The sequence below is a fragment of the Gobius niger genome, assembly GCF_951799975.1.
Source record: "Gobius niger genome assembly, chromosome: 17".
NCBI classification, from domain to species: domain Eukaryota; kingdom Metazoa; phylum Chordata; class Actinopteri; order Gobiiformes; family Gobiidae; genus Gobius; species Gobius niger.
In genome coordinates, this window is record NC_136868.1 from 29,651,351 (window position 1) to 29,723,439 (window position 72,089).

The window sequence follows — 72,089 nt, forward strand, 5'->3', positions numbered from 1 at the left end:
TCAACAATGAAAGTGACTTTGGCAACCCAAAAAAAGATCGAATCTTGTTCCAAACCTTCAGTGTATTTTTTGTCCAGATTGACATTTCTTTCATAGGAGAATCTGAAAAGGGCATGTTTTGTAAAAGGTCTACACACTGAGAATGTTCGATATTAATATAAGCCAGCGGGTTGTTTTTTTTAAGTTTGGGAGTTTAAGACCACCGTCTGGCTTGGCTAACTGTAAAGTCTTAAGTCTAATTCTAGGACGTTTCTTCTGCCATATGAATGAGGATATTAATTTGTTGAGTTGATCAAATGTTTGTTTTGGGATCTCCACAGGTAACAATTGGAATAAGTAGAGAAGACGAGGCAGGACATTCATGCGTATACTTTCAACACGACCCAATAATGAGAGCGGAAGAGATGACCATCGTTCTAGATCACTGCTAATATTGCGAATAATTTTATCATAATTTGCCTTGTATAAATTATTTAAAGATGAAGTTATAAAAATCCCCAAGTATTTAATTCCTTCGGTTGGCCATCTGAGTTCACTTTGAAGTTTGAAGTTGTTTGAGACAAGATTATTAACATCCATGACCTCAGTTTTTCCTACATTTACTTGCCAGAGTAATACCCATATTGAGCAATAAGGAATTGTTGACGAGGGTTCTGTTAGATCCAATAGAACATCATCAGCGTAAAGTGATATCTTGTGCATCTCATTTTCTATTAATACACCCTTAACGTTGCTATCGTCTCTAATGAGCTGTGCTAGTGGTTTTATAGCAAACAGCAGGGGGGACAAGGAGCAGCCCTGTCTACAGCCACGTTCTAAAGTGAAACTTTGGGATCTGTATCCATTAACCTTAACTGCCGCCTGCAGAGATGAATAGAGTGTTTTTATCCATTTCTGAAAATTGGGTCCAAAATTAAACCGTTTTAGCGTCTGTAACAAATATTGCCATGAAACTCTGTCAAATGCTTTCTGTGCATCTAAAGATATAATCACTGATTCCAAATTTTTGTCTTTTAAATATGAAATTATATTTACATTATCTCCATAGTATCTCCCTGTGATAAACCCAGTCTGGTCAGGGTGTATAATTTGGGTAAATAATCTATTAACCCGTCTGGCCAGTATTGTTGTTAATATACTTAAATCTTTGTTTATCAAAGATATTGGCCTATAAGACTGACAATCGGTGGGCTCTTTACCCTCTTTATGAATAACAACTACAGTAGCCTCATTTCACAATGGAGCCATGGTTCCTGTCTCTAGGGCATATCTGGTGTTTTTAATAGTAAGGGTGCCAACACATCTTTAAAAGCCTTATAGAATTCACTAACATATCCGTCTGGACCCGGGCTTTTATTATTCTTTAGTGTTGAGATAACATCCTTCACTTCTGATTCTTCAATTGGCTTATCTAACTCCACAAGAGAGGAGGCGGTCAATTCTGGAAGTTTAATACGAGCCAAATAATCTGCTAGCTCTGAATCGTCTAAGCAGGTATCAGTATTTTTGTACAATAATTTATAAAACTCTGCAAAGGAATTAGCTATATCATTTGGTTTTGTGACAAAAGTTGCTTGTGATTTTATTTTTTGTATGACATTTGTAGACTGTTGCTTCCTAAGCCTGAATGCCAATAGTTTGCTTGCCCTATTTCCATCCTCATAATACCTTTGGTTTGTAAACCTTCAATTTCCTTCAATTTGTCCAGATAATAGGCTATTAAGTTGTCTACGGGACGCATTTAGTTCCTTTGTTATTGCAGCTGTTGCTGCTCGTTTGTGTGCATTTTCTAGATTTTTTATTGTTTCTTCCAACTCATGCTGTTTGAAATTCCTCTCTTTTTTCTTTGCTGATGCATATGAAATAATGCGGCCCCTCAGATATGCTTTGGTGCAGTCCCATAATATTAGGGGATTTACCTCTGGTATGCTATTGTATTCCAGGTAGTTTTTGAGCTCAGTTCTGACAAGAGATATAAATTCTTCATCATTGAGGAGAGATGTATTAAACCTCCACTGTTTGTCTTTGTCCTATGTTCCATTGCAGTAAAATAGGTGCATGGTCTGATAGAGTTATAGGCATAATCTCAATGTCCGTTATTCGATGTATATCAACCTTGGGAGCGAAAAAATAATCTATTCTGGAGTAGGATACATGTCTACTTGAGTAGAACGTGAAATCTCTTCGTCTTGGAAACGTAGTCCTCCAGACATCTACCAGGCCGGCTTCTGCAACATAATGTTTAAGGGCTTTGCTCATTCTGGTTAAGGGTGCCTTGGAGGGTGGTTGTCTATCGGTTAGCTGCGACATTACATAGTTGAAATCCCCTCCCATCAGTAATAATCCAGTGCTATGCTGTAAAATCATACTGAACAACGTCCTAATAAATTTCGGCTCATCTTCATTGGGTGCGTAGACATTAATAAGGGACACTTCAATCCCATCAATTAGTCCATTTACCAGTAAATATCTCCCTTCAGTGTCCTTAAATATTGATGTTTTGGTGAAGTTTATCTGTCTGTGGATGAGCATGGAGACTCCTTTCTTCCTCGCGGATGGGTGGGAAGAGTAATATATTTTGTCCGCCCATGATTTTAACTTTTCGTGTTCCACATCTGACAGGTGAGTTTCTTGTAAAAATGCAATATGGCAGTTATTTTGTTTTAATTGACAAAGTATTTTCTTTTTCTTTATTGGGCTGTGTAGACCCTTCACATTGTAACTTATGATTCTTAACATGTCCATATTTACAGACTAATAATTATGATTTGACTGCAAGCTAAGAGCTGGTGAGGCAGGAAGTGGAGATGCTGCGCTGACATATTTAGATATGTAATGATTAAAGAAATAACTAAGATAGTGACTGGGCTCTTTGGAGAGGACAGTATTACTCTTTAAATAATAGAGTGACAGTAAAAGAAAAAATAACTCTGCTGCTTTCACATTTGTTTCAGGATCCCCGGGGAACAGGGGGATCAAAACAAAAACACTAAACCTATAACCAACATGAACACTTAGAGAAGGCATTAGTTGAAGTGGGAAACTAGTCCCTAGCCACTAAACAAGTGGCAAAAATGTGCAATCTGGATTGAAGTGACTGCGTAGAGGAGGACAAAAGTAAAACAAATAAATGAGAAAAAAAAACAAAAAGAAAAAAAATGTTCAGGCCCCCGCAAAACAAAAATATATATTTATATAAACCGCTCTTCAAAAATATTACTAATAATATTAATAATAATAATTAAATAATAATAAAATATAATAAATAATAAAATAGAGGTAGCTGGTGTCGGTGCAGTAGCCTATTACACTACACAATATACCAGTAATATAATAACTCCAACCTGTATAATAGGCTACCAATTGTCAATTGTCCAGTTGTCCGTGGTTGTTTCATAAAGGCGAATAAGTTCACTCAACTTGCAGTTGCTGTCCAGCTGGTACAATGCTTTTCGCAGAAGCCATGGCCTTTCTGTGGTCCACGAAGTCCTTGGTCTCCTCTCGGTATGTGATCCGAAACTTTGCAGGGAAGAATAGGCCATAGCGGATTTCTTTCTGGCCTCTCAGGATTTTCCGCACATCTGTGAATACAGCTCTGGCCTTTGCCACATTAGGAGTGTAGTCGGGAAATATTGAGATGCGTTGTCCTTTGTAATACGCGCTTTCCGTAATAAGATCACCGCGACATCTCCATCATAGTGTAGTTTTGCTATTATCACCCGGGGCTTCTCGCTGTCCTTTGGGCTGTCACGGGCAAGCACTCGATGAGAGCGATCCACCTTGATCTCACGGTTGAGTTGTAGCATTGTTTTGAGAACGTTAGCAACAGCCGCGGGGGAGCTAGAATTAGGCTGCTCTTTAATTCCGGCAATCCTAATATTACAGCGTCTGCTTCGGCCCTCCATATCCTCACACTTGTCTCTCAGCGTACTCACATCTTTTTGTAGGCTCGCTACAGTGTCGCGTAGCGAGGTTACCTCATCGGACCATGATGACAAGCCGCTATCCATGTCTTGAATATCAGTTCTCATCTGCTTTAAAGTCCTCTCTTAATGATGCCAGGATGTCTGCTTTGATGCTGTCAGCAGTCATACCTGGGTTTTCACTTGGTGTAGATAAGGGTTGGTCCACTTCGCTCGGTGTAGTCTGCCTCGTGGTGTTTCTTGTGACATGCCATGGTCTGCTAGCTTCGTTGCTAACGTTACCGAAATACTTCTGCAGTTTTTCCGCCATTAACTCCCAAAGATAATGCGCAGACTGGAAAGGGATCTTGAACGTCACCTCTATGCTGCCTCTGGCATGGATTTGAGCTGTTTTATAACAAGGCACAGGGAGAACATGCAAACTCTGAGGTCAAACCCTGGACCTTCTCTGAGGCGAGAGCTCTAACTAACAGCAGCCCACTTCCTATGTGGGACTGCATAGGGACGCATTTAAGGAAGGGTTATGTGAAGGAAAGGTCAAGTTTTTGTTTTATCTTCCTTGGATTTTAATTAACCAGCTACATTGTAACCCTCTAAACTGAAAAGCATGATCTGGACTTATAAACACCACACAGCTAATATCCAATATTGTTTTTTCCAGCAGCACATTTGATTGGACTTATCTGGAGAGCTCAGACAGGCTGCAGACAGACATGTTTTGAGAGGGAGAGAGATATGAGACTGTAAAACGCTGACAGGACGCTCAGGTTTTTTTTTTATATATACTCTCTCCTCTCCTCCAACCTGCTTCATGCATGTAGCTTAAACCCTGCTTTTGACTTTACTATTTCTGATCAGCACCCAGATTCTCCCCTGGCAGTGGTCAGCCTCCATCCCCTTCATCCCACCGCCAACCACAACTCATTATTGTGCCAAGATAAAAAACCTAATGCGGATGTGCTTTTTTCCAAAAAGGGCCAAAATAAACCAGCGATAGAAATGACCTTAATATTATTTCAGTCTGTGCGTATTTCCCAATAAGAGTATTCCATCTTTGCGTTTGATAAAGGGATTATGCGTCCAGGCGGCTTTATGGGGCCCGCTCGAATCGCGCGATGGGAGGAGAGTGGCGTGATTGAGTAATTCTTGTTTCCTTTCTGCAGGGTTGGCAGTCCTCTTTGGTGAAAGTCGCAGATCAGCATTATGCCAGATTTCTACTTGTGCCGGAGCCTGTCTGCATATAAGGCCATCAGTGTTCATGAGTTTGTCTGCCTACAGGGACAGAGTGTCGTCTGGGAGGGGAAAGTACAGGGCAACAATATGTTTAATGACTAAAAATGTAAAAAAAAATATGTCTTGAATCTTTATGGAAATGTGTGTCATTTAAATATTAAAGTAACAAAAAAGTATGTTATAAATATAAAGCTTTATGTTGATAAGTTTGACTAATGGACACTTTGAAATAAACTGAGAGCTGAAATGATCCAAACCAGTCAAGAGAAGCTGTCTGGACCTCAAAAACATAGTAGAGCACCACCTTGTGACATCAGCAGGTGGAAGACAAGCGTTTTACGGAGATAGACGGATTTTGAATTACTCTATCTCAATTCCAGGTGTATTTATATAATCTGCTTAAACGCTCCATAAAGTCAGTTTAGACATATGAGCTGTGAAAAGTTTCCATTGATGTGGCTACTGCTACAGCTGCTAGCACATAGAGGCTAATGGCTTCCTGCAGCTTCATGCTTTTAACACCACCATGACAAAATATCAGTATCTTCTGCTGAGCAAATAGCACCTTGCTACAAATTGCTAGCCACATAGCATAATTGACTAAGTCATTTTGTATTGTTACAATGGCAATAAGAGAAAAACAATGTGTTTCCTAAAAAAAAAAACTCTTTCTACATCAAAAACAGTGGAGAAATTAGTTAGGCAATTATGCTATGTGACTAACGAAATGTAAGGCAGTGGTTTATGCCACGTGTACGTTGTCTTGTGCAAATTAACCAATTTCCACAACCACACATGTATTTAGCCACACATCGTAAGGTCAGCAGTTAAAAAAAAAAAAAAAAATATATATATATATATATATAATATATATATATATATATATATATATATATATATATATATTAGAGGTTTAATCTAGATTAATCTAGATTAATCTAGATTAATTCTGAAATTAATCTAGATTAATCTAGATTAAAATGTCTCGCTTGAATTCTGCCGAAGCCATTCAGAATATGTGTGCTGCCCAAATAATGACTAAAAGTAAGTCTTTGAGAACGAGTTTCTCAAGACGGTGCGTTAGACCAGGGGCTCATCTCCTGTTTCCAAAATGCATCACAAACTGCTTGAGAACTTTCTACTATGATAATTGGTGATGAAAATAATTCATGTTCAAGAAGATGCACTTGTGTTTACTAACTGTTTATTCAGTTAAACATTCATTTTGAACTGTAGGTCGACATTAGAGGTCCTGATGAACTGTTTACAGTCAGTAGCTTTGTGTCAATCAATTTTCTGGTGACAAACTAAATCTCCTCTTCTGCAACTATGACCTGCTACAGAAAAAAGATCCGAGACTTTAATGGTGCTCTTATCGGTACTTTAAAAGAAAAAAGAAAAACGTTAGATAGAGGCTACTGTATATAGGCAATGTAGCCTAGGCCACTATTTTTTATTAAACTTTTTTATTACACATTTACTCTGCACTTGGACCTAATGTATTCCCAATTTGTGCAAACACTTAATATATGGGAGGTAAAATACAAGTATAGACCAAAATGTAAAGTTCAATATTTTTGAAAATAATCTAGTAAGTAAAGGATTAAGTGTCATAGTTTGTTAATCAGGCTGTTGGTTAGATTTGACTGGAGCTATTGGGACTGAGCCTAAAGGAAATCTGCTGTAAAATAATGACCTGGAGCCACTTTCAGCTTGTGTCCAGTGGGTCAACACCGGCCGCACTGACACGTGTGCGCGTTCACGCCACTGTGTGCGCGTTTGCGGAACATAGACTCCACTGGAATCGGGTATTTGTGACTGTGCGAGGCTCTGTTCAGTATGAAGGCGTTACGTCTCCCTTTTAACAGCGGGTCAGCGGCAGCAGCTCAAGGGGGTTACGCAGCGTGTCGTTCCCGTGCACACCTGTCTCACCGCGCGCACCTGTCTCTCACCGCGCGCACCTGTCTCACCGCGCGCACCTGTCTCACCGCGCGCACCTGTCTCACCGCGCGCACCTGTCTCACCGCGCGCACCTGTCTCACCGCGCGCACCTGTCTCACCGCGCACGGCTGCAGAGAGAGGCGCGGAGCGGGGCAGGTCCGACACCGCGCTCTCGTGCGGGGCTTTTAGTGCTTATTTTAGCGCGGGTGATGCGACTCCGTTAGCCCGACTGTTCTCACAGAATAAGTAAATAAACTCACTGTGGATCAGACGTAGAACCTGCTGCTCTTCGAGTAGCTCCAGCCTCCGCGTGGCAGTTGTTTTGGTTTCAGAGGAATCACGTAACAGCGAGGCTGCGTGTGAGATGCATTCATGGACCGTAAGAAGTGCGGGAAAGGCGAGTGTTTAACAAATGCGCGGAAAAACCGGACAAATAATTTGCAGTCTGATACACTTTGCTTGCGCCAGAGGCCTCAGGCCAGAATACTTTAAGCCCTGTATAAAATATCACGGTGAAAGTCATCATAGCTTGCAGAGTATAGACCCAGCTCCCAACCCAGCTTTGAGAATAGATTAACGCCGATATTTTTTTTATCACGCGATAAGAGTCTCCCGTTAACGCAGCACGTTAACGCCGATAACGGCCCACCCCTAATATATATATATATATATACACTGCTCACAAAATCTTAGGGCACACTCAAAAAACACATCCTAGATGTCAATCAATTCGATTTTTCGGATGAAAATCTTTATTCATAGTGTAGGGCAATGTGTTGAGAACAAAATAAAATAAGAATGATAAATGGAAATCAAATTCTCAGCCCCTGGAGGTCTGGATCCAAAATTATAGTCAAAATCAAAGTGACAAATCAGGTCACTGGTTGATCCAAATTCTGTAGAAATTCCTCCAAACGAGTCTGTATCATCCTCAGTCGTGTGTGTGGCCTCCACGTGCCTGAATGCACTCCCTACAACGCCTGGGCAGCTCCTGATGAGACCACAGATGTCCTCCTGAAGAATCTCCTCCCAGACCTGGATTAGAGCATCAGTCAGCTCCTGGACAGTCTGTGGTGCGACGTGGCGTTGATGGATGGACCGAGACATGATGTCCCAGATGTGCTCTATTGGATTTAAGTCTGGGGAACGGGCAGGCCAGTCCATAACATCAATACCTTCATCATGAAGGAACTGCTGACACACTCTTGCCACATGTGGCCTGGCATTATCAGGCATCAGAAGGAACCCAGGGCCCACAGCACCAGCATATGGTCTTACAATAGGTCTGAGGATCTCATCCCGGTCCCCAATGCCAGTCAGGGAACCTCTGGCTCGCACATGGAGGGCTGTGCGGCCCCCCAATGAAATGCCTCCCCAGACCATCACTGACCCACCACCAAACCGGTCATGCTGGATGATGTTGCTGCAGCAGAACGTTCTCCAGGGCGTCTCCAGACTCTGTCACGTCTGTCACATGTGCTCAGGGTGAACCTGCTCTCATCCGTGAAGAGCACAGGGCACCATTGGCCAATCTGCCAATCGGTGTGTTCTCGGGCAAATGCCAATCGGGCTGCACGGTGTTGGGCAGTAAGCACCGGCCCAACTTGTGGACGTCGGGCCCTCATACCACCCTCACACCACCCTCATACCACCCTCATACCACCCTCATACCACCCTCACACCACCCTCATACCACCCTCATGCCCCCCTCATGGAGTCGGTTTCTGACCGTTTGAGGACCAACATGCACCTTTGTGGCCCTCTGGAGGTCATTTTGTAGGGCTCGGGCAGTGCTTCTCCTGTTTCTCCGTGCACAAATGAGCAGATAGCGGTCCTGCTGCTGGGTTGTTGACCTCGGTCGGCCCCCCCCAGGTCTCCTGGTGTACTGGCCTGTCTCCTGGTATCTCCTCCATGCTCTGGACACTGCGCTGGGAGACACAGCAAACCTTCTTGCCACAGCACGAAAGGACGTGCCATTTTGGATGAGCATCACTCCCTGAGCAGCTTCTGTGGGTTGTAGATGCTCCTCATGATGCCTCTAGTGGTGAGAACACTGGACAAATGCAAAAGTGTTCCAAAAATACTGTACAAAGGATGAAGACAGGGAAATGGTCTGTGGTCACCACCTGCAAAACCATTCCTTTTTTGGAGTGATCTTGCTAATTGCCTCTCATTTCCTGTCCTGTTGTCTGTTTAATTTCCACAACACCAAGTGGAACTGATTCACAATAAGCATGGCTTCCTAACTGGACAGTCTGATATCCCAGAAATTTGACTGACTTGGAGTTACATTGTGTTTTTTGAGTGTGCCCTAAGTTTTTGTGAGCAGTGTATATATGTTGGGTCACTTTCTAACCTTCTATTATCTCTCTTTAATCCCCCACCTAAAAGCTTCTTGAACAAAGCGTCAAAATAGCGACGAAAACGAGAATGAAAACACAACAAAAAAGTGACAAAAACTCGATTAAAAAGTAATGGACAAACAAAAAAAAAGCCACAAAAAAGTGACAAAAAAGCAACAAAAACGTGCTGGAAGAGCAACAATGAAAAAACAACAACACACAATACAAACAAGCGTTAAAAAGCAAGGGGAAAAATAGGGATGAAGAGAACAACAAAAAAATAACAAAAACAAGACAAGACAAGTTGAAAAAATGACCAAAACTCCCAGAGAGGTGTGTATTGTGTCCAGATTTATTAGCAAGAGCAACAATCAGAAGCTCAAAGTGAACCCTCAAGCACAATCAGTCAAGACACAGCAAAACACCATTGTCTTCACCTAAAGTTTTAATGAGCGATGGAAGATAGAAGTAGAATCTAAATTAGTGCCATTTATTTTGGGGGTGGTCCCCCCCGCGTCACTTTTTCACCGCTCAAAGCTGTGCACAGGCGTGAAACGTGTATATAATTACATTCTTTGAACAATTCGTATACACAGAGGAGGGATTGTGACAGCATGAAACGATTTTGGGCCAAAACAAAAAATGTCACTGTTTGAACAGGACAAATCAGGTACCCCAGCTTTAAGGCGGGGGTTATGGGGCTGAAGTAAGGCCGGCTAAATGACAACGTGAGATGGTGCCAGTTGGTGTTTTTTAAAGGGACACTGCATAACATTTTGGACTACACTGTTGCCATCAGTGCAAAACACGCTCCTAATGACCAGCTCAACAAAGAAAAATGCTATTACTGTAGGGAATAATCAAAGAATGGTTTTGGATGAGAACCTAACCTATTTTAACCTCAAATTCTACTGATTTTAGTCACATCTCCATGGAGACGAGCTGGAGACGTCCCCTTTCCTGGTAAAGTTACAGTCATGTCTTAGGAGAGCTGAGCCGTTCACAGCAAAAGCACATGTTTGTTTGTACATTTATGAGGTATTTTTCCAATGATGAGATGATCTATCATAACATAAAGGCTAGTATTTCAATTTTATTTATAAGTGAAAATCCTATGCAGTGTGGCTTTAATTTGTGGTTTTATTCGCATATTTCTAAATGCACTGCTTCGTTTATTTCTTTAAAACTGGTTGCCACATACCTCACCCATCACATGACTTTGTTGAGACGTGCTCAGATACAGACACTTTCACACTCTGCGATTCGGTCGATCTCATCAACTTCTTACCTGAGCATAGACGAGTCGATACGTACCTGTCTGGTCTATGTGCGTGCCCGTGGAAGAGCTTGGATGCTTCCAACTTCACCCCCGTTTGGAGCTATAGGAACATACTAGGAGAGGCCAAATGCTAACAACATCTTTGGTTGTTTTAAGCAACTGAGGACACGCACAAAGACCAGACAGCTACGCATCAACTCGTCTAAGCTCAGGTAAGAACATTTCTCAGTATAGAAAAACGGTGGCCTGTTCCTTTAAGCTATTTAAGCTCACAGGGACTTTCAGAAGAACCTGATGCTTTAGTGGCCTCTTAAAATGTAATTCACACATGAATTGCAAACTTATCGAAAACGTGATCCAGGCCAAAGAATATCATGATGTACTGTTTTTGTCATATCGCTCACTCCTGCTTTGATGTATCATTTTGAAAATGAATTTCAGAATGACTAGTCAATATCTAAATATGGAGAGTTAAGACATTCACTCTCGCATCCCTGTAAGGGTTTGATTCCCAGGGTGCATCTACATCTCTGAACATCAGGTCAGCAGCACATATGAGGGGGGAATCCTGAGTCCATGGGGTGCATTCGAATTGATGTCGTTTCACAAATGTAAAATCCCATTTATAAACATAGGTTAATCCTGCTGTGTTGGAGTGGTTACCCGTCATCACTCAGAGTGTAGCCCGTTTAGTGTTTAACCCCTGTGTTTAGTTAACACAAGAGGGTCGTGACCCCTGACCTCCGCCGACTGCTCCAATCATAGGCTATGATTCAGATAAACGGATTAAAAAATGGGGAAAGAGCTTTTTCACATGTGACTGTCTAGTTATGAAGACCGTTCCCTCGTAGATTGGGAAATCTATTAACTCATTGCCAGCCATTTTCAAATCAGAGAGCTCCCCACTGCCAGAGGTTTTTCAAGATTTTGACTGTTTTTTCAAGACCCACAGAAAATTTAGGTCTGGGTCTATGTCAACACGAAACCCACCAAAAGAAGATTAGACTCTCTTCTTTCATCTAAAAAAGTTTATTTGTACCTCTTTCCATACTTTAGTAATCGTCCGTAGAAAATAGGTGAAAGCACCCAAAATGCTTTTTTCTGACCAAAAAGAGAGAGAAAAAGAACGAGCAATAATGAGCAATAATAGTGACTCAATAATGAACTTGTATCTCTTTTATTGAGTCACTAGGTGGCAGCATTAGGCAGCACAACTAAGATTTTAACACCAGACATGCTCAAGGCTTTGCTGCAGCTGTTCCCATTGATAAACCTAATTGACGTCTAAAGACGTCATTGGCAGTCAATAAGTTAATGGTCAAGCTTTCTGACTGGTACAAACTACTTTAAAACTGAGGTGTGTACAATTGTATGGGAGAATAAAGTCAGAGGGCCCGTGGGTGCACACATGCAAAATAGTTCACGCTAAACTGGTGCATAAAGCTGGGGTTGTTGATATTTCAGTTTCTCCTAAACGCTAAAAGGCCACAGTGCAAACGTATTCATACATCAGATTGGCACCACTAACAATATAACAGTTTCAAATGTTATATCATGTTCAACACCGTTCAAAATAGCATGAGCTTATTTTAAGTAGGACTTGCATTTTAGCACCTGGCTTAGTAAAAAATAATAATAATAATAATAATAATACATTGGTTTTATATAGCGCTTTTCTGAACACTCAAAGACGCTTTACATTGCATTATTCATTCACTCCATACCCGGTGGTGGTAAGCTACTATTGTAGCCACAGCTGCCCTGGGGTAGACTGACAGAAGCGAGGCAACCAGTCTGCGCCATCGGCCCCTCCGACCACCACCAACCACTCACTCACTCACTACATTCACTAGGCTTCCTGGTGTTACTAAACGGTCTCCCATCCAAGCACCGACCAGGCCCTTCCCTGCTTAGCTTCCAAGGTCTGACGGGATTGGGCATCACAAAGGCGGTATGACCACAATCAGGCTCAGTGTTTTCTCTTAATGCATCAGTCAATGCGATCTGGATAGAAGATCATAATGGAACGTTACAGGAAAAATCAAATATGGTTTCAAGCAAGCATCATCATCCCGTCACAATAGGGTCATTCCTTGTCAAATCAACACATTTTAGACAAATATCCCGCTTAAAACTTGCCCTTGTTGCTGTTGGTAAACCCTAAAGTGAGTGAACTTTGTAGTTTTTATCTTAATACAAAACATTTAAAAAAGATAGGTGTGTCAGGCCAGAATCAGAACTAAACCAGATCTAATAGGACCAAGCATTAAAACTGGTTTAAGCACTGCACAGATAACATTTCAGTATTTTCATGGAGGATTGGCTCTTTCAATCCAAAAGGTTGCAGACCCCTGGTTTCAGATTGCACCAACTGCTAAAAGAATCAAAATCTCCACTTTTTAGACATTCAAAGTCACACGATAAATCTTTTATCCTCTGCTCAGAGATGGTAAAGCCTCTCCTGCACCCACAAGTGGCGGCTAATCTGCGACAACAGTCTTGACCACCGTTCATTCACTGACTCTCACACTTATTCAAACCCAGGCACTGCATGAAGGCACATGCCACTTCCAAGGTATCATTAGTTCACAAAAATCAACTGAAGAACCTGATTGAAGTTCATTGTTTGCTTTCCATCTATCAACATTTGCCTTTATTCCATTACTGAAGTGTACATCACAGTCTATAATGCAACATTCATGTAGTCTGTGTCTTTAATCAAAACGTAATGGAGCCCCCAGACACTGCAGTCTTCTGGGATGGGATTATGGGAACTGAAGCTGGTCTATTCATATACTACTTCTGTAATTAACATATGGATTAAGTTACATTCAAATTAATATACTTAATCTATGCTATTATATATGTACTATATCCCCCCCTAGCTCTTAGAAAGCCCCGCAGGACGGACTCTGAAACACAACCCAGGCCTAAAAAACAACACTTTATATTAAGGCATGCTCTAAAGCATTTGAACATATGAACTAATAAAATATGAATTATGTAAATGTTAGTGAGCAAAGAGTTAATTATATATTGCACTGTAAGTTGTTTGTCATTTAAAAGCCTTTTACGAACAGGTGCATTTGTAAAGCATTGGTTCTTTTTTAGTCCAGTATTAGTTCATGGTTGTCTTGTGTTTGTTAATGCTTAGTACTTGTTGTTCTTTACTTGATCTTTATAAATATGCTGCTACTTGATAAAGATTTACAAAAGACATATAATCTAGTACATGACAGGTCAAACGTTTTAGAACACATTTATGCAGTTACTACTCTGAAGTCAAAGCATAGAACAAATATATGGTAAATGTTAGAAAATACATCCATCTATGAACTATTATGTATTCTAAACCTTTGGGGCTGCTTTGCTGGATCCAGGCTCGGTGACTGGGATAGCACCCTTAACCAAAATGGCTACCACAGCGTTCTGCAGCGCTGTGCTGCAGCGTAGTTTCCCAAGAACACCGAGTTCACCTATAGCGTACATTATAATCTCTCTGTTTGTGAACAGGTTTTTAATAATCAGCTCACTTTTAGTTTTTCAACTTGCGTTTGTAAACTGATTGGGGCATAAAACTAGTTTGTAGATACTTAATTAAAAAGGACCTAAAATAAAATAATGCTTTACAAATATGTCAGCCCCCACATTATGCTTCTGACAGCAATGATGAAAGTCTTACATAAAATACCATACATAAAAGCTAATGGTTAAGCTTTTATTGCAGCCACAGATGCCCTGGGGTAGAATGACAGAACGGAAGCTGCCAACAGTTACGCACTCACACACTAAACTGACAAAGTGGAGTGAAGTGTTTGCAAGGACACGACGAGCAGGTTGGAGCTGGGATCGAACCGGCAACCTTCTAGTTGTGAGACCACAGCTCGAACACCAAATTACACACACAATCCAGGTGGGGCTTGTTTTACATTTGAGACATTAAACAAGCATTGTTTAAACATGTTAACGGTGAGAGGGTTTGACTTTTACGAAACAAAAATGTCAGAGAGCTACTCGTGCTTTGAAGACACTTGTGCTACTATTCAAGTTAAGAGGAGTTTACCCTGGACAGTTAGGAGCCAAGATGAAATTCAACACAATGACTTTGAGTGTCCTCTATACGCTGAACTATTTCTCCCTTGAATGTTTGGCAGATCCTCTTCAACGCGCTCAAAACAATAGAAAACACATCAAAAATGTGACGTATAAAGTGCGAGCACAAATGTAGAAAGCCTTTGGGGAGCCACTTGGCAAGGGCTGGAAGCTGCTGGTCGACATCCTGTCTGTACGTCTTAAAATTCCACTAACACGACCTATAACGTATCACATGGAAACAATAAAGAAATACAATATCCTTAAAGAAATTGACGTCTGCGCTGATGCCACTGCAAATGTGTGCAGAAGCAGACAGTTATTCTATTCCAAAACATACACAATTAAAGTTCACTATAACCGTATGAGTATAGTGGCCATAATGTAGAACTATTTTGGACTATTGTGAGAAGAAGTTTGTGCTCCATTAATTGGAAAAAAAAAAAATATTTAAGTCACTTTCTTCACTGCCACTATCAAATCTATCGGAATTTTCAGAATGAAAAAATGTTTTTTATAAACTTTTATAGTATAGTATGTTCTTTTTATTATTATTATGCATTTTTATAGAATATGTATTTGTTTCTTAAAATTACATTCTATTTTCACAAATCATTATCTTTTACAGTAAAATGTATTAAAATGGCGTCCTAATCTCCCTTGCTTCCATTCCAAACTCTGTGCAACAAGTCCTAAACCACCTCATTTTACAACACAGAAAAGTTAAAGTTAAAAAGTGTTAAAAGTTAAAGTCAACATCAGAATCTCCTCATGAACCGAGCACTAACAACAACAGAAAAATCAACTCTGGCTCGTCACGTCTATGTAAATGTTTTCCCAGATCCTTTAGCCTATTGGCAGTCAGCTCCATAAGCACAAAATGATTGGTCCACCAAGTATTATGACATGTGTCCACCCCAGGCACCACCCATCCTGCTCCCTAAAAGTCCTCCAAGATGTCACGGCCAATCTGTCAACTTTGGCAAAAACTTCTAAAGACCACCGCATTTCGTTAGGGGAGCTTCGACACTTCAGTCAAAAAGACCCCGTCTTCAGAATCCACAAACCGCATCTTCTATTTATTTCAGAACTGTCTCTTAACGCCTTCCATTGTCGCTCCTAATCACTCCCCTTGCATCTTAAACAACCTTCTAAACTTTTCCCCGCATTCACGCCAGTCCCTAATGGCTTCTGCCGCCGTGCACAACAAAACAACAAAGTTCATAAATAAATAAATACCTTTCGCGGATGCCCAGAGGAAAGCTCGCGTCGGTTGGTGAGATGTTGTTGATACCGCCGCTTGGTTTTTGCTCGGTCCTCTCTGGAGCTCCCTGCCTCCGTGCTTGCCGCGCTGGGGAAGAGTGAATGGCTTTTTTTTTGCGCCTGGCATATCTAATTAGAAGCCAGGACTGCTGCTTCTGCTGTCGCCGCCACCACCGCTGCTAGTGCTGCTATCGGCCGAAAGGATCTACCTCTCCAATCTCTCCTGACTCAATCTTTCCCCCCCATCTCTGATTTTCTTTTATATTTATGCCGGAATATTTAATTGTAGACAAAAGGTTACTCTGGGCTCTATTCATTGCACACACAGGCAGAATAATCTCCTTTAAAAGGCTTGACATTTCAGGCTTTTCAAAGGGGGCTGAAAAAATTATATCCCCGCTTTTGTTAATCAATGAAGTAGAACTCCCCCGAACAAAGGAATTAAATTGCTTGGTTGGTTTAATAAAACGCCGCAGAAATAGCAGCTTCCTCTTGGGCTTTTGTGTGGAGCTAGCTGCCGGCTGGCTCCCCCCACCCCTATACGCGAACCATCACTGTAATTCCATATGATTTGAGGGGCAAAATCTCCTCATTTCTCCACACAGTTGGCTTTTGAAATCCTATTGAGTGTGCAGAGGCTACTGGGGTGATTGGGACCCTGAGCAGAGCTGTGCTAGCCCTGCTGGCTGGGCTGGTTGGTTGGCGGACAAGGCTAGACAGCGGGTCGACTACAATTTACAATTTCTATACTGTCTCTGGCGCGGAAAAACAGTGTAATTATGCAAATGATAGGGGCAATAATTAGGGCCCTAGCGGGTGCCCATTGTGTGAGCGGGTGCCGTGTTTCGGGCCAGCGTTGGAGACACGCAGCGGGGCACGTACCGGCTGTGGATGCGTCCTCGGAAGAAGATGAAGCAGATGTCCACCGCACCGCCGGATCAAAGAAGAGGCTGCAGAGAGGAAAAACACATGAGCAGGGTCGTGATACAGGTGCTAGAGACATTTGAAACACTTATACTGAGGCAGGAACTTTGATAAACCATAATGTAGTTTCATCCTTCAGCAAGACAATGCCTTTGGATATATATGCAGACTGAGTACCTGTATGTTAGTGTGCCCCAGGGCAGGAGTGGCTACAGAAGTATCAAGTGCAGCATCACATGGTATAAAGACACTTAAGTTAAGGCATTCTTTATTGTCCCTAGAGGAACATTTGTCCTCTGCATCTGACCCATCCGCCACTGTGGCCTGTCAGGAGCAGTGCAGCGGTCACAGTCAGGGACCTGTCTGATCATGAGCGAGCCTCATGGTCACTGATTGATGATAATAATAAGAAGTATGACTTACACTTGTATTGCGCTTTACAAGCCTACACACACAGTACATTTACTCAGGCAAGATGGGGGAAGTGACTTGCCCAAGGACACAACGTCAGTCTGCTCTTAGGGGTGCTGGGATTCAAACCACCATTTGAGCCACCAGCACCCGGATGAACCTAATGTTTTGGGCTGAGGGAAGAAATCAGAGCAGCCGAAGGAAACCTAGACTGAAAGAACATGGAAATAAAGCACAGAAGGCCCGGGAATTGAACCCGGGACCTTGCACTGTCTGTGAGGCTACCTGTGAAACACTACTATTATCATATGACAGGGGTAGGCGACGTCAGGAGCGAGGGCCAAATCCTAGAGCCTCTGGTTCCCTGGATGATTTTAACTAATATTATTGCACAAATCAGCAAACAAATACCTGCCAACGTACTGTAAAAACATTAAAATACCTTCAATTTCTTTCTCTGGCAAAACAACTCATTATATCATATATGATGTACAATGCTGGCAGTTGTGCAAACTTACTTTGGGCTACAATTGGGAGGTTCGACCATTGGCGTTTTGACGATGTCCAAAATCGCGCCAGTGTACCCAAGCAGGGTGTCCTTGGATTTATTCCAAATTAAAAAGAGGTCAAACTAAATGATTTCTAATATTGCACATTATTTAAACTAAATGATTATTTTAATGAAATGTTCTGAATACATGTATATATGTAATATATGGAATTTAAAACAGTTCTTTACATTTTCCATGATTTCTTTGTACAGCATTAGTGAGTGTATAATGAAAAAAATATATACATTTTTCCCAAATTGTTACACCCTACCAACACAGTATTGGAAAAAATATTTCACAACAATATAGTAAGAAGCTCCAACAAGGACTGGACGTTTCGCGATCTTGGCCTCTCCCATCGGCCCTGGGTCTCTAGCCTGTCCGTCCATGGGAGTGGATCTCTCCTTCTGTGGTTCTCGCGGAGGTTTCTCTTTTCTCCCGCTGGGTTTTTTCCCCACTGTGCAGGAGAGTCTAAGGGTGGGGGACACCCATGTGGCTCATCACCACCTGCTGCCGACGCTTATTATATGCCTGGATACTTAATTTGCCTGAACTTTACATTGTCTTATTTACTGTTCTGTTTTATTGTCTTAAAGCAGTACTTATCTCATGCAACAATTACAAAGTTGCAAACTGAGACATTTGTCAGTAATATCATTGTGGATGTGGTTATTTTCATACAAAAATAAATCACAAAAATTCTAGCTTTAAAAGGTGGGGCATGAATGATTTGTTCTGCTTTGCTGCTGATTGGATCAAGCAAGTGTCATATCAGCCAATTACAGCTTGTCTCAAACAAGTCTGTAGCAAGCACCTTGGGATTTCCGTTGTCGCGGTGATGTTAATTAGCATCAATAAAAGTGCTTGTTTTTGCCGGCTATGTAAAACCCATCTATTGATGGCAATACTGACACTTGATTGGTCCAAAACACCAGGGCATAATGCTGGAGATTGGACTCTGTTAAAAAGTATTTTTGTGAGGTTGTAAAATCACAGATCTAGCAGGAATTCCTCTTGCAGCACAAGATGAACTTATCAGTGCCCACAGATCTAAGGTCAGTCACAATCAAACTGTCAAGACTGTGTTCATGTTGTTAAACTCTTGCAGACTTAAGATGTTACACAATATGCACATTTAGATGATTATTATGTGATAGATGGCTGTGTTATTAGGGGTAAATGGATAATAAACCATTTCATTTTCATGTTCTACCATTTCACAAAGCCTGTAATTCATGAAAAAAGGCAAACGACGAACAAATGTTTTCGTCTTGTAGACATGTAGTGTCCATATTGTTGTATGCACATAATGTGATTGAAAGTATGCATATAATAGTGCTTTTTTTAGGGATAATTTTTTGGATGTTAAGAACAGAATGCTATAAATTCACTGTTAATGGAAATTTGCCATATTTGTGGGTCATAGCAAAAAAAACACACACATTCAGTCTGAATTAGGGTGCAGGATCAAAGTAGAACACAAGGATAGTGTTCTACTTTGCATAGCAAATGTTGTCCATCCTCACTGTCTGAATAATTTTTCAAGTTCTTTTTCTAAGCAACACCAGGCGCTCTGTCATAGGAAGGGGAAACACCAGGGCAAACTGATGAGCCAATTACATTGCATGCAAGCTAAGACCAAACCACCAGGAACCGCTTACCATGCCAAACTCATTGAATTTGGCAACAAACATGGCCATATTCAAGTCTTTTGACACCTTTCGGTTCTGTCACATCAGGCTCACCCGATTCATTTTCTTTTCTAAGGCATCCACTCGCAGTAAACAATGAGGTAAATCCAACGGGAACATGTTCAGGATTACTTAGGAGTTGATTCGGCTGCAGTTAAATAGTTTGTCGCACAAGATTAGTGTAGTTGGGTCAATACTTACAATGACCAATCTGCACAGCTATATTTGTGAATGCCGTTTCACACCGTTTTACTGGATACTTTTGTACGTCTTTGACATGAGTCCATAATGGTCCTGAAGACAACTGCTAGCTTATCAGCTAAACCCATTTTAGACCTAAAAAATGTCTTCGGAGACACTGAAGAGGCACCAAGAGCCCCCACACCTGCAGCACAGAGGAGGCGTCACAAGAGGCGCTACAAGAAAGTAAAATGGGACAAACAGGAGATGGTGAAAGACTGCTGTGGAGCGGAGGGAGCTGCGGAGTAGGAAGGGGAAGAAAGAGGTGGAGCTGTAGTCTAATAAACCACACCCTTTTCTGCACGAAAGAAGGTGGGTCTGGCCATACACAGTAAACAAGTTGCTGATTGCCGGCTAAGGCCGAACCAATCACGACTGTCACAGAGAAATGACAAGGTTACGTCACTTGGCGCACCACTATGCTGTTAGTACAATTAACAATCCATTCAATTCAATCAACATTAACATTAGCCAAAACTAATCATGGGTGAAGTAGTTGGGGATTTTGCCTCCGCGCTATCAGCATGAGTTTATATTCAGTTATATTTTGTGAATTGAACGACAGCTGTCGTCACGTCCGCTAATGGCTAATTAACAAACTGCTCCTATAGATAGTTTTCCATTACGGATTCCCATACGGATCATTGATAATATGGTGAAGAAATAGTGCTCACACCTGTGTTGTGTGGGGCTGATCCCGACACGACGAAGAGAAAATGTCTCAATATCCCAAAAGTAATTCATCACTAAGGAACAGAAACATAAAAACTTTCGTACGAGAGATTTAAACTATGGCCGCCGACCGCTCGTCCCGGGTGTCGGGTCTGACTTTACGGGGCAGCCTGTGCTTATTCCGCTGTGTCTGTGTCTGAGTCTCATGTCTTGGCTGATGTTCCCTGGTTTTGCCAGGGTCTGTCAGCTTTTATCTGACAGATAACAGACAAATGAGAAAAAGTGGCATCAAACAGATTTGACAACGGGGCTAGCTGCTAGCATGAAATAAAGCAAGTCTACGATGAGCTCATAGACTTGTATTTTTTCATGGTGCTGTCAAACGCAAACCAGGTACAGTTAGCAGCTAGCAGAGAGATGAGACTCGGACAAATCACGGAGGAAGCACAGGCCGTCCCCGTAAAGTGTGACCCGGCGAGAGCGAGAGGCGGCCGGGGAGAGTGTGAGGAGAAGGCCGGGGAGGCGAGAGCGAGGCGGCCGGGGAAGAGCGAGAGTCGCTCGGGGAGAGTGTGAGGACAAGGCCGGGGAGGCGAGAGCGAGGCGGCCGGGGAAGAGCGTGAGTCGCTCTGGGAGAGTGTGAGGAGAAGGCCGGGGAGGCCAGAGCGAGGCGGCCGGGGAAGAGCGTGAGTCGCTTGGGGAGAGTGTGAGGAGAAGGCCGGGGAAGAGCGTGAGTCGCTTGGGGAGAGTGTGAGGAGAAGGCCGGGGAGGCGAGAGCGAGGCGGCCGGGGAAGAGCGTGAGTTTAACCGCTCACATGACGGCTGTTTGTTTGGTTCGATGGACAAGTTTAAGTGCACGCTCAGGCCTACGTGTTTTACTGTTATGATTACCGTGCATGTGTACATCACAATGATTATGTCAGCCTCCCCATCACATGGCTCATTGTGAGTGAAAAAAACACATTAGCGACTACAGAACGGCCGTAGTAGACACAATTATTCATGAAATGTGCATGCGAGTCGTGCATAAACATTGTCGAACGCCACACAAAATGGCAGCGCGGCGCAGAGGATCATGGGAACGGAAAACCATCTATTGCTCCGTGACCAGACTAATGCCCAGGGAATAGTATGGCAGAGCCAGGCAAGTGGAGCTGACCAGTGTAGGACACCACGCTCAAACCCATGCTGGGCAGGTCCACCCCACAATGGTAGCGCGGCTCAGTTGCAGCGGTTCAGGACTAACACCTGAACACTATTTCGTTGTCCGCTTGTGCAATAACAAATAAAGCACTTACTTATAACTCCCATAAATGCTACCTTTTAAAATCTCCAATAGCCTATTTTTTATGGAAAAATTCCGCTGCAAACCCCCCAATGCTTTGCAATTCATCATGATCCCGAACTCTATTGTAATGTTGATTTATTTGCAGTTGTTAGGTTTGCATGAGGAAGTTTGCATCATTCATTTATCATATCATTCGATAAATTAGAACAAGTCACACATATTGCGTTGCCAGTCAGATCCTATGACAAGTAACTCAGAGGAACCAAAATCCCAACACCTGTCAATCCAGTCCTCATTACTGCCAGCACAGGGCGAGCTCGCCATGTGCAAAGCACCAATGAAATACCAACACATATTAGGAAAATATCAAATGTTGAGAGGCCTATCCCAGAATTCTGCTAACCCCATGTTAATAGTAATAATTAAGAAGAAAGGGTGCACTTACCATACGTTTGCATCCTATGGCTGAATTTTCTTGCTTTAGGCGCCATTTCCTGCCAGAATTCCACTGTAAAGACATTTTGCACATTTGCACACATCGAATTAATTGCCTTTTCAACTCGACTTTACAAGCTTACAAAAATAAACGTCACGATAGTTCAGAAGCAAACTTACCAAGCTGTATGATAATAATTCTTGCGTTGAAAGTAGTAGAAAGGGACATTTCATATAAATTGTACATAAAAACTGGAAAGCGTAGCTCGTTCAGAGTTTTGGCCAATCACCGCGCTCCTTACTGACAGGTGCTTGCTTTGCGACACTTCCCGCTGCTTTCCGTCACAACACACCAGCGACACTCGAGAGATGAAAACATGAGAGGTCAAAAGTTATGATAATCAGCTACAAAAACCCCGGGACATAATCTACACAAATGGTAGGCTGTTTCAGTAACGAACTAGTTAAAAGACAATGTTTGATCGTCATAGGGATGATTATTTTTGCAAAGCGTGAGTCAAAATTCAGGCTAAATCCTATGCTAAGCTATTATTAGCTGTGTGAAACGATACCACATTGCTTTTCTGGTGCTGGGACAGTTTTATTACCATGTGCACCTGATACTTGAGGGACGTGTGTAAAATGCATTGAATGGTCATGTGTAATTGGTTGAACTTAAGCTGTAGAATTATGTAGTAAGCTAACTCACATGTTGATTTTAATTGCACTTGCACACTTCTCCTCTAAGTTGTGTCTTTTTGTCTATTTTAAGGCAAGTTCCGCAGTGGCCGTGGGGCTGGCCCTGGCTGCAGCTGGATTTGCAGGTAAACTTCACGAAATAGTGCTATTAAAAGATTTAAATATTTTTGATAATACTTTACAGTGTGTTACATGAGGAGAGTCGGGCCATGTCTTCTGTCTATAGTAATGTCCAGCTGTGTTGATTTAGTGACTGTTAGTCGTTAAAAAAAAAAAGCTTGAACTGGATGTTTTACCATTCAAGATTGTTGGCTTATGAATCATTGTGCAATTAGAGCATAAAAATAAACAGGAAAAAGAAGAAAAAAGATATACTACAGTACACAGTCATGCATTAAAGAAGAAGAAGATCTTGAACATCTTGAACATTGAAACCATTGGCTGTAAATTAGGAATGGACTAATTGTGAGCTACTTCTTCCTGAACCCATAAGGAAGTGGGGACTGGCTCCAGAGGTTTTTGGCTCCTATGGAATTTTCATTGAAACATGTTTTTTTTTTCCTTCTCATTCAGTCGTTATTCAACACAAGCTTGTCATTCTTTGGTTTGGCTATACACGCACCACATCTTTTTTTTTTATATATGTCTTAATTTCTTTACACCCTGTCGAATTTCAAGCATGTATACGCTTCAGTTAGCCCGCTGTAAGCACAATAGGGGATACCACCCTCACTTGGTCCATTCTTCAGGGTGCATTATTTCTTTAAGCCAAAAAAGTTGCTATTAAAGTGTATTTGGCCACGTAGTGACCAACCGGCTGTATGACTGGTTAACATGGCATCTTCACTTTCCATCACATTGGTCTCTTGGACGCTCCAGGATCAGTTGTTTTGTAGGTTTTTACTGCTGACGGACCATCTCACCAGCAAACCTACAAAACAATTGATCCTGGAGCATCCGAGAGACCACTGTGATGGAGAGTAAAGCCGCCATGTTAACCACTCATACAGCCGGTTGGTCACTACATGGCCAAATACACCCTAATAGCAACTTTCTTCGCGCCTAAAAAGTTGCATAATGCACCTTTAAGTTACACTCCGATTGAAACACACATTTCATATAAATAAATCTAATAAAATAAAATCATATTGCCTTCTCTTGCAGGACGCTATGTCATGCAGGCCATGAAACACGTGGAACCCCAGATGAAAGAGGCTCTCAAGAGTTTCCCCAAGACGGTCAGATATATATAGTTACAACCTCCTCACATTTTCACTCACGATTGAACAGGCTTTAACTGTTAAATGTGTTGTAGGCTTTTGGTGGAGGCTACTACAGAGGTGGATTTGAACCAAAAATGACCAAGAGAGAAGCTTCCTTAGTTTTAGGAGTCAGGTATGTGAACATTACTAATGCATTAAAGGAACAGGCCAACATTTTTCCATACTGTGATATGTTCTTCAGCTTGACGAGTTGATACAAAAAGACCAGACAAGCTCATGTAAGAACATATTTCAGTATGTAAAAATGGTGGCCTGTTCCTGTACTTCAAATAATGTTTCTGTATGGAAAAGAATTTCAAAAGTGATTCTTAATTGCTGAGCATACAAAAAGCTTGGACAAGCTCTCTGCTAGTATGGAGGGATGTGGGGGTAGTTACAGCAGGTTTCTTCTAGGTGGTAATGATAATCACTGTTACAGACTAACTGAAAAGGTCTTGACTGAATGATGTTTCCGTTGATGTTTTTGATGCAGATGAGAAAAAATACTATTAAAGCTAAAACAAAACAAAAAAGGTTAGCAGACTCTGGCCCTTCACAAGTACATATTGTAGCATTATGGATTAGATGAACCCAAAATACTCTATATATACACTGCATTATTATTGTATTTGATGTATTTTGTGTTTTTAGCCCAACGGCCAATAAAATCAAAATCAGGGAAGCACACAGAAAACTGATGATCTTAAACCATCCAGACCGAGGCAAGTAAAAAAATAACACATGTATTCTTTTTTTTATTGATGATCGTTTTATCCACTACTTGTGTATGTTTCAGGGGGGTCGCCGTATCTAGCAGCTAAAATAAATGAAGCCAAGGATCTAATGGATGGCCAGGTGAAGAAGTGATCACCAAAGGAGGCATTTTCTTAAGCTGTTTTGTTGTCCTAGAATTGCTGTGTTGTAATACGATCATGAGTTTAATAAATGATGGTCAGAAATCTACTGAAAGATGCATTTATACAATCTAAATAATATTAAAATTGTAATTAATTCAATTTTCTTTTTATTGGAGATTTCAAATGAAGACAAAGGAGGAAGCCAGTTGACTCCATGTAGCTCTACATGGAAAATCAAGTTTATTTAAGAACTACCCATACAAAACATATTGCACATCAACCAACCAGAACAATCCTTATAAAACATACTGTAGTTGAGCCAAACGAACACACTTGAGACACAACTCTCAGTAGTCCAAATAGTCTCCGAGAGAATCCAGTAACGCCAGTTTTAGTGTCAAGACTTTTTTTTCCCCTCTTCTTTTAAATACTGTACATTTTCTTTAAATAAATATACCCAAATAAACCATCCTCAGTGGAACAGTCAAGACCAGTTTCCCGCCAGACTGTGGAAGAACCAAGTGTCGTCCTGGGCTACAGTTTCCAGAAACATTTCAAGACTTATTTCGTACAGCTTCGTGAATTTTGAACAACATTACATTCATTCTTTTTGACTTGGGGCTTTGGATTTTTCAAGTGGGCTTAAAAATAGACTGCAATGTGCTATTTACAGCAGTGCATCTTTTTTAAGCCCATTTAAAAAAACAAAACAATTTCCCCTTCAAATGAAAAAGAAAAAATCTTTGAAAGTTAGAATTGAGATGTTTACAGGAAAACCACTATGTTGGTTACATCTTTGTGAACCACTCAACAGTGACCGGTCGGGTTTGAGAGGCGAAAACTAAGTGATGAAACGGATTTACATTATATATCAGTGCAAAGTTAACAGCTGTTCTATGCTTGGATTCTAGACACGCTCTGAAAACCTTTCTCTATGACTTAAGTGGTTGCATATTGCAAAAGAAAATAAAGAAATAAAAAGCAGGAAAAGTCCCCTCAGCGTGTTTACAAGAAAGCAAAACTGGACTTCTCAGACACAATAAAAACAAATGTCAGACTGTGTATTAGAAAGGTGTCCCTCTGAAATCCTTCCAGGTGCGTGAGCAGTGGGTAAACTCTATATAGCAACAACAGGAACATTGTTGTGTGAAAAACAAATACTTTTCCTATGTGTTCATTTAAAAAATATATGAGTGCTGCCATAGAGAAAATTTTGGAAAGTCAATATGATTTAGCTTTCTTTCTGAACACGCAATTCTGCAGTTTGACATTTTCCGCATGACCAACTTTTGCGCAAATATGAACGGCTACTGGAGTAACTATTTGACGTTGAAGAAGTACAAAGTTAATAGATATGATTGCCCATTGCCCAGCCCAAAAAGAAAAGTCACTACCTAAAAAAAAGAATAATCACACTGTAACGCAGTGATGGGAGAGTCTGACCACTGTGCAATGCTTCTCCAGCACATTCCAAAAGATTCTCTACTTTCTGATCTCCAATCCATGTGTGAAAACAATGTCTCCTTCCTGGCCCACTCTTTGCTCATCTTGGAATATATATATCGATGTATACCATTCAACATTACTGAGGCTTTTACCTTTATGATTGTAAATCCAGGTAGCGACTTTTTTTGCGGGGGCTGGGCAGAGCGTTTCAACACAAAGGAAAAAAACAGACTCAGTGTTTGCAAATAGGGTTTCACTTGCCCATAACCAAATCATTTGTCACGATATTTCTCATCTATTCAAAGCATAAACCATCCTACTTACCCATTGCATTACCTCAAGCTACTGCAGGCGATTTACAAAACAAAAAAAAGGCAGATGAGTCATTACTCTGAGTGAACTAACAAATGTAATTGTTCTGAAAGGATTTCAGGAGACAGAGGCAGGCCACGACATGTTAAATCTACTCAAGGCACAACAGCTGATCACATGTATGTCAGACTTACTGTATCTTCTTGTTGTAAATCACTAACATGGGATACAAAGGAGGTTGTCCGAAGATCGGGGAAGCATCGGTGTATATTTAAAAGGTAGATATTTATTTGTATTCAGACCCTGCTACTCGTTTTGATACCACAGTTTGAGAGTAATCCCTGTCTATATATCTGTGTGCAGCCCCCTCTCAGTGAAGAGGGGGGCTGTGAAGGACAGTTAAAGTGTGTCCCACTGTCTTTGGCGAGCTCATTCAGGAAGAACTATTGTAAAATATTGTACAAATTGTAATAAAGTGTAGTATTGGACAGAAGAGTCGCAGGAGATCAGAAAACAGTGCTTGAAATTAAATGCTTGTGTGGCTGTTCAAAGCCGTCTGAAGTATTTGAAACCCTCCCCCCGTGGTGTCGCGGACTACGACACGCCGTTGACCACTGTTTGGCTGGCCTCGCCTTCGTATGAGCCGTTGGCCGGTGTCTCGGAGGACGGACGCGGAGCTTGGGGGCCGTCGCTGCTGGAGCCGTTGGCGGTGGCTGGGGTCGGCTGCGGGCTGTGCTCGGCGATGGGCTCCACCTGGGTCAAAGGATACGCAATAATAAAGAAGCTAAGTTACTGTGTTCCAAGGCCTTTCACATAAACATGGCGATTAGCGGTGCTCATTTTTGAGTCACAATTATTCTGATGAAAAATGTTGCGGTTTTACGATTATTTATGATAATCAAATTAATGTACAATATGATAAAGTTGAGCAGAATAAGTCTGAGTTATTGTTGGAGCGGCCCTCTGACTCAATTCAGGCTTCTCATGTGGCCCCTTATGAATATCAATTGTTTTGAGAAGAAGATCTTTATTTATATAACGGGTTTGGTCACATGGTCACAAAGCGCTTTACATGAGACAATTTTACATTCACTCCAAACGTAGCTTCAGTTTCCCCTGAGTGTTTTTTTCTGTGTTTTTAGTGGAAACCGGAGCACCTGGAGGAAACCTACGCAGACACGGGGTGAAAATGCAAACTCCACACAGACAGGCCCCGTCCAGGTGGGAATCGAACCCTGGACCTTCTAGCTGTGAGGCGAGCGCGCTAACCGCTGCGCTACCGTGCTGCCATTTGAGAAACTTGATAATACAGGCTTGTAACGTGCAATACAAGTGTAAGCCATTATTATTATTATTATTATTACTACTACATTTGTGCCTTAAAAAGTGCCTAGTATTTAACTCCAAGAAAATGAGTAATGTTTAGAAGTAATTGTACTTAGTAGTTTTATCACGTAGTACATTTTACTTGAATCATATTCTTCTATTAGTTTTAGTAATAGCTTCTATTAGTACAGCTCCAGGAATGTTTTTGACAACATGGTAAAAAGCTTTAGAAAGTTGATTTTGTATCACACACACCCTTTAAAATGTCAGTTTCAAAACTTACCACTTCCTTGGTTTTCTTGGGTTCCTTTTTAGTCATCTGTCGGCTTTGAGACTCCGCTCTGGATATGTAGTCTGCCACCGTCACTGTTGACGACAGAAAAATACAATTGATGATTGTCATTGTGGCGCGTTGGGCGAATTGTAAAGCCAGGACAAACAACCAACAGTGTCAGTGCAGCAAATGAATGTAAAACACACAATATTTCATTTAATGCATCAAATTAGTCAGGTTTAAGCAATAGTCTGCCTGCAAGCAATCTCTTAGCCTTTGGTCTCCATGAGAATAGTTTTACTCGGCAGCTGACACACGAGTTAGACGACACTCCATGCGTTAAAAGTTGGGTTTAGCGCGTCTCCGAGCACACGCCTTTACCCACAGGCGGTCACCGTGGTTACCTGGCTGCCTCTCCTCCGGGTAGCGTACCCGACGGCGACGGCTACGGTTGCGGCGCTGAGGTTTGGCTTCAGACTCATCTGGAGATTTTACCACAATGTCACAGACTTTACTTTGATCACCTGTATGTCTAATTTACACGCTCAACTACTGCAGCTCGAGGGCTGAGGATCAAAGGGCTGCTGAATGACATTAGGGCAAAAATGAGTTCAGGTATGAAATGCTATTCTTCTGAGTCCTACCTCAACTGCGGCTGCAAAGTACATCACCAAATCAGTGTTATTGAAATATTAATTGATGCACTTTTTGTACAGCAAGATCTGACTGAGATGCACACATTTTTGCAAACAGAAAAAATGCAAAATAACATAAGTAACATACTGTGTGAATGTGCAACATTTCAGATTTAGTCACGAGTTTCAGTTAGTGTGTGGAGTTCTCTCTGTGCCTGTGTAGGTTTCCACTGGGTTTTGGGTCTTTGTTTGATTTAGCAACCGTTTTAATTTCACAAGATTGATAAAACACTTGGATAACTGAGAATTTACACCTTGTAGACAATTACTAAAGACACTGCTGTATCCTATTTTAGCCATATTCCCTATTCAGTCCAAGTGTTGACCAGATTTAATATTGATATAGAGATAGGTGTCATTATGGATTTATACTTCTACTCTTTGGTACCTTATCATATTAGCCAAAAATATATTGTCATGCTACAATTGGACCTGATTTATTTATAAATCAAGTGTATGCCTATATAATTATTATAAGGGATGTAAAATACAAACATAAACTCAACTATTATTAAAATTAAGTGGCAAATGAAGGATTAAGTTTCATGAATGTGTTTAGTTATTCAGAGGCTGTTGGTTAAAGGAACAGGCCACCGTTTTTCCACACTGAGATATGTTCTTACCTGAGCTTAGACGAGTTGATGCGTACCTGTTTGGTCTTCACGCGTGCACTCAGTCACGCAAAAACACCGAACATGTTGTAAGCATTAAGCCTCTCTTCCTCTCCTCTATGGACCCAAACTGGGGTTTAGAAGTTAGTTAGAAGTGACTAAGCTCCTCCACATTTTCCATATTTAAATACAGTTACGTGAGCCTTTACACGATCCAAGTATAGGCACACAAAATTAAACATGTCAATTTTCTAAGCGGACAAAAAGGGGCACTATATTGTAAGGCATAATAACACCTTAGGATAACCGCTCACGTAACTGTATTTAAATAAGGAAAACGTGGAAGAGTTCGGTTGCTTCTAACAAACCCTGTTTGGCCCCATAGAGGAGAAGAGGAGAGGCTAAATGCTAACAACATGTTCTGTGGTCTAGCGTGACTAAACGCACACGTAAACCAGACAGTCACACATCAACTCGTCTAAGCTCAGGTAAGAACATATCTCAGTTTGGAAAGACAGTGGCCTGTTCCTTTAAGTCTGAGCCTAAATGAAAACATACAGCTGTAAAGCAATGAACCAGAGCCATAGCCCGCTCTCTCCATGTCGTCACACTCGCTTGTATCCAGTGGGTCAAGACCACCGTGTGCACTTGGGAGTTCACATGCGGGTATTTGTGAATGAACTACTGTGCATGGCTAGTTTCAAGTTTTGTTTTCTAAAGCTTGTAATAGCGGGTTAGCGGCAGATGCTCAGGTTTAGAGTAGAATAAGCACGATTTGAAAGTTAAATGTCACATCTTTTCCTGTGTGCTTCAGAAAAGTAGAGTGGGCACAGGCTATCAGCACACCCGTCTCTGAGTCTGTCTTCAGATAAGGCACGTGAAAAACAGCAATTCTGTCTCTGTCAGAGCCGTGCACATAAATGAGTGTGTTCTCAGGGCGGACCACGCAATGAACAGATGAATGAATATGAATATCTAGACTATCGAATGCTGTCGGTGACACGTGAGCTTTTTAGGAAAAAGAAAAGCCTGTTCAAAGTGTGCCCAGTGTGTTCCCCTGAAAGTCTACAAAAGCCAGCCCTTAAAAACACATCTTTCCCTGAGAACCTACCAATTCCATTCTCGCTGACGGAGGCGTTGTCGGATTCGCTCATGCCGTCCATGAGCGTGGCGTCTTCATCGGTCCTGCGTCGCCGAGACCTGCGGCGGCGGTTGGCGGACATGTTGGACTCGCTGGCATCAGTGTCAGCCGTCTGGTCTGTCTCAGTGTTGGCCTCCATAGAGCCGTATGCATGGTTAGTCTCATAGTCACGATAGCCTGGACAAGAATGTCAAAAATGTACAATCATTCAATAACATCCTTTCTATGCTTCCACTGATGAAGAAGGGTAGGACCAGACTTGCATCTCTCATTTTCAATCACAAATATACCAGACAATAAAAATCCATAAAGTTATTCCTCATCATTTATAGCAGCTCAAAAGGACTACAATTCCTGTAAGCCTATCCAATCGTAAACAAGAGCATGTAACACGCACAGTTACTGCTTTAAAACAGCACACTATAACAGTAAAGGTATGCCGGTGTCCCATAGCCTCTCCTATATTTAGTTTTATTGCCTACTTGTTTTAGCCATAAGCATTATGCTTACTACCACTAATAATGCACATAATATAGAGCCATCTTAACACATTGAGTGCCACGCTGTTTTGGGGATTGAGCTAGAGTGCCAACAATCTAGACCATTTTTCATGTTTGTAGCACCACAGCGTACTCTATGTTATAGCTATGGACACATGCTGTGGCTCGTTTGAAAGGTGTGACTCGAAGCTCTCCATAGGTTAAAAACAGTTTAATTCTACGTGCCTCGGTTCCTGAGAAATATAAGCTAGAAACAGAGATATTGCGTGTTTTGAAACACTCTTTCCGATTAACTCCTCTCTCCTTGTCCTCTCTTGACAGGCACTAACGTTATGGGAATGGGATGGCCTAAATATTTTAAGTCAATTTTCAACAACAACATGCCACAGATTGATTGCTTTCGCTATTCACGTGTGCATTTAAACAGCCTTAAAAAGAAAAGAAATGCAATAATATGAAATGTCCAGATCGTGACTTTTCACAAGAATTTTATCATCATTTATTTCACTTCTGTTTATCACAGAGCTACTCACATCACACATAAGGTGTATTAGAGTATCTAGTTTCATAATAATAATAATAATAATAATTGCAATCTTCAGTGTCATACCTGGCGCAAAAAGTGGGCAGGACAGGAGGGGGGGACAGACTCGCATTGCGATGTTGTGGTGCCGCCCCCTCCCCATGCTTTCCCCAGACATGCGGAAGGCGGTGGGTTTGTGAGGGGGGGTTCTGTTGTACACGCGTAACATGCATGATGCAGTGCGCAATGTTTAATAAAGATGAAAGAAATAAAACTGTTCCTCCGCTGCTGCAGCCACTCGCTGCAGATCCAAGATGAGCGGGCGGGACAGAGAGGCAGCAGCCTCGGCGTTGGACACCATTCGAATGTGCAAAGTTACGAAATGTACAGGATTTAATTGATCAAAAACTGTCATATCGGCTGAGGAGGAGTTGCAGAGTTATGCAGTAGTTGCAAGAAAACTGTAGCTTATTGGAACATTTGCGCAACAGCTGCAGGATTCTTGGAGCGGCTGAATTGAAAAAAAGAAAAAAAAAGTTGCTATGCTCCCTGTAAAATGCGCTTCTTTCTTTTGGACTGAGCTGTGGCTACACAAGGAGCATCATCAGGAGGTAAACACTGACACACGAGGGAAATGTCTCCTTAAAACTCAGATTGGACGTGGTGTTGTGGCACTTGAAGGCATGAGTGGTTTATTTATGGGAAACTGTTGTTGTTTTGGTGTTAGGGGTGTGTGCGTGTTGATCTATCAAAGTAAACAGACTTTTCAAGGCAATTTCGCTTTTGTTTTCAATTGTGCTGCTAGTATTGAACCACGCCTCAGTCAGCCTCTTTTTCTTAAATAACGCCCTCTCCCTAGTGGCGCAGCCTATAGCGCAAAACCTGCGCCACATGCAAGATCGCACGTGCACCACGTTTGCGTTTAAAGTTGCGCCAGTCACAAGATCTGGTCCAATATGTTAAAACACAAAATTGAATTACAACATATTATGCCTGAAATGCTAACAAATGATTAGCCACTGTGATATAAAGCACTGATGTCTTGCATTTTATACAGACTCTTTGTACTTAAGGCCGCCAGTTCATTTCTAGGGACACGAATAGGTAATGGTTAAGAAATGTTTGTTCCGTTTTTATCATTTAATCATTTAATCAGAGAAGTAACCAAGATTTCTGTAGTGTTCACTGATGTTTTACCATTGAAAGTCTATAAATGTTGGCATATCTGAATTGCTCAAGTAGGATTTAGAGAGAAAAAAATCTATTATTATGAAGTGGTAGGTACTAACACTGTCCCACTATATAATTTCCTGTCTAATTTGCACCCCCTGAGAGCTGAATGTAACAAGTGAATCTCTCCATTGTGAAATCAATAAAGGCTTATCTATCTATCTATCTATCTAAGATCCTCCACAACCGACCTAAAAGTTAATTATTTCAACTTTCTGAATTTAACAAATCCTATGGTAGGGCTGAAATTCCCAAACACGATGCTTATTGAATGCAGTCATTACCAGAGGTGTTGCTGTATCCGCCTCGCCCCCCCCTGCCTCTGCCTCCGGGCCCCCCTCGCCCTCGGCCCGGTCCTGGCCTCCTGCGGCTGTCCCTCTGCGGACGTGGGCCTCTCTCCCTTTCCCTGTTCGATGGGAAAACATTTAGCTCTGTGCATTCAAAAGACGTTAACAAAAAATGTGCAGTTCGATCGCTGACCTGTCCTGGTCCTCTCCGGCTAAAGACCAGTCGCTGAGCTCATCCTTGCGCTCGGAGTCCGTCTCTGAGGCGTTGGACTGCTCCGAGTTGGTGCCTAAAAGCGACACGAGAAAAGCTGCGTGATGCAAAATCCATAGAATGCATAGACTACATGCTCTGTTCATAGTAGCCAATTAATCTCTTAAATTAATTGGCTACTTTTGAGGTTGATATTTGGGCCGTATTTTAGGCAAACCCAATCCAAAAATAATATTACCCTTACTTGATCATTTCATCAGACGAGTAACCAAGATTTCTGTAGTGTTCATTTATGTTTTACCATTGAATGTCTACAAATGTTGGCATATCTGAACGGTTCAAGTGGGAGTTGGAGAGAAAAATAATTCTTACTGAGTCCCATTACAAAATGTATAAAGGGTATGGGCCTTTTTTTCCCCCCTTCTAAACGGAGCCCAAAACATTCCAGAGAGGCAAAATCAAATACTACCATAATCAAATTGTAATGTAAAAAAGGTAATGAAAGTTGCTGGAGAAGCAACAATAACACAACAACAACAAAAAAGCAACAAAAACGAGACTTAAGAGTGATGAAAAAGCAACAAAAAAATCATCAAGAAAGCCATTAAAGAGCGACAAAAATGCGTGTTAAACTGTATGTATATATGTGTGTGTGTGCTAACAGCGTGACAAAAGAGTTTCCATCACTTTTGTAGGTCTTAGCTTTCAAGTGAGGCGTCACACTGGCCTGAAGGCTGTAAGCTCCGGTCAAGAAGCTTTTAGATTTGGGTAGAGCCGTAACTGGAGAAAATGTGCTCTATTAATAATCATTGATTAAGAGGTTAATGCATAGATTGTGCATCCCCTTTCAGAAATATATCAATTGTCTATTTTTATACAATAAGCAGAACTTACATTCTATCTAAAGACACAATAATACTTACCATATCCGGTGCTGTAGCTGTGGCCCCTGCCCCGGCGGCCCCTCACGTTGTACGGCCGATTGGAGGCAGAGGAGTTAGAGGGGCCCTCTCCTCTGTCAGACGAGGAGCGGTGGCCCTGGGTGATCTGACGCAACTGCTCGTCAATCTGCAGCCTCTCCATACGGAGCTGCTCCACCTCCTTCAACCAGAGACATGAAACAAAAGCCAAAGATGAGCTCCGGGACTCGCCGAACAAAGGGCGAACAGCGGTAAAGTCATCCTGTCACAATATGCAAATGTTGGTGACAAAACCTGATTGGATTCTCTCCTGACACACACATCTACAGCTCTTCCAGTGAGCCTCCTGTCGTTAAATCTGAATCGTGCTAGGCTTCCGCCCTGTGAATAATCCATAATCTGCCTCAGCTCTTCCTCTAGGTGCTGGTTCTCTGTGAGCATCTCCATCAAATCCTACAATGCAAATAAAACACACAGCAATAAGCATGCACAACACCGGGACAGAATGCACAGCAAAGTAAAGACATACAGTTAGTAGCATACAGTTAGAAATACTCTTGCCCTTACTCATACCACGGCTGCATATTGTACACTACACTTTGCTTTAAAGGCCTAATGCCGGCTTTTTCTGTCCACAGGGATAAGTCAACATTTTCAATGTAGTTAGTATATTTTGTTAGATTTCTCAGCTTTTTTTCATGCAACCGTCATCTCGACCCATTAGCAGTTTTGTGTAAGTTTTCCATCGTAGCCGTAAGCCGTCTTCTCTACTTGGTGGGATGTGAGGACTGAGAATTATCCCCCTCTCATCCAGGCAGTGTTCATTTTGACAACTGTTGTGGCAACTTTGGTTAAAGTTAAGCCAGGTAACTAAGTTAACGCCATGCGGGCCTGGCCCCCTGCTATGTGACCAGACCGGTTCCTTCCTGTACCCCAGACGGGCCATCTCCATCTCACAAAAGATCCTGGGCATGGTCGTTTCGCACCTAAAAGACCTGAGACCTGGCCTCAGCATGGCCCATCTTATAAAGCATGACAAAGGATCTCACTCTCCCTTCACCGCCAGCCTGATTTCATTACATCTCCAAATGTATCACCATGTTTTTGTTCTGTTGAACCGCCCTTTCATGTATGTGTATAAAACCAGCTACGAAACCTTGCTCCGCAGATTTACGCACAGATCCTCCTGTGCGTAAATCTGCGCATGTGTAATAAACTTCACATGTTAACTAGACAAACTTCTCTTAAGCTTTATTAAGTAAGAAAATCCACAACAATATTTGGCGTTGTTGGCAAGTCTTTAGCTATGATTTGTTTTCGGCGTGGAGACGACGGTGCGTTTTGGCCGACCTGGGAAGACCAGCCTCAGTACCTCAGCTAGCTTTTGAGACGAAGGAGGGCACGCGCTCGTCTCCCACAGGACAACTTTTTGGCTAACACAGAACCTTATAAGAACCTGCTTGTGGTGAGTTTTGTTGTCTTTTCAAATGTGTAAGCCCAGGGCAGCGCCTAAGTGTACACGTTTTCTTGATTTATTAACGTATTTTAAGGTATTTCTGTTCATTGCCATGTGTGTAGAGTGTGGGATTAAAGCTCACGGCTAACGGCCGCGCGGTAGCTTGAGTCTGGTTCTGTGTGCCTCAGCCGGCCCGGTCCGATCCATAGGACACGCCTGTCAATTGCTGTAGTTAATTGCAAAGTGACAAAGGGGGGACGGATCGCTCTATTTTAGAGAGAGACAGAAGGCAGTGGCTACGTGATGTTAGCGCGATTTGTCTGTAAGAGACAATGGGGGATTTCAGAAGTCCCATTATAATGGCATTAGAAAAACGGGTTGGCTTGGCTTGAAAAACAGCTGAACAAGGGAAAAACCAATAATAAAAAATAATAAAAAAAAGAGATTGCACGTCTTGAACATCTGACCATGATGTTATTAGACACAGAGGTAGATTCCTTTGTAGTTAGAAATGTTTTTCGGTACTTCTCAGCGTCTCAGCCGGCCCGTTGAGAAGTACCAGCCGGCTCAGCCGGCCCGTTCCGATTAAAAAATGCACGCCTGTTATGGTCGTAAACTAACAGGGGGGGATCCGAACGCCCGAAAGTGGGGAAGAGCAAGTAGAAACTAAGCGGGCTAGACCCCTTTGTCTGTAAGAAAGAAAATGGGGAAAAGTCAATGTAGAGATACTAAAAAAAAAAAAAAAAATGTGCAAAAAGAAATTTCACGTCCAGAACGTCTGACCATGATGTTATTAGACATAGAGGTATAGGTCCCACAGTGAAAGATTTAAGCTTCTTTGCTTTAGTTGGATTCCTTTGTGATTAGAAATGTTTTTCTTTTCTTTTTTTTTTGGACAATTATGCGGTAATGTGAACATTTTGTTAGACGAAAACAAATGTTAAATGTAATGTGGAACTGTTATTGCCGACCTATAAGTAAGTAGTAAATAAAACAAAAACAAAAAACATACAAAATAAATGAAATAAAATGGGAAAGTTAAGAGACCAATGACTGCAGAACTTTAAGATGGGGAAGTAATGTTCCATAATTTGAACGCAATGTGTAAAAGAGCAGCATACTGGCAGATTTCCTTTTGTCTTTCACAGATGTTTCTTTCTTCTGAAGCTAGCTCAAACTGGACGGTCTTCTCCACGCCTGAACTGTGCCTGAAACTCCACTCAAATAGCCCTGAAGACAAAGACAAACTCGTAAGTGCCTGCCTGCTACAACAACTCCAGCCACAGCACACTGGACACGGGGCTCGTCCACACTGCATCAACCAGCTCTTCAGCAGAAGAGTCTGGAACACTTTGGAAGACCAAAGTGTAACACTGCATGGACACTGGACACAGCCAGGAGAGCTGGGTAAAGGACTGTGGCCGAAGAACAGGCAAAGCGAGAGATGGACAAATATGCATTATTATCCTCAGTGGAGGACGCTGGCAGTGAAGCCAACTCGAAGTGGGCTTTTATACGGACATTACATCCCTGGGCAGTTGGAGGTGGAGAAGACCAGAAAGGATGAGACGACTTAGAAAGGATCCACATGGTGTGAGTAGAGCGAGATGCTGCATCGCAGTAAAACGCAGTCTTTTGTTTTGTTTTATTTTGCTGCGTCTTTGGGTTGATCAAAATAGAAAAACACTTCCACTGGTTGGCGTACATTAAAAGGTACAGGCGGTTTTACATAATGTGGTTTGGTGTCAGCTGTGCCCCATTTTGACTATTCACCAGGTTTGCATTAGGAAAAAAAAAAAAAAAAAAGGAGAGAAACCTTCACCAAAAAGATGGGAAGGGATGAAATTTTATTCCAACAGAAATCTTTTTCATATTCTGATGGACAGATGCCAAAATGTATGCTGAGGATCGCCTCAACTCAGAATGATTAAAGGATGAAAACTTTTATTGGCAGCCAAGAGCTGATCTAGACTGAATTAGACAAAGACCTAAAATGTTCTTTTTACATAATGCAAAAAACACAGGTTGCATTACTACAAATATTGGTCACGTGAACCAGGTGAAATCAAAGTGGGACTAATCATCTTCAAAACAAAACAACGTATTGTATAATGTGGTTTCACACTTTCTTTGTGCAAAACTTATGTCACGTCGGTAACTCGGGTCTTCATCTTCTTTTTTTGTTTTTGTTGTTAAGACATCAGCTTGCTTCTGATGCTTTTGAGTTTACCCTTTTGTGTACTTTGGGGTTGTTTTCTTTCTTTGATTTTTATTATTAAGTTCCCCATGATGAAGTACATGAATGTATCCCTACAAGAAAGACAATCAGGCTTTCAAAATAAGAGCGCTCACCAAATTCTGTGTAAACAATGTGAAAATCCAGCCCAAAGGAAATAGAAATTTTCCAACAGATTCCGTGGGTTGAAAAAACACGATGAAGGCCTCATCACACAAAACTTGACTTTTTTTTACCTGACCTGACGACAATCTGCGCAAGCGACTTCTGTGTTGTGTTTTGTGTCTTTGTTGACTGCTGTGTGTGTGTGTCTGTTTGTTGTCGTGCATCTCTGGCACTGATTACAGGCGTAGATACGACCTGTAATATGAACATGATAACAAAATTATTTTCTTCCAACAGGCTGAGCCTCGTATAGAATAACCACTAACAAACCTGAAACTAACCACTTGTTGTTCTATAGCAGACATGTACAGGTGGAGACCGGCTGCAGACAAACGCTTTGACACATAATACGTGTCAAAAGGGGGGATATTGGGTGTTGGTTGAATAAGAAGATATTTTAATGCTGTCAGAAAGTAAACTGTTGTGTCACAAGATCTGCCTCACAGAATGAATGGAGGCCCATGGCCAAGGCCCATGGACGCAGAGTGACCACGGAGAGCCTTGCAGAAGGGAAGCGCCGAGGGGACGACATGGATCCACGCCAACCACTGCTAGGTGGTGCTGCCACAGACGACCCCAGAACGCTGACACCGATGGTGGGGACGGAGCAGGCACAACCGCAGCTTCCGACGCTGAAGGGGTGGGCTGTTGTGCGACCTCCGACGCTGGAACCGGCCAACAACAACAACAACAACAACAACAACAACCAGAGAGCCTCACTGCTCGCGTCGGCGTCTCCGAGAGACACCCCCGAGAAGAACACAACGCCCCGACTCCCACGTGTCCCACTCTCCTGCCCAAGGCCATATCTCTGACCCCCGAGACTCGGCCCAAACGAGTGTGGGGAAGGCCCCAAAGTGAGTCTCGTCGCCCCCCCAAAAAAAACAGACCTCACCAAGACCACTAATGCTCTGCACACGCTTAGAGAGAGCGGCGCACCTGAGCACAAGCCGTGAACAGTTGCCTTGCACAGGAAAGACTGCACAACTCCCGCATATGCCTCGGACGGATAAGGCTGGCATTGACTCTTGCACTATTATGCTGGCACCCTTCTTGCTGTCCGGATTCATCATTTTATTGAAAACTCTGTGACTCACGACGTGGCTTGCGTTAAACGCAGCTTTGCTTAATATAATACCGCCTGATTGCAGGCGTCAAACATTCTACAGGTTTCTTGCTAATTTTGCCTTTGGCTGAAGGTTTACGGTGACACAATGTTTGTAGCTATAATGTGTTCCTTTTATTGACAAATGTGTTTCTTCTCTTCTGGACTTGTCCCTTATTGAAGAGTCTTTACCCTAAATAGGAGGTTTGGGTGACAGCACATTTGCCCATCAACGACTCCTGTTTTACTTTGTGTCTAAATGTCATGCTTAAATTCGACTCTAATGACAGCAATGTTTCTCCCTAACACAAGTTTGAAGGTGGTGTGATTTCAATGTCTCTGATGCTTAACTGAATGTGATTTATACAAAACTGGGTTTTGTAATCATCAAGAGAGAGGAGTGTTGTGACAACTTTGGTTAAAGTTAAGCCAGGTAACTAAGTTAACGCCATGCGGGCCTGGCCCCCTGCTATGTGACCAGACCGGTTCCTTCCTGTACCCCAGACGGGCCATCTCCATCTCACAAAAGATCCTGGGCATGGTCGTTTCGCACCTAAAAGACAATAGGCCAGCATGGCCCATCTTATAAAGCATGACAAAGGATCTCACTCTCCCTTCACCGCCAGCCTGATTTCATTACATCTCCAAATGTATCACCATGTTTTTGTTCTGTTGAACCGCCCTTTCATGTATGTGTATAAAACCAGCTACGAAACCTTGCTCCGCAGATTTACGCACAGATGCTCCTGTGCGTACAATCTCCGCATGTGTAATAAACTTCACATGTTGACTAGACAAACTTCTCTTAAGCTTTATTAAGTAAGAAAATCCACAACACAACATATTATAATTTTGTTTCAGTCAAGTTTTAGCCAAATCATTATTTTTAGTTTGAGTCAACAAAAGTTGACTAACGAAGATTCATTTTGTCAACTTTACATTTATACTATTGTATTCAAACATGTTTAATGACATGGCACTTTGTCATTGAGCTTCTCTCACACGCACCCGTTTCCTTTGGCATCACATTTAAATGATATGAGGCACTAGAAGTGCATATGTTTATTTTATTTATTCAACGAGTTTAGTTTCAGTCTAATTGACCTTTCACAAAACCCCGCCCCAAAATGGTAACTACATCCTAGCAACCGTTACTATGAAGCTAGGTCCGTCAAGCCACAGACCTCTGCTCCAAAACAATGGTTCATAGCAGCACTGAGCAGATAAACACCAAAAGCCCTACTAAACAAAGAAGAAGAAGCAGCATGCTGAAGCCATGTGCCTGTGGAATATCATGTAAATCGGGCACAGATTACCACAAGAGTGCGTTTGGGAGAGTCGAGCTCTTTCCTTTCCCAAAGCCAAAAACACAACTGTGCCTACAATGGATCAGGTGGACGGCCTGCGCCCAGTCAAAAGTTTTGTTGTTGCATTTAAAGAAGAGATCATAAGGTTTCACTGATTGAGGCCTGTGTGCTTTAGTCTCAATAGTTGTCCTTTACCATTAGATAGTTTAATATCTTGAATATATCCCTCTGATGCATATACTCCCCTTTTGCCTCGATCTGGAGGATATCACGCAGGTATTGCTCCAATAAGAGTCACTAACACAAGTCACTCCAGCATCGGCATCAGACAGTTTGACGGACCTAGCAACAGTGACTAAGTGGGCGGGGCTTTTGCGAGGGGTAAAAACTATAAAATCTTTAGATCTCAGTGTAAATTATGACATATGTGGGGATCTTTTGATTGATAAGGGGACTGCGACACTCCAGAGTTTGGAAATGGCTGTTCCATCATTAGTTGCTGACGAAGCTTCTAGGATGACAGGCAAAACGTCCAACACTTAGCCTATAAAGTAGTTTGTCTGCATTTATCAACCGAGATCATACTCTCAAGCCAATTTCAGGCAAAATAACTGCACTTTACACATATCATTTAGTGCAGGCATGTCACTCTCGAAGGCATGCCCCAGTAGCCCATGATTAAAAGTACATACTGGAGCCCTTACATTGAGGTAAGAGATGTGGTACTCCAGCAGAACCTGCACGTTCCCAATGCTCTCCTTTGTGCCAACGAAGATGAACGGGACCATTCCCTGTGTCGTCAACGAGAAAACAAAAACAAACACTGTAAATAAGACCGTAGAGGAAAGGTGGGAGGGAAACATGTTCAAAATACATATTGGTTTTATGGACAACTGTCGGTGTAGAAAGCTTACTTCCTGTCGCTCCTGTCGCTGCTGCTTCTGCTGCTTGTTGTCATTGTCTCCTTCGATCCGGACTCTCACAACACCAGACTTGTCGACAATCTCCTGGATCACCTTCCCGTTCTTCCCGATGACTTTGCCTAAAATACACCACATAAAAAACACAGAAGAATCAAGATGAGCAAACGCCTGAAAGTCTAAGCATACATATCTTCAAGTTCAAGGAAATAGATTTAGGTGAAGTGTTTACTCTGTTATAATGTTTCACCTGTTGACGAACAGTTTGACTGATCACTTAAACATAGGGTTATGTTTTTGTGCTGAGATTAAACGGCTAACTGATTATTGACTGCTGAGGGCTCCAACAAACAGAAAAAAGTCTGTCACTGCACGTAATAAAACACTCCAATCTCGCTGTGCTTTTCTTCCCTACTTACCCACAAGGCCCCTTGGCACTTCTACAGAGTCCTCCACAAACTCCAAGTAGGCTCTGGCCTTCTTCACCGCCTCGGCAGTCTAGAAGAGAACATTTTCTACTTAATATGATTGGATAGATAATCAGCAATAACAATAGAGGTGCAAATATTCTTTTTTTTTATATGACATTTACTTTTATTTATTACTGAAATCAAATCATGAGAACAGAGCTCATCATGAACCACAGAGGCACACTGTGAAAGCAAGTGGACCATCATGTACCTCTCCGTAGATCCTGAAAGTGCCCGTCTCCTCGTCCAGCTCGATGGCGGTGACCCCGGACACCTTGCGCGCCTGCTGGATGTTGCTGCCGTGGCTGCCGATGGCCAGGCCCATCAGATCTGCTTTGACGGTGAACTCCTCCTGGAACGAGGACACCAGGTGCCTGGAGCTCTGCACAAACGTATCATCACAGTTAATACACATTGATTACAGCAGCAGAATCAGCTCGGTAAGACTAGATTTGAATCTTTGTGGAGCTCAGAAGTCCCACCCACCTCCAAACCCACTCTGGCTAATTTTGAATGCGATTATAACTTTCAGCACTGGGAGGCGCATGCACTGTAGAGCTCCATATGCCTAGAGGAGGGGAGGGGAGATGTACATAGAGCAGGAGTCTCCAACCTTTTTAACCTGGTGATCTACTTTTACAAAACGCAATGTCGAGGAGCTACTTATGTTTCAAAGGTACTTGTGTAACGACTTAGGAGGAGTTCACCCTGGAGAGGGAGTAGCCAAGATATTTATACATGATTAACATGCCACTCAATTTTGTTTCTGTTGACGTGATACCAACTGCTATGCTGTTGCTGTTAAGAGATCACACGCCTAACCTTTATTGTGTCACTATTTTAAAGGACGGCATTTTGGGGGTAATCTGGTCTTTAAAAACAACAATAAATCTGTCTCCAAAACAATTTAGCAAGTTTAAAACCCACTTCAAACAACGAAATATGAGAATCTCATGCAGCAGTTCAAATGTCAGTCATCTCTCAAATGTGTATGCTTCTAAAGTTATTTAAAATGTGCACTTTACACTGAATCTGTATATGCTAATATTGTGTCTTGCAAACTGACCTCCAGGTGTTTTGTAGCTTCCTGGTTGCGCGACATGAGCATCAGCTTGGTCTTGATGCTTCTCAAATGCATGTCGCTCAGCAGAGACACGCGCTTCACCGTGGCCTCGTTCGTTGACTAGAAATTAGGAAAGAAAAAAATCAAAAGGTTGACTTTAGCATGTTGTTAGGATGTAGTTTTAAAATGCTTCAAACACACAAAATAATCTGCCAAACGCACATGCAGGAGAGAACTACTTTCATACTCATAAACAGTGTTTTTTTTATATTATTATGATCAACGCTACATAAAAAACAAGTCAGCTCGTGACAGAGACAACAACTATACGTTTACTGAGGCTGTGCAATCTATTGAATTTGATGCAAATGATGCATGATTAAATCTATGTGCAATATCAAACATAACGGCTGTAAACATGGCAGAGAGATAAGCAGTTGGAGCATTATGCATGTGCAGACTGGACTAGAGGACACACCACAATGAGCAGCTGGCTGGTCTCTGGGCAGAAGGAGATGTGGCAGGCTCCTACAGCTTTCTTGAAGTCCTTGTGGGCATTCTCGTTCTGACAGCTGGAGGACAAGGGCAGAAGAAGCATTTGAAAAGTGCTCAGTATTGTCACAGTATTGGCAGTAGCACGGGTGAAGGTCTGCGTTCACATACGCTTGGGCCAGGTCCTGAGGCACAGGGACGGTGCACTTGCTGAAGGAGCTCTTGGAGATGGCTTTGTTGGGGTTGACCGGGCGCAGGCGCTCGAAGGTCACGATCTCGTTGTAAGTGGCGTCACAGGCCGCATACTCGATCACATAGAACTGGGAAAAGAAAGGGGGAGGAAGATGATCAAAGCAGCCTTTTACACAATTTTAATATGTTACAGGGTTTCTACATTTTTTATGACATTCTAATGCCTAAATCATGCCACAAATGCTAAAAATCTAGAAAGATTTGTAAGCATTCAATCAATGGGAATGGGAGGATTATTGAGGCAACTTTTGAGCAAAAGAGAGTAAAACTGAGCTGCAGCTGAATTAGTTTTAGACCATATTATTTGCCAAATGTATAAACATAGTTATATCATTATCAGTAATGTCATTGTTGTGGGTTCTGTCTTGAAAGAAAAATTACATTCTCTACATTTAATAGCCCTTTAATGACTTTAAGGTTTTAAAAAGGGCTATTAAATGTAGATAATATAATATTGGCATAATTGTTTTAATGACTATTATTGCTTTTTAATGCCCCACAGAAAAACTGTGTTACATTCTTTACCTTTCATACAGGAAGCAGCAAGTCTTGCTATTTAATGCCATGGCAACACTTTATTTTACACTAATCTTGATACATTGTACCTAGCTAAATGTAGTACAATGTCATGGGCTTTGTAACAACGTGTAGTAAGTTGTACCATGGGTTACATACACAATGGAATAATATTTAGATTTGTAGTTTGTAGGTACATAATGTAATAAGACATAACTCTAGCCCTAACCCTTAGGGTCTCGTGTCCTATTACATTATGTACTTACAAAGTACTACTACAAGTTATTCCATTGTGTACGTACTACATAGGTACAAGTTATTACAGATTGTTACAGAGCACATTACATTGTACTAAATTTAGTTAGGTACAATGTATCAAGGGTGCTGTAAAATAAAGTAACACCAATGCCATATCACTGCCCCAATGGAAACAAAATCTGCATATTTCATTTCTTAACATTTGAAAGTATTCCATCAGGAATAAGGAATGAAATTGGACACAACACACAACTGTAGAGTAAATACTTGTGTGCAAAAAACAGCAGTTGGATGTGTTTTGTATCATATTTTTTGTATTTGACAAACTTATGCAGTGAAAAATATAGTTGAGCAATGTCACAAATCCTTTAAAACGTTCAAGGCTTTCTGTGGCTCTTGGAAACCCTATAACTTGTTTTAGCAGGGAAGACTTTTTGATGACCTAAACCTGTCCTGAGCACCACTTTACATCAGTATACCAGTAATAAATGCCAAATGATGATAACATGATTCATAACAACTGCATTACACAATAAACTTATCGCACAATCCTTAGTTTAACAGAGGTGCGGCTAAACTATGACTAACTATTACAAACCAACAAGTTTAAAACAACTTTAATATTGCAAGAAAAAGCATTTTCTGGAATGCTTATACTGGTCTATACTTGAATGTTTGTCCTAGTTTGCAGAGAACGCATCAAAACCATTCCTCTTCTTGCCATTAATTGTGACAATTTGAAAATCAGGTTTTGATAAAATGCAATGACTCTTTCAGGCAGAGTTTTCAAGCATTTCATCGTTCCCCTTCTTTATAAGCACATCACACCGATCGAGACTTACCTCTCCCTTCATCATGCGCACTTTGGCCAGCCACCACCCGCACGGCTCCTGATCGTTGGCTCTGGAGAAGATCTGTTGGCGTTGTGAGAGGGGGAACCAGTGAGCATTGTAACACAGAAAGTGCTCGTAAAACAGAGAAGCTACCGTGCTCACCTCCACCTCCTCGCCCTCGCCGATGTCCTTCTTGGCGTCTGCGGGCGGGGGCAACCTGACATCGCTGAAGGGCACCTGGCGTTCTGGCTGCCAACTGGAATGGCATATACAAAATTAAATATCATTTATCGATCGGCAGACATTTAGTAAATAAACGTACTTGTTCTCAAAGGCAACGGAGAGAGAGTCATCGTGGATATCTTTGACAAAGCCCTGGGGAACACACAAACGGACCATGGTTAGAGATAGAACCTTATTGGCAAATATCGTATCAATATTATCAACCTCAAAATACTAATGTGAGGGAAAAAAGGGGAATGGACAAAAATAGGGCTGGGTTGTCTAGGATCACAAAACAGAACTGTAGTGTGTGGGAGATCAAGAATAAGGAAAAAAAAATTGCAAAATAAATAAATGGGGGGAAATATTTTCAATAAAATTTGAGGGTAGAAATTGGGAAAATAAAAACAAATTTGGGCAAAATAAGAACAAGCAAATTACTCATTATCGTTCCTGACTGTGATGGGGCACCGGGCCGGGTCGGCTATAACTTAGAATTATATGACCCAGACCAAAATGCAGCAGGCCTTACCAGGTGACTATAATGTGTTGTTTATATCCTGATCTCGTATTAAGTCAGTGGCCCTGCTGGACATGTGTGGAATTGTATTTAGATGTATTTAAGTTGCCCCCTAGTGGCTGGAATGAGCCTACTGGTTATTTAGTTTAAATAAAATCATAACTCCACAGTAATGGGCAATTTGTAGAATTTGTGCTCTACAAGTCAGGGGCCGGGTTAAATCATCTCACGGGACGAATTTGGCCCGCGGGCCGTAGTTTGAGGACCTGCTTTAACCTCTTAACCCCCACCTACACAAGCAAGTTACTGTATTATCCAGGTATCCAGGGATTACCAAAACTACAAGCTTCCTGAAAAAAAGTGTCAAAATATTGAAGAAAACGAGACGTAAATACGCAACCAAAAGTGACAACAACGCATGGAAAAACAAGGAAAAATCTTAGACCAGTGATGTAGGTCTTAGCTTTCAAATGAGGCGTTACACTGGCCTGTAGGCTGTAAGACGTTTTATGAGAATGGCTCCATCAAAGTGGGGGTTAAGAAGTTAATACTGTCTCTGGAAAACTATATTTTCTTCTGTACCTGCTTTCGATACTTTAATTTTTTTTTATATCAGCAGTACCTAAACTTTTTTTCTGATACCAGACTACCCAGCTAGACAAAAATTAAACTGTTTGCTGAAAATATTGTTATACAGTACAAGGTCCATCGTGCTTGTGCTTGTTGTTCTTGCATGTTTTTCTTTTTATTTTAGACTATTGCAAGAACTCCATTTATAGTAAGAGTGAAGTTTTATGAATGTATAAACAGTTAAACTTATTGAGTGTCCCTCCACTCATGGGACAGCTGCCCTGGGCGCTTTGACTCAGCCTTTAGGGTACAGCAGCTGCTGCGCCCTCAGACATACTGTATTTCTGTAATTGTGGAGAACATTTCAAGTCCATTTCTTTGGTCAAGACATTTTCACTCCACATCTACAACTTCATTACATTTATTCTAAATTCTATTCAGCCTATAACGATAAAAAGTCAGTTAGTCTGTAGCGTTATTTTGACATTCAATGCTGAAAGCCTTTCAGAGCTGCATGAGGTGTTAAATGGACAGATGCACACTGGCAATAATGACTTGTTATCCGCACTATGTACAGCCTCAGATTCAGTCACCTTAGGCAACCCTCGGAGTGTTTTGGATTGGATCTATAAAGACGTGTTCAGCAGCAACAAATATAAAGTATTTTCCGTAAATCAGTGAATTCCAGATTGAATTATGTCAGGCCTACACAGAATCTGAAATACAACACAGTAAGAGACAAGTTTCTGTTACAAGGTCAGGCATCGGAAGCCTTAGGTCTGGTGAAGTTCGGGTTCAGCCCTGGTTTGGTTTCGTCCTCCTGGCCTTATCCATTTCATAGGCCATTCTAACCTTCCCCATGACACATACTTACAGCCACCTATGACATATTCCATGATAAAGTTTCTGATCAGCAGAAGAAGAGCTTCATTTCATATGAAACAGAACTGTGGCCCTTTTTTCTCTCGCTGTAACACAATAAATGCTTTGCGGCCTGTGCTTTCATGTGCTCATTTCTGCAGCGTGAAAGTCACAAATAAAGGGAGCTGGTAAGTTTTCTGATTGACTATTGCCACTGTAGCGCCACTCAAATCGCAAGCATCAATCGTTATATCAAATCAAACATGTTACCTATGATGTGAGGTTTTGGAGGCTGCGACCCTGACAAATAGGTATAACCCATACAAATGAAACAAACACATGAGATTAGGGCTGGGTACTGTTAAACAATGCCAGTCAGGTATCGAAAAAAATAAAAGTATTGAAATCAGGTACTGAAAAGAGATATCAAATCTTTATATTCAAGTTTTGATGCTGTTGGTCGTCAAAATTGAAAAAAAAAAAAAGAAAAAGTAAAACACAAGAGAAAGAAGAGGAAAAACATGGGTACATTTGAGAAAAATTGTGGGAGGGAGTAGGAAAAAAAACAGACAAATTGGGGGGAAATGGAAAAATTTGTGACATTTTGGAAAATATATGGAACATTTTGGGGAAAAAACATGAAAACAATGGTTAAAAATGGGAAAATTTGCAAAACTTGGAAAGTGTCTTTCTGCACCTTTGTAGAACAGAGTCAGTTTCTTGGTTGTTTCCCCTCAAACAAATGATAAAAATGCAAAAGAAATGATATGGAACTTATAGATTAAAGCAGTACTAAGTAACTCTTGCCCCTAGAGGCCGTCAGTGCAATTGCAGGTGTCATAGCAAGCATTTTTTCCAATACCTACGCTAAAAATTATTTGGCATATTCACCTTATTCCACCCCGCCCACTTTTGCCTCTTTTTGCTTTGTCTCGGCACTTCCGTTGTCCTGACACTTCCGGTCGAGCGCAAAGCCCATTCATTAAACGGAGAACGAGGGAAAATGTTCACCACTCAAATCTGACGTTTAGTAGATTGATTTGTGTAAAATGTCCAATGTTCATTTGCACCAACAAGTCAACACTGCACCGTTTCTCTGTGTGGCCTAAAAACGGCTTTGTTTTCATGTAGTAACTGATTTTATCTGGACTTCTCCAGCCCCATGTTAACAGATAGGAGAAAAGGGGCGGGCACTATTAATGACGGCTCACGCGAGCCTCCGGAATAAGGTGAATAGAACCATAAAACAGATTTATAAAAGAATTAGTATTTTTTTTAAGTATCGTTAAAGTACTAGTATCGAAGATAATGTAACGGTATCCAGCCCAGCCCTACGTGAGATACAACATCAAAAATTGCTTGTGATGGAGGAGGGATAGACAGCCACAGGCTTCCAAAACTTGGCAACTCAGGCTAAAACTCCTCTGGTGTTTGTGGCTTTAGTATTATTGAAAAACGTCATTTATAAATGGCAAGAAGGCCTGTGCGTTCAGTCAAAATTAATTTTAGGATAATACACCAATTGACTCAAATCATAACAACACCGCCCAAGAAGTGACTTCCTGTTTCAATCCAGCACGCCAAAACAAAAGCACACAGCTCATCTCATTGAATTAATGAGGTGCTTTTATTTTGGTGTGCTGAATCGAAATAGGAAGTCACTTCTTGGGCGGCGTTGTTACGATTTGAAGTTAAGCACAGTCAATTGATTACCATTTGGCATACCAATTTGCATGAGGCAAGTCAGATAGTAAACTGTCACACAAGTACTCATAAACAATGTTAGCAATGTAAGCACTTGGACCTCAGGGCGACGGCTGAGACTTGCTTTTAGCACAACTGACTAAGTGAAAAAGCTATTCTCAGAAATCAAAAATGGGCGGGGAAGGGAAGTAGTAGCAGTTGGGGGATGACGACGACTGAGACAGGCCTGGGGCAACAGCGTGTTCAGAAATAGCTTCTAAGTCTACAGTATCAGCCGGTGGCCCCTCCTGACACGCCAACTGGGCAGGAGTGACACAGACAGCTGGCCAACAAACAAGTCCGGAGGTGCAAATAACTCCGGTGTGATCATGTATCGAAAAATAAATGAACCAAAACAGTTATTGGTCTATGAAAGAAGTATAGAGGATTGCAAGAGTATCCCAAAATCAACAAATTTTATCGATGGACTATAAATATAGGGATGGACATAATGTTCTTTGCTCAATGGTCACCTCAGAGAGTGTTTTAAGTGACTACTTATTTAGGAGCTTTTGCTAGCAAACAATTTTGTAATGGTACTACCTTCTGTGACAACTAGAAAGAACGACATCAATGGATAAAGAGAATATAATCTGTACAAAGTCTATTTTCCCTAAATTAAACTTGCGAAACAGTTTTGATGTTTTTAAATCGTGTCTTTAACAACATAGTTTTATAGACACGTTTATAAATAAAGGTGGTTTAGCTTTAGCAAATTGCAAAGGATGAGTCAAGCGTATTCTTAGTAGTCTTAGTTATGCTAACCAAATATATTTATAGTAGTACATTCATTTTATTGTAGAACAAGTTAGCTAGAGTTAGTTAAACTTTATATAATTGCCAGACGGTATTATAATACATATATATGTGGCCGGTTATATTGCATATTGCTAGCTAGTATGGACACTATCAATAAAAACATGCAACACTGGGCTCCAAACTTATTGACGTCGACTAGCACGTAGGCTAGCTCTTCGCATCGGAAAGACGTGACTTTTATGATCAATCGGAGCTCTGAATGCGTCAAACTCCAGAGCTACGGACAAAATAGCCATGTGCCTTGCATGCAAGGTGGTAAAGTGCCAGTGAAGTGTGAGCGTGAGAGTCGGTAAAGCCTGGCAGCGAGGTTAGCACACAAGCTAATCCCGGCTAGCTTCGGCACTTGAAGCTACTAGCAAACAAACCAAACGGGAGACTGACGAGCTAACGGTAACTCTCGTGACCTCCGTTTGATGTAGCCCGACTTAGGTGAGGTTGTCGTGGTCCGTGGGGTGTAATAAAGCCGCTTTTACCTTGTAATAAGCCCCGTTGGAGCCACGGACCTCCACCGCCAGTTCTTCCATATTGGACACGCAAAGGATCTCGGGACGACAGGTGCGTCTTCAGACAGCCTCAACTTTGGTGAATGGGGAGGCTCCTTGGCATTTGTTGAATATTTGTATTAACTTTGGGATATTTCTTTGTCGTAGACGCTTAATTTATAATGACAGCTCCGTTGGTGTCTATGGGGTTAACAGTTAACGTTACGTCGGAAGCAGGTTGCCATGGAGATTATCTAGATGTTGTTGCCAAAGTAACAAACATCCTGGGGTGGACGGATGTTGTGACCATCTAAAGAGTTTTCTCTTGATATTCTTGATTATCATTACTATGCTATGTTAAAAAAAAAAAATAGATCATGTTAATAGTAGTAGAATAAGGATGTAACATTAGTGTTTATTTACATAAATGTTTGGCAATGTTAATAACGAACATAAAAATTGTAGCTCAATCATATGTAAAGTGTTGCACTGTTTTAAAGAATTGGCCAACAAATAAGTTTTTGAATTAAAAGACTGCAGTGAGCAGCGGGAGGGAAAGGGAGCTCCTTTTTTTAATTTTTTTCAATGAGCAAGACCTTGTCTGACTCACCTCACACAGGGTTTCAGGTTTAAGTTCCAGACCAGATGAGACTTGTGCACAGTAACAGATGTTTTCCTCTAGTACCGGAATGACATGTGTTTTGTCCTCCTTTAGTATACTGTAAGTCACCCTGCCCGTTGTGAAATATGCCCATAAACCCCTTGAAGATTTGTGATGATCACAAACAATCATAGAGGACGCCATTAATTCAATATATTAGTGGTGGACAAAACTCATTCCTAACATATTTGTAATATGTTAGGAATGAGTTTTGTGAGAAACACTTTTCCCTGTCATGTCAAAACATGCACAATAGGAAAATACAGTATGATACAATGTACACTGTAAGGGACAATGAAGTCTACACATCCAATATGTTTTTTTTTTATTTGTTACAGTTGTGGTTCTCAGTCTCAACCTATTCTAGTTGTAACCAACAAATGCTGGTGTTTGCCACCCCCAAGGACAGCTTTTCCATTCAGACTACTACAAAGTGAGACACTTTTTATTGAATCTTCAGGAAACATCCCAAAACATTTTGAACCTGCATTGTTTTTTGTGTCTTTTTTAAGAAATGTGTCTCACTGTTACTCACATCACTTTTTTTTTTGTAACTGTCTCCCTTGTGTACCAGAAAGTCCCCTTCCTTGGTTGGAGGTGTGTATTCAGTAAAGTGGGACACAATGGTTGGTAAAGTGGGACAATGAATTCCAATGGGATTTCCCATGGAGTCATATGATGCGAAAAGGTGCATTAAGACCCCTTCCAATCCCTTTCCATTTTAAAAGACATCTCACCTTGACCCAAATGACTGAACATGTCTAAACTCTTTTGGATTGAAGGCGGCCATTATATAGATAGCCATTAGGTTAATATTATCTTTACATTATACATTGGTCATGATGCTTTCTACATTTCTGATTATATAGAATATTTTAAAGACGCACATGTCATTAGCTTTTGCACAAGCACAATCCAAACATGAATAATATTCTGAAAAAAATGAATGATTTGTACAACTATACATTTAATGTTGCTAAAGAACCTGTAGTTTTGTAGCACTGATAACACTTTCCAAACAGCCAGGGTGACACCTGGTGGCCAAAGCTGCACATACACAAAAAAAACACTCCACACACTGGATAATATGATGGTGAAATTGCTTCCAAATTTAAATATTTGAGTAGAAATAACAGCAATAATAAAGATATATAATGAGGCTGCATATTTGGTAATTTTTCAAATATTTCAATTAGACAGGCCATCGGCATTTGTGGATTATTCATATCTTATGTTATTTATTTACTAATTAATTTGAAGAGCTAAAAGCTTGCCCAAATGGGTGGTGGTTTGATTCTTCCAACATCCATTGCACACTGCTCTGTACTTGAGCAAGTTACTTCACTTACATTAGCTGTAGTGTGCAATTCTTACATATCAGCTTTGAAAGTTACTTAATAATAATATTTACATCGAAGGACTCATTTAGAACTGATGAGATTTACTGACTTGGGGCTTCTGTGAGGCAGTGGTGTACTGTCCTCATGTCCTCTTCCATTACAGCAGCTCAGCATCCTCCACGGTGACTCTGTGTTGTCACTGTTGTTCATGTTGCTATGAAAACATTAGAAACCACAAAAAAGTAGCTGGTTGCTCTTCCTTTAATGCAGGAAGCTGAAGTCATGCAATATCAAGTTTATGAGCTTTTTATACTGTTAGAATATTCCATCATACCTTGAGAAGTACTTTTCTCCATTTTCCCAGGTTTGAGAAATCCATAAATCCTGATTAATTTGGTTGAAAGTTCTTCTACTGCTGAAGTGCTCCAATCTGTATTTCCTGGTTTCAGTTGTGTAATTGTTTCATAGCCCTTGCATCACTAAACCAATACTGCTCTCAAACTGTGTTGAACACACTGGCATCTATTTGTTCACATGCCGTTAGCAAAATAGTTGATATGTAAAAACAATGTAGTCAAATGATTTTCCGTACACACACCCACATCATGTTATAAAATGTAAAGAAAGAAAAAACAGTGAGGTTCTCAAAAGCAAGTTAAAGCAGTACAAAGTAACTTGTTTACCTTAATAAATCCTTTCCATAGTCCCTCTGGGGGTAATACAAGTGTTAATGAGATGATTGGGGGTCTTTCATCTCCCCCTGGTGTCTCTGGCCAGAAAACCACAATTGCAGCTTTGCCTCCACCGGGTCGGAAGCGCAATACAGATATAGATATAGGATCACGAAGAAGAAGCTAACAGGCTAACGGAAAGCTAACTGTGGGCTAGCGCCACTTAAACAGTATTTACAGCCAAGTTTGAGTTAGAAAAAATGATCTCCATTGTGTAATTGGATGTACAATATCCCTCTCTCCCTTTGCCTTTTCTGTCAGCGTAGTATTTACTCTCACGGATAATTAATAAGTAAAAAAAACGCAACATGCTACAACACCTGTAGTTGCGCTTAAGGCCTCTAGGGGCATGAGTTACTTAGTACTGCTTTAAACCACACATATGCATATGTACGTGATACAATTTAACACTTTAAAGCAGGGTACCTGATTTTTCCTGTTTTCAAATCCTGAAAGGAGGATGTAGTGGATGTCAAACGGTCAGCCGCCATGTCCCCAACTCATTTCTAGCTCTCACAAACCCTTCCACACATTCTGATTGACATGAATGAATTGTCAAACTCTTACTTCCGTGTAAGCAATCACTTAAACATTTGTGCGTGCGTTTGTTTTTCTCACAAATTGCTGCACATACGATATGCATTCTCTATAGCGGTCAAAGGAATAAAACTGCAAGAAAATAAGTCGGGTACACCAGCTTTAAGACTATTTATGTATATCTCAAAATCTATCTCAAATAGATTAGAAGAGGCATGCTATTGTTTAAAAAAAACGCTTTTATTTCAAATCATGGTTCTTCAAACATAACATTTCCAACAGGCTCCAAATGTGTGTCAACAGCAGACGCTCCCATTGGTATCTGCCTACAGTGTTGACGCCAGCGTGTTCCCATGCTTGAGCCACAGCCGCCGCTAGTCTGCGTGTAATATTGTGCATGGTCTGAAGACATTACGGCCCTCCCTGTCTGCTGATAGACTGTCCTCCGAACCAGTTTACCAATTCCATTATGCTAAGCCCGCGCAGTGGTGGTGGTGGTGGGGGGGAACGATCAACGATATAGTGAAACACATAATCTCCCCCGCTCTGCCGCTATTGCAAAACGACAGCCAAATTTCATTCATCCTATCCAATTTCTTCCTTATTTAAGGGGAGAAAATTACTGGCGCCGGTAATCAGATATGTAGGCTCTGCGTGCGCGAGTTAAGCCCAGTGCCATTTTTTTTTTTCTCTTTTAAAGCGAAGTGGTCCAGGAAAACGCACCAAAGCGGGGGGATGCATGTTGTTAGCGCGCGGCCTACCCTCCAAGCTCGCGATACAGCCTCGATTCAAGGACTCTTTGCCCCGCTGGCCTTGGGAGACTTTCATGCCGACAGCGATGCCGGGTAGAAAACACAGCGGCGCTTAAGTGGCTATGAGAGGGGGGCACAAAACAAATATCCAAGGCTTGTGTGTATAGGCAGGCAGCGACTATAGCGAGGCTGGACTCGAGCACTTCTCAAGCACTTTCAAGGTCCGGTTCAGAGAGTTTCCAGGCTGTACGAAACAAACGTGTTCAAACCGCTTTCGCTACCGTAAACACAATATAGTCCAAACTAAAACAACGATTGCATATTGTTGGATCAGAAAACAGTGCGACGCGGCAAACGGTTAAAGGGTCTATACCTGATTTTTATTTTTCCAGTAGTGGAATGCAATTTGTTTTGTCCTTCAGAGTATTGTACAAGCAGACATTTGAGGAAAACAGATCTTTATGTGCTGTGGATCTGATTATAAAGCATTTATATCCATCATGAACTAGCAGGCTACATGTAGTTTACATTACTGTGGCAGTATTGTTTCTTAAAAGATTTGAAACAAGTTTATAATGCCGGGTTAAGAATTGGGATGCTAGAAAGGGGTTATTGGATTGAGTTTAGACAATTAACTCTTTATAATTTTTGCACTCCCTCCTTCAGGTATAGGTCCTTTAAGCATTAGCTCTCTAACTAGTCACACTTTTTGACATTGCCCTTTCCAATCACGCAATGTGTTTGATTGAGACACGAAGGTTATCGGTCATGGAAACCAGTCAAATCCCCATGTGAATGTATAGTTGTTTTGTTTTTGATTGATTAACTTGAAAAGTACCACTGAGATTCAGAATCTCAAAGGAGTTCTGGCCCCAAAGGAGACCAGGGGTTGCAAAGTGCCTACCAATCTGTCACATGTTATTTTAAAATGATGATGAAAATCTAATGATGAACTTACTTAACTTGATGCAATCGTTTGTCATCATATTAATCCGAAATCTACTTATTCAAGTCTAGAGGTACATTGATAGCTCTTTGGTGGCATCTGCTGGTGATTAGATAGATAACACCCCTGCACATCACGTTATGCTTTTGAACAAAATGGCTTGAAGTAAATTCAGTATTAGTAATCTTGTATAATTGTGGTTTTCTTGTATTGTCACAAAGGGCGTATGTTTAAGTCATTAGCCCTATTCTACAATCTATACTGTAAAATACTGTATCTAATGCTTGAATATATTAGTATGGTGAGTCTTCTCTTGCGAAGAGTAAATGAAAACTCTACTTTGGACAATTATCTGATATCTCATAATAAATGTTAGTTCTTGCATTCTTGACAAGTGTTTCAGTAGTTGTGTTCATGTTCTAGAATTTAATGACTTCCAGGCCCACCTTAAGGTACCTATAGGCCCCGGGGCTTTGGTGGCTCTGATGACGTCATTATGTCAGATTCAGATAAAGTTGTGTTTTTTGCTGTGTTTATCTATGGAACTCTCAACTCTTAACAAACGTATGCAACTCTTTGGGAGGGATACCGTTTTTTGACAGATGGGCAAATGTTTAAATTGATCATTTATTTGATTGGATTCACAAACCTGTCACATTCACTTATGGCTGAAAGATCGTTTATCTGACCAACAACATGCAATGTATTATTTAATCATTTGGTCAGGACAGATTGCTAAAACACAGGAGACACACTACGCCAGATTGTAGCCATGGGCTTCTTGTTGCGTAATGGTGGACAGCATTCGACGTTATGGTGCATTAATTCAAGCTGCTTATAAAAACTTTCTCAGTGGCCCCAAAGATGACCCTGTTTGTTTTTAGTTTCAGGAGAACCTGGAGCAGGCTCCAGGAGAACATGCAAACTCTTCACAAGGCCCCAATCTTTGTGCAGCTGGAGAAAGTCGTCTGAAGCAGTGAGCAATAAGCTCAGGATAAAACTCATCATAATGTGCATGTGCTGCTTTGGAAACTTGCACATAATGAGTTTACTTTCCACTGCATAAACCACCTGAAATGTGTTTTTTCATTCATAAACGCTACTGCTAACAGGGTAGTTAGCCATTTGCAGCCTATCTTTTTTGTTATTGATATTCTTTCCCTTCCAAAACATCACCATTTTGAAATTACTCTCAATTAGGTACGTCTGCCTTGATTACCCTGCGGCCGATATGAAACGTATTGTCCGTTCGCTCTCTGGCCACTCTTCCGCCTTCATCTGTGCCCGCAAACACGCCGCTGCACATTAAGCACCGTGTCATTTGCGCCTAATAGCCTGTGACTATACGCCGGCCTCTTACCATCACAAACAAACCGCTTGCGTTGAGCCTATGGCGTGTTTGTTCTCATTCACAGACACGCGGCCAATTTCTCCCTCCGTCCACTCGGGAATGCATTATAGGTGTATAATTGAAAATTAGCAGAACATCTTTTTTTTTTTCCTGCGAAGGGTAATTTATCAGGCCTTATTGTTCCCGAGTGACACCTCCGGGAGCCTGGTTCCTAACAAGGGAGACCAGAGCTTACGGCTATCCAGGGCGCGCGCATCTCTATGAGGCCCCATTGTGACTAATTGTGGCCTCCCTCTCCACTCAATTGCCGGCTCGGTGCGGTGAAGCAGCCGGTGACGCTCTCGCCATTATCAAAGATACTCTTGATCTTTTTGAAAAGCGGGAAATAGATTTTTTTTTCTATCTCTCTCTCCCTCTCACCCTCTCCCCTCTTCCTCCACAATCACACAGGAGGGGCTGCTCTATGAGAGAAAAGTAATTTGCAACGCGTCCATTAGTTCTTCATTAAAGCGAGATTAAAATTGCACCTCAAATCACATCTGCCTTTGCTCAGACTAAAGGGTGACAGTTTTAGGGCCAAAACTAATTACTAGTGCGGATGAATGGGCGAGGCAAACAGGCTGTTTTTGCATGCGATAGCGCGGACCCTTATTATACTCAGGCTAATTCCACTTTGGAGCTCTGCTAATGAGACGAGGCCATCCTCAGCTCTATCTGACTGCCACCACTCCAAATGTATCATTTTGATAGCACTTGGGAGTTTGCATTAATTTTACTGTGTGTGGGGGGGTTTTCTTATGCCAAGACCTACTTCCAGTGCCAAATCTGTGATGCCTGAAATCATCATTATAGTGGGAGAAAAAATATAGGGGCAAAAAAGTATGGAAATGCCACGCAGGAAGAAGAAGAAAGAAAGAACAGTGGAAAGATTATTTTTTTTTAACTCCTATGTGGAGATGTCGGTGGCTGTGTGGATTCTAGTGTCCAGCTAGTTATCAAGTTATTAGCACTACAGGATGGATAGTAGTCTTGCCTCACAACAGGAAGGTCCCAGTATTTGATTCCTGAGATTTTCATTGGGGATTGTTGTTTTATGAACTGCGATGAGAAGAATGTGGACAAATAATGCCTTTTGGTAGGGTTTATTATTCAGAGGTGCCACGGCAAAAACTAGAGGACAGAACCTGCCAAAGACAAACTATGAAGGTATGCTACATGCAGATGTTATGCTAACACCAGCTAAAGTTGTGCTAACAGCGGCTAAATGCTATCACGGGCAAAATCTGGTATGTCCTGCCTGTTTTAGTGAAGGCTGTCCTCTCTCCTCTGGTTCATTGCGCTTTGGCACTGGGCTGAGCTCAGTCCCGAAACTTGTACCTGGCTGACAATGGTCTGGACAGTGGAGACACTCGACCATTTGGGTAGACCCGGCACTGGGCTAGGTTTAGCCTGGTTTTACCATACCCTCATACTCATTGCGTTTCGTACAAGGTTCTGGATCTTCACAATTGAGCTCCATTATCAGGTGGGAGGGGTGTTTGGTCATGCATATGTAATGCGTCCGAGTGAGTGAAGCAGCTATCATCACTTTTGGAAGCATTCCTTGCACATTTCAAGGCTTCAGTTTTAATTTCTGGATATTTGGGAGCCGAGCCAGGATGGACTGAAGAGCTTCCATTACTTTCGTATCCGCCGCAATTGCCAAACTGCAACCATCAGATGCGGTGCAAATGCTTGACGTCGCCTACAACACCCGCCACCTCTGCTCGCTAAATGGTAGGTTGAAATTCAACTGATGTAACGCGGCCACTGAGATCAGACCCAGACGTACATGTAGAGAAATTATAATTGACCGGTGTTTACGGATGGCTAACAACAGGCTAGGCTAGGTTGGAATTGCCAGTGGAATTTTTTATTAGGGAATGTCATTCGGATTTCCCCTGGGACGATTCTAGTCTAGTTAGAGCTGCGTGCAACAGCATAGTCCGTAGTCTACTAGACAAAGTAATGCTCTTGTCAGATGTCAGACTGCCTAAACACTACGTGCAAGCTACTACGGAGCAAAAGAGTTCAACATTCTGGGCAGCCGGAAGCGAGGAGAGCAAATCTTCTTGTGTCCTCGAACGGTGACCTCATCAAGTACTGCACAGCCATTGTTAAATGACCCAGAACCTTCATAAAATGTTTTGAAAATGGAAATCATTTACATGACCATATGGTTTTATGGTAAACAACAAAACACAAAGAGCACCAAAAACTTTAACTCTGCTGTAAGTGTTTAGACCTACAGTATCTTACAATGGTACAAGAACCAACGGATTTTCTATTATTGATGTTATAGGATAGATTTGACATTTCAAGCCACACTGCGTAACATTCCAGGCAATATGCAGCTGTCACAAGCCCAACTAAACGGTAGAAAAGGTTAAAATAGAAACAAACACATTGGAGACATTGGAGATGCAATTTTTTTTTCAATCATATGTCATCAAAATAAAAGCATTTGAGAAACAACCTAATGCATTTAAACCTGATGTTTGGCTACCTGCAGTCAACACTTTTACAATCAGTACTGAATCCATACATGGTGGCAAATAATCAAAATCAAACTAGCCTCCAAGCCTGGCCAGACTACTACGACTCTGCATGTATATAAAAACTTGTAACTGTATACAGCATTAACCGTGTAACTCGATGAACGCTTGTCCTGACATGCTGCCTCTCCACTCCACATCGGCTAACGCACTTCACTCATGCTCCCGGCCTGGTTAGATTAGCGCAGCCAAGAGCCCAGTCCACCAAACAGGATTTCACATGTTGTCTCAGAATGCAACTCCTGTCTGGGATTCCCTGGTTCTGCTGGAGAGCCTGGTGCATAACGTGCTTACAGGGCAAACTCGCGCTCCGATTTACGACGGGCCCAAGGAGTGCAAAGGACACCGACTTGGCTCCTGGGCATTTGTTAGTGGAGGTTTTTTGCCATTTTTTAAATTAGTCAACAATGACGTTCCGTTTCACCTCTTGTACGGTGTATAAATCTCTTAATGCACGTTACAGGCTTTCCAGCTGATTAGCCTGCTCAAGACGATTTCTCCCTTACTTAAAATATATTTTACACATACAGTGCATTTTTTCCGCAATCACAAGCCAACAAACCTCCTTTCGCTAGCAGAAAAAAAATCATATGCACTAGCACTAATTTTTAAGCAGAGGAATCACCCCAGGTTTTTTGCTGAAGTCAGATTTGGCTACACTTGGATCCCAGAAATTCAAGCCTCATACCGTCCCAGCCTGAGCTTATCCTAAGCTTGTTAGTACAAATGATGCGGGGGGCCGATAGAGACCTCTACATTACCATAACGTGGCTGAATTAGCTATGATCTTCCGCTGCACCGCCAGAGAAAGTGGTCCACTGAAGTTTCGCAATATGCTGCAGAGGATATTATGATAACACGCTATAATAATAAATGTTTATAATCTACTTAGCCAGGGACCAGGGTTCAAGTATGTTTCTATATTAGGCTTATTATTAATGCTCCCTAAGATTTTGCACAGAATGGAAAATGTGCACACATTGACTAAAATCGCCCAAAAAAAAAAAATCGATGGTCTGGGAGAAGGAGGTAATTAAAATGGAAATGCTGCGATTTATTTTCAAACATAAAGATGTGCTGCTGTTGTGGATTTCAGAGTTGCACATGTTCAGATATGTTACATGGATAGGATTGGGCAAGTTAAACACATTATTCAAAAATTATAGACAGAATTGAATGATATAAATGTTTTGTTTGTTGATGCCAGGTATATAAACACTTTTTTCAACTTTTCAGAAGGTAAGTTGAGTACTTTGATTTAAGTACTTGCCGACACCGAATACCTATACCAGTACTAGGCATTTTCTTCAACATACTTACTTTTTCACAGCAGATTGGTTAGTAATTAATTTACTCATATACATTTCCTTATATAGATTATACGGACTTTAAAACTGTTAAAATGATGTATTTTCATCCCCCCACATGTTCCAGCCATGTCCTAATGTGTAGAATGAGCCCTAACCCTGTTCACCACAACTGCCTCTAAAATCCTGCACTGTCACTCAAAAGGTTGTTACTCTTAATATAGAAGGTGCAGTTACATGTTGACCTGAGGTGGCAGTAGTGAGCATAAAATGGCCAACATCTAGCCCCTTTAAGTAAAGTAGGCTACACTTTTAAGAGAAGTTATATCAGAATTGTACCGATGCCATCAGAGACAGAACAGCTCCTAGCCAGAAGCTCCACAAGGCTTGTGCTTGATTCATTTATCTATTTTTATTTAACAATATGTGGCAGGGACAGGTGTGGTCAGGTGATCACATGAGGCTATAAAGGGAGGAGCTACACATGCTTGCGTCCTCTTTCTGAGCAGGCCTGTGCACACGTTGCTTCCTGGTGAGAACCGTTTAGGTTTTAAGGTTTTAAGGTTCTTTTTATTGTAAAACACTGACACTGTGAATTATTTTTGTATTTTGTATTCTTTTAAGGGTCTTAACAGTCCAGTTTTAAAGGTATGCTTTTAATTGTAAATTGTTCTGTTATATTGCTTAATAATCGCACTGTGCTTTTTATCGGCTCAGTGCTGGTTGCCGTTTAGTTTTGAGTTTGTTTTAGTTTACTTGGTTATTTTATTTAAATGTATATATGGGTGATTTCTGTTATGGAAATGGTGTTTATTTGTGTTTAACCTTGTGTTTGTTTTTCACTAATAGTATACCCCTCTCACCCCAGCTCGAGGCCACACCACTACAGTTCCAATTCAACCATTTTAGTATTTGTGTTTAATTGTAAATAAACTTTGCCTTAGGGCTGTTGGACCCACACTGACTGTCTGGCTTTGTTATTGAAGCTCACCTGTAGTTTAACACCATTGCTAGTGTTACAAATAGTATTGAGATGGTTACTTATTACTGCAGCTAAATGGTCTCATTTCGCCTTTACTACTTCGCCAGCTCCGTGTAGATTTTCTTGTGTGTTTATAGTAAACAGCATTTTGATTGTTTGATTGCTGTATCTCTTTATTTTGGATTTTCTGAGGACTTTTTAGTCACTGGGTTAGTTTTACAGATGAATAAGCCCCTGGGCACAAAACAGCTTAAGAATCACAAGAACGGTTAGCCGCAAGTTAGTGGCTAGCTTAGCCTATATCTTGTAAACACTGCCGACTCCACGCTGCAGCACTAACAACATTTGGCTCTGGTTAAATCCAGCACAGACTCTGATTTAGTGAGTGTAGTCTGTAATAAAGTCAGCTCTATGTGGAATATTATATTTCCACCAGTTTGTACCAGTATCGGTATCGGTGCATCCCTAATATTTGGTCTTTCAGTGACCCAGTAGCTGCTTGAACGGTTAGCATAGCGCCTTTACTTCCCATCATGGTGGCCCCTAAGACGCTCCAGAATCAGTAGTTTTTAGGGTTTCTGATTGTTTTTCACTGCTGATTAAAGTGTTTCCATGTGTGGCAGTATCGCCTGCAGGCAGGCTCTGCCACGTAACTGTTTTGTTTTTATTATTTGCGTCATGCATTGCGTCGCCCTATAAATAGTGTGTGGTTCAGGTTACGCGCCCTCTGACCTCTCACTTCCGCCCCTGGTCTCCGGGCCACCCGGTTCGGGCGCTCCTTCATGTCTGCGCAGGTAACGTCAACCCGCTAATTAATGCGTTTTAATGCTAAATTGGTCCTAATGCAGAGCTTCTCCGCTACTTTAGCATGTCGGTGACGCTGGTATCTGGTGCGCTGTTTACATCGTCCAACCTTGCGACGCTCTTGTGGGAGGTAAGAGTGGCAGCTAGCCTTTTAGCTTAGCAAAATCTTTCAAAACATACTCACGCCGTATTCTTGTCACAGCTGTGGTAGCTCGGCGTGGCGTCCCATTAAAGCTCCGTCCACTGTTGACCGCTTAGGTTTCCCACGTTTTGTTAGCAGGTAACTTTTATACAAGACATATATATATAACTTTGTTTGAATAGTGCCTAAGATGCGCCCTTAATTGTGCAGCTTCAGGCATGGAAACTGCTGTCTTGTCTGGTCCTCTCTTCGCTCTGGAACAAGTGCAACCGAATGACTACAAAATCGTGTGTTGAAGTAACGAAAACCTGGTACTGGATAAAGAACTGAAATGATGATGATGCCTTACACTTGTAATGCGCTTTACAAGCCTGTATTAACAAGTTTCTCAAAGCGCTACATTGTCGTCATTATTCATTCACTCCATACTCGGTGGTGATAAGCTACTGTTGTAGCCACAGCTGCCCTGGGGTAAACTGACGGAAGCGAGGCAACCAGTCTGCGCCATCGGCCCCTCCGACCACCACCAACCACTCACTCACACACCACATTCACCCCAGGCTTCCTGGTGTTACCAAACGGTCTCCCATCCAAGTACCGACCAGGCCCTTCTAGGGTTGTGCCGATGGACGATGTCATCGTCCATCGGCGATGGATGAGCAACATCACCATGGAGCGCCACCATCGTGATGCCACGCCCCCTCCTGTCAAAAACACGCACTGGTCTTCTGTAGGCCTTGCAAACCTACAAACTTTGCAGGGATTGCACTGTAAATTAAATCACGGATGTAACTAATATGCGCGCTAGCGTCAGTAGCCTGCCAGAAGCCACGATGTGTTAGCCGTAATTATTAATGTATAGACGCTGCTGCTCTGTTTATGACGCGCGGGGCTCTCTCTCTCTCTCTCTCTCTGCAGCTTAAAGTTTAACAGCGCGTGGTTTTGTTTTGCTTTGCTGCGTATTGAAACTTAAACCGTTTTAAAATGAGATGTATCTCACATCGGAGCTAGCTGAGCGCGTGGACTATTCTCACGAAGGACCGAGAGAAGAAAGAGAGAGGAGAGAGAAAGGCGCGGTGCAGGAGGTTACGATCACACGGACCAGGCGGCGCGTGGAGCGGCTTCAAAAATGTAGGCTACGACGCAAACTTCAAAATATTGTCCCGTTTCTTAAACATTACGTTAAAATTGAGCAAATGCAAATAATAAGCTCCCATTTACATTTGTATTAGTGTGATAAGAGCCTTGGAGTTCACGCGCTGAATGAGTCGTTCTCCTCTCAGACTTTTACGCACGAGTTTTAACACATTTCTTTTTCAAAAGTCTTCCGTGACTCTGTTCAGATCATGTTTAGTTTAGATCCATTTATCCTGCAATCTCACATTTTCCTAACATACATAGTAATATGCAGCATATATAGGCTATGTAAATGTCTTTAAAAAAAATGCTTATAATGAAAAATGGACGATATCATCGTCCATCACGATGGTTCACTGTAAACATCGTCAACGGCCAATTAAGGGGACATCGCCCAACCCTAGGCCCTTCCCTGCTTAGCTTCCAAGATCTGACGGGATTGGGCATAGCAAAGGCGGTATGGCCTATAATTAATTATGGACAAGTGGTACAGAACTTGCATTAAAAGTAATTGTGCACTTCGAAATGGAACTCAACAAACACAACTGTTTTAACTTAGAGAAAAATAAAGCAAACTTTTGTAATATGGACCTTGCCTGCTTGTCATTTTATATCATAACGAACCTGTGTGCCTTGCACTTTGTCAATCTGTAGTTAGTTAAATCTCCAGGTGAAACTCCTGGGGTGGCATTGTGGCATTTTGGAGCTAAAGTGAAATAGAAGTCAACCCTCGCCTTGCCACACATGGTTAGCCAACTCCATCTAGAACCTACCAGAAACGCTTAAAAAACTGAAATAAAATGAATCCTGAACCATCATAGAGGCCACCGGGATAGAAAGTAAAGGCGCCAGTTGATATTAGGTGCACTAATATGAACTCTTTATTTTTAAGTTCAATTTAACCAAACTATTCAACTTTGGGTTCATCAGTCCACGGAATATTTTTTCCAGTAATGCTATGGAGCATCCAAGGGCTCTTTCACAAACCAAAATAGTTTGGGCGGAAATCACTGTCATGTGTGGAGGAAAAATGGAACAGCACAGCAACATGAAAACCCCACCCCCACTGTGAAGTATGGAGCAGCAGAGTCATGGGCTGTTTCTCAATTGCAAGGATCCGTCCTCCGTTTGGCCACTTCGTTGACGTCCTCGGTGGTGGCTCCTCCAAAACGGAGCGGAGTGTCCTCTCCCCGCCGCCTTTGAGCTCAAATGGAACGGCCTCCGGAGCGAGCGGCTGCGTCAGGTCACGTGTCAATCTATGCTCATTAAAACAACTGTTTTATGAATAACAGAGGCCAGGAAACTGTTTATGTGGAACACAACTTTTTTTAAAGTGAGTTCAAACTAATAAAGTTTTGCGAGAAAAGAAAAAAGAAACTATGCTGCAGTGCATCATGGGTAATTTCAGCTCTCCGAGGCAGCGGAGGATCCACTGCTGTATCCTTCGTAAATGAGCCAAACGGAGGAGTCGAGCTGCGAGGGGGCGAGTGGTCCAGGTGAAATGGAACCACTTGGCGGCGCCGTGATGACGCAAATGACGTCCGAAGTGGTCGAGACGCCGAGGATCCTGGCAATTGGGAAACAGCCATGGTGTGGGGCTGTTATATTGCCTCAGGGCCTGGACAAAATGCTATCATCAATGGAAAAATTAATTCACAAGTTTATCAAGATATTTTGCAGAAAAACCTGAGACATTCACAACAGCGTGGAACAAGTAAGTGAATTATTGTATTAAATATCTGGCTGACCATTCTTTTGTAGCAAGAACTGCTTTCCTGTAGTCGCAGATTAGACGCTCGCGACGATGAATCTTGAATCCAAAAAATCTAAAAGCGTAATGACTGGAGAGCTTCAAGTCTATATGCCAGTGTGATACCTCATTTGAAAGCTAGTTTAAAAAATTACGTGTGAGAGCTGTGTCATATTTGCCGTTCCTTACCCTAACCATAACCCTAATCCCAAACCCGAACCCTAACCCCAGACCCCCGATCAGGGAGGACAAAAAGTAACAGGTTAATGAGCACTGCAGCCTCATTAAAGGGTTAGTTATTATTATTCAGATAGACTAATATCCCTTTTGCCCATGAGCAACACGGATGTTAGGAAAGTTAGGTACGATACATCACAAACCGATTTATTGTCCCAGCCCTACAACCACTGACATTCAGTCATTTTCCTGTTGATTTGTGCTTTGACAAGTGTCTGAGTAACAGTTTTTCCCCGGTCCTCTTGTGACCCGCTGTTAATCTGCCTTCTGCCTGACAGTCACCGCGCGAACACCATACAGGGCTCTACATATTCAAAACGCCTTAGCCACATATGCCGCGTGACTATCCTTATTACTCCGTCCGACTTATTTTGATAAACAGTAATTTGGTGTCACAGAGGACAGTGGCGACTGAATGGGACTTGTCTGTCTATCTGACTGTCTGCCATTCACCGCAATTCAGCTTTGGGTTACGATTTCCCCACTTCTCCTTCTCTGCCTCTTTTCAGTGTTGACACATATACATATCACACAGCGGGATTAGCATGACGGTGACTGTAACAAACCTCTCTTTTGAATCCCAAAAAAAAAAAGAGAGAGAGAGAGGGAACGGGGAAAAAAATAAAGGGGGCCCATTCTGGTTTTGCGGAGGTGCCCAGCCAGAAAATAGCATACTTAGACAACAATGGAGTGGTAAGTACCTTAGCAAGGATCAGCGCTGGCAGAGTGAAACACATTACTAAACAATGGAGCGCGAGGCTGTCTGCTTGGCTGCCTGTCAGAACGTGCCGTGTTATTTGTCATGGGAGAGAGACACACATCATCATGGGCACCGCGGTAAACACTGGTGTGAATGACTGGGCACACGCGGGGCTATAATCCCCTCCGAATCTCCCCATGATCCCCCTCTCTCCAGGCGGAGTGTGGCGACTGATGTTGTTCCATACAAGCAGAGAGCGGGTGGAGTGCGGCGAGGGGTGATGGCGAGATCAGGAGATTTGGGGGAATGCTTATTTGTGATCTTCAATTGGGATTTGGAGCTTAAATTGTTTACATAATGTCTCCCCAAAAAAATGACACGCTGGACAAGCAAAAGGAGACGGAAATATGTTTTGGCGAAGACTTGAGGAATGCATCGTTAGTTTACATCATAAGGCGTATTTTGAAGTGGCCGTATCATGCGTTATTCGCAGATTTGGGTACCTCAGCTGTGATATCTTACCTTTTAAATTTGAATCTGTTTTAAGGCAATAAGGAGGGCTGGTCAGGATTTCAAACTGGCATGGAGCACCCCCTGCAGGCAGAAGTGAGAATGACATGTGATGGAACAGTGAATCCAAGATTTCAATTTGCATGCTAGCAAATCAACAACACCATGATGAACACATGTTAGAGAGAAAAACTGCTCAGAAATGGTCCAGTGAGAGATTAAGAGCAGTTTGGTCTTCCATCTACTGTATTATACAACCCAATTCAGGAAACTCATTGGAGCGCTTCAGCGGTAGAGGAAGAAGGAACCAAAGTTAACCTGTTAACCCCCACCTTAACCGAGTGCCTAATCTCCAGTTCAGCTTTGCCTAAATCCATAAGATCACAGCCTATAGGCCAGAGTAGCGCCTCAATTGAAAGCTAAGACCTACAAAACTGATCGAAATGGATCTTCTTCCTCGCATTGCCGCGTTATCATCACAGTTTGACAACATTTTTTGTCATTTCTTCCGTCACTTTTCTGTTACTCTTTTGTTGTATTTGTATCACTTTCCTGATGCATTTTCATCACACATTTTTGTCACATTTTCATCTTCTTGTTTGTAGCTCTTTTGTTGCATTTTCATCCTCGTTTTCAGCCTGTTTTTGTTGCTATTCTGACACTCTATTCGAGAAGCTTTCAGACTTGGGTAAAGCCAAACTGGAGAGAATGTGCTTGGTCCAGGTGGAAGTTAAGAGGTTAGAAGTGCTGGAATGAAGTGAAATAGAAGTCCAGGTCCAACAATTAGAAATCCCATCCATCCATCCATCCATTTTCTTCCGCTTTATCCGGGGCCGGGTCGCGGGGGCAGCAGTCTCAGCAGAGATGCCCAAACTTCCCGATCCACACACACCTCCTCCAGCTGTTCTGGGGGGACCCCGAGGCGACACCAGGCCAGCTCGGAGACATAGTCCCACCACCGTGTCCTGGGTCTTCCACGAGGCCTTGTCCCACTAGGACATGCCTGGAACACCTCCCGCGGGAGGCGACCAGGAGGCATCCGGAACAGATGCCCGAGCCACCTCAGCTGGCTCCTTTCGACGTGAAGGAGCAGCGACTCTACTCCGAGCTCCTCTCGGGTAACTAAGCTCCTCACCCGATCTCGGAGGGTGCGCCCAGCCACCCTGCGAAGGAAACTCATTTCGGCCGCTTGTATTCGCGATCTTGTCCTTTCGGTCATTACCCAAATCTCATGACCATAGGTGAGGGTGGGAACGTAGATCGATCGGTAAATCGAGAGCTTTGCCCTCCGACTCAGCTCCCTCTTCACCACGACAGACCGATACAGCGACCGCATCACTGCTGACGCCGCACCGATCCGTCTGTCGATCTCACGCTCCATCCGTCCCTCACTCGTGAACAAGATCCCGAGATACTTGAACTCCTCCACTTGAGGCAAGGACTCCCCACCGACCTGAATTAGAAATCCCATAAAGATGATTTGGAAAGAACATGTTTCTGTAAGCCTATTGTTACAAGCCTGGCAGATGAGCCAATGATACCCATGAAAACAGGTGTTGGATGAGGGGGTAAAATGTTTGACTTTGAGAGTATTTTAGTGCTATTTTGATCATAACACTTCACTAAATATTGAATAATCTATGTTTACTTTGTTAAAATTTTGGCAGGATCCTCAAGGTAGGATGCACTCGGAGTACAAATTAATGCCTCAAGTGGTACATGGGACAAAAAAAGGTTGGGAACTACTGAATTAAAGAATTTGGACACAAGCATAGCTTTGGCCACAGAATTAAAAAAAACGTACAATATGCAGTAATCACCAGTGTTTCAGGACGTCTTATTCTCCCTGCAGGTGTATAAATTCAGTGTTAGTCCCGAGACTGACACATGTTGTTGACAAAAAAAGAAAAACATATAATTCCCATACAAAAATCTAAATGCACGGATAGTGAAATTCCTGCTACCCACCTTTTTTTTTGGCTATGACCCAACAGTTGAGAATCCCTAAATTAAAACAGCATGTCTTCAAGTATTGGATTAAAGCCTATAACAGCTTCCACACCACTGCACCAAAAAAAGATTACCGAGGCAAAACAAATTAAAAAAAGCACCATTTCAAAAGAGCGGTAAAGAATATGCTGCCAATACTGAGCTAGTGTTCCCCTCAATATCACGCCTTTCACAACGGCACATTCACACTGCAATATTTTTGATAGGATCTAAATCAGGAAGTCAAATTTATTCCAGCTATATTATTGGAAGTGAAAGGGGGGGACGGTAATGAGTGGGGACTATTTTAATGTAAGTTAAAAGCTTGATAATATGCGAGCGGATGGTGAGTGTGTGTGTGGGTGGGTGGGTGTGTGTGTGTGTGCACACAGAGGGGGGGGGGCGTCACTAATGATATAAGAGGCCAATGTGTTAAAGCATCTCTTCAAATCTGCCAGAAATCCGAAACGTTGTCGCTGTCCCCGCCGCTTTTAATGCAAACCAAATGAGCCTGCACGGTAATAATAATAAGAAGCTTCCCCCGAATTAGTTTTTACAGAAAATTGCTTGAAAAAAAAAAAAAAGTACTAGTTTTATCTATCACTCTGGCATAAGCAAAAAAAAAAGAAGAAAAAAAAATCACATCGGTCGACCCTCCTCTGACATTATTTGGCCGACAATCCATCAGTAGCTAGAAATAACATTGTGCAAATTCTATGCATGTTAATGATAAATAGGAATCCACCTGCTCACAGATAAAAATGAGTTTAATTCGGTAGCCCCCCTCCTTTCTCCAAGTCTGCCCCCCTTTCCTTCCTTCCTGCCGTTGCCTACCCATGTGTCTGGCTGGCCCTTGCAAAAAAAAATTACTTATGCACAGCCATTATGAAAATACGGCTAGAGCAAAATGAGAAAGTAGCTGCTATCTCTCTGGCGCTGGGAGAGGTTGGTTTTCTTGTAATGCCGGGCGCTAGCTTCACGTAGTCAGCGTTTCCCCGACGCCTCCCCATTCGCTCGCAGCTCCGGTGGCAGCCTTGACCTGTGTTTACCACATTAGTCCAATCTTCAGAGTGTTATAATGGAATTTGCGTGCACCTTGAAAACTGTGGATGTATGCTAATAAGCGCTTGTGTTATATGAGAAAGCTTGCACATTTTTTTTCTTTTTTCGTTTTTTCGTTTGTATTTGTAGTAGCGCGGCTTGTTCGAGCGCAATTTTGTTGTCACGGGATGGTGGAAAATTTGCCTCAGCTGTACAAAGTGCTTGAGCCCGCTTCTTTGAGAGGAGCCGAGGAGGTAACAATTGGGAGCTAAGAGCTTTGAAAACAGCGAGTGGCTGTGAATATTAAGATCAACACCTGTAAAAAAGCACATTTTGAGGTTATGGTTTGATGATATATTTAAAAAAAGACGACATAAAGAAGACAAGATGCGAAATAGGATAGATAGGACGTCAAATAAAAAGGCACAATGTGGTGTTTGTGTTATGGGCAAGTCCTTTCATACACTTCCCAAATCACTGTATGGAGCTTGTCATGATGAAAATGGCATTTAACATACAAAAAAAAAGCTAAATCACCCCTCAGCGACACAGCTACATGGCTCATTTGTAGAACAACGGAGCATAAGTCTTTCTTTGACCTTTTGTCAAGCCTTTTCTTCCCTAATTCCCACAGTAGAGTTGCTAAATCTGCGGAATAGGTTGCGTTCACGTTTTAGAATATGATGATAAATCAAAAAAGAAAAAAAAAAACAGCATCACACACTCAAGTAGCCGATGTGCAATTTTGGCTCTTCTGCAAATGAAGCTTATGCGCAAATTCAACCTGGAAGACATACCAGCTGCATTCATTCATCTCCTCTTCAATTATCGAACCACAGACCCAGCTCAAGCCGCACCAACACATCAACCAATCAACGCGCCGTTCATCTCCGCTCCAGCCACTCGTCGCACAGGGTCTCCTTAAGCCCCCGGGTCAATCACTCAGAGTTTCCCAGCCGTGCTACGACCCTCCTCCACCCCCTTCTCCGCCTGGCTCTCCTCTGCTCATCGACAGGCCGCCCCAGGTCTCCTTCTACCACCACCAGTGTCCAGGCTCCGGGGAAGATCCTGGCTAGCGTTCAATGCCAGCAGCTCATATCGTTCAAGTGATCTTCCTGCCGAGGTCTGAGCCCCAATAATGATTCATATGTCAATAAAACGTTGTAATGCCTGTTCTGTCTCTACTGTCTCTACGCTGCTTGAGTGTGTGATGCTGTTTTTGTTTTTTTATTTATACAGATTTTCCTCAACATCTGCACCTATGACAGTACTTCTGGTGTCCATTGCTTCTATTTTTTCATTAGAATATGATGTCATGCTCTCTCAGATGGAAGCCAGGAGCCCAGATGACTCTATAGGAGGGATACACTTTTTAAAAGAAATCTACAAACAGAAAATTGACAATGTTGTGATTGGATTCACAAACCTACCAAATTAGGCCTTTCTACTAACCAACATCAAGCTCATGTTTTTGAATACTGTCGCAATACGTTTTGGATGCGTTTCTGAGAAAATAATTGGACTTTACTTTCTGACACGCTGACAGAGAAGACATTAAACTTTGAGTTTGAATATATAGGAAACTACCGTTTGGGGGTGTTGAGACACTTTTGGGCGGGATGGATTTGGCTGCTGAAACCCAGCAAGTCAGCTACTATATAGGAAGTACCCTTTGGTTCAGGAGATGATCTTTTTAAGGGCCTATCTCACTG

General features: G+C 41.9%; 2 protein-coding genes across 4 annotated transcripts; one reads left to right on the forward strand and one right to left on the reverse strand.

Moving 5' to 3' along the window:
* The first annotated feature begins 22,612 nt into the window (after nucleotides 1-22,612).
* dnajc19 (DnaJ (Hsp40) homolog, subfamily C, member 19) lies at nucleotides 22,613-25,170 on the forward strand. Its single transcript, XM_079575329.1, has 6 exons — nucleotides 22,613-22,721; nucleotides 23,055-23,106; nucleotides 24,146-24,219; nucleotides 24,297-24,376; nucleotides 24,895-24,965; nucleotides 25,040-25,170. The coding sequence occupies exons 1-6, from the start codon at nucleotides 22,719-22,721 to the stop codon at nucleotides 25,108-25,110; spliced, it is 351 nt and encodes a 116-aa protein (XP_079431455.1). The 5' UTR covers nucleotides 22,613-22,718; the 3' UTR covers nucleotides 25,111-25,170.
* A 141-nt stretch (nucleotides 25,171-25,311) lies between these two features.
* On the reverse strand, nucleotides 25,312-50,963 carry fxr1 (FMR1 autosomal homolog 1). Of its 3 annotated transcripts, none has more exons than XM_079575327.1 (17): nucleotides 50,858-50,963; nucleotides 45,972-46,024; nucleotides 45,812-45,905; nucleotides 45,659-45,730; nucleotides 43,962-44,110; nucleotides 43,777-43,870; nucleotides 43,302-43,418; nucleotides 42,447-42,617; nucleotides 42,185-42,263; nucleotides 41,760-41,887; nucleotides 41,550-41,636; nucleotides 34,580-34,757; nucleotides 33,639-33,732; nucleotides 33,443-33,564; nucleotides 30,876-31,082; nucleotides 28,468-28,550; nucleotides 25,312-27,611 (listed from the first exon to the last, which is right to left on the reverse strand). In XM_079575327.1, exons 1-17 carry the CDS (start codon nucleotides 50,906-50,908, stop codon nucleotides 27,453-27,455), a joined length of 1,938 nt encoding a protein of 645 aa, XP_079431453.1. In that variant the 5' UTR covers nucleotides 50,909-50,963; the 3' UTR covers nucleotides 25,312-27,452. The 3 variants fall into 3 exon arrangements, with proteins under 3 accessions (XP_079431453.1, XP_079431452.1, XP_079431451.1); XM_079575326.1 differs by having other exon boundaries at nucleotides 41,550-41,645; XM_079575325.1 differs by having other exon boundaries at nucleotides 41,550-41,887.
* Nucleotides 50,964-72,089: the final 21,126 nt, after the last annotated feature.

Coding starts and splice junctions, on each gene's coding strand:
- dnajc19 (XM_079575329.1), top strand. Junction 23,107..24,145: donor GGCTGCAGCTGGATTTGCAG/GTAAACTTCACG, acceptor CTTCTCTTGCAG/GACGCTATGTCATGCAGGCC. Junction 24,220..24,296: donor TCAAGAGTTTCCCCAAGACG/GTCAGATATATA, acceptor AATGTGTTGTAG/GCTTTTGGTGGAGGCTACTA.
- fxr1 (XM_079575325.1), bottom strand. CDS start 50,908: ATGGAAGAACTGGCGGTGGAGGTCCGTGGCTCCAACGGGGCTTATTAC. Junction 42,618..43,301: donor AAGCTACAAAACACCTGGAG/GTCAGTTTGCAA, acceptor ACGTTTGTGCAG/AGCTCCAGGCACCTGGTGTC. Junction 31,083..33,442: donor CGGATACAGCAACACCTCTG/GTAATGACTGCA, acceptor ATTCTTGTCCAG/GCTATCGTGACTATGAGACT.